The sequence below is a fragment of the Thermobia domestica genome, chromosome 15 (genome assembly GCF_964235325.1).
Source record: "Thermobia domestica chromosome 15, izTheDome1.hap1.1, whole genome shotgun sequence".
NCBI classification, from domain to species: domain Eukaryota; kingdom Metazoa; phylum Arthropoda; class Insecta; order Zygentoma; family Lepismatidae; genus Thermobia; species Thermobia domestica.
Window position 1 is genome coordinate 20,879,194 of NC_137468.1, and position 72,089 is coordinate 20,951,282.

Here is a 72,089-nt window from a genome sequence, read left to right on the forward strand (position 1 = left end):
ATTAGAGAAACCTACAATAACACATCTACTGTTTTCTATTCTTATTTGGAGTAAAATATAATTTTCTTTGTTACATATCTCTTAAGATAGATAACTACACACTGCTTTTATTGAAACTTCGAATCCTGATGGTTTTTGTTTTTGTAAGCAAATACAATATTTCTTTCTTTATAATAATACGATTGAAAGTCAACTCTATTTCATGTAAAATTACAAATACAATAGAAAATTAGTAAAGTAAATACTATATAAACATATCAATAAAACAAAAGTTCACAGCGTATTTTACACTCAATTAGAGCTCACTCGTAGCTAAGAGGTTAGCATTCGCGTCATTGTCGTGGGACTTCAGGATTCGATTCTCGGTGGTAGCTCATGTGGTTCGGCCACGTTAAGCAGTAACTCCACGTCTCATATAGTCTCGATGCTGAAAGGGAGATAAGTTGAAATCAAATCAAATCAAATTTACATTGAATTATTCTACGGTCCTATTATGTTGAAACTTCACCTCCTGTACAGCACTACATTGATTTTTTAAGTTATCTTCGATTCTACACTATTTTATGTACTTCATCATCGCTTATTTCGGCCTGTGCTGCTTTGACAATATTCGGAGAATTGCTGGTCATTTCTGGGTTGAAGGTCTTCAAACTCACTTGCACTTTCGTATTTACTCACTTCTACATTATCTTTTTTGCTATCATATTCCTCAGACAGACCTTCCACGAGATCATCTTGGCTGATTTATCCAAACAGTCCTTTCCTAACATTTCCCTCCTTCTTTTAGGCTGTTTATTGCAAGTTTCCTCTTTTTCACAATTAGTTTCAGTTTGTTAACTCTGTCGACCCCTCTTCTGTCAACTAAAAAAATATTTATGTTTATAAAGCTTAAAATATCTTCAAAGCAAAAGGTACGTACGAATCGAAGCAATGGCAAAAACAATACACGTTCAGTAGTTTTTAAACAACTACTAATAGTTACACTAAACAATGGATAATGGAGTAATTGAGTAGGAACATTCGGGAAGGTATGAGGGAAGATTAGCTGGACGGTGGAGTCTGTCTGACAAACAGGGTGGACACACGATAAAAAATAATTTTCCTGTGGTTGTTTTGACCGCGGCGCGACTACTCGAAAGTTAAACCAATCGCAAAGTCAAGACCGGGTAAGAAAATTTTTGTTCACGAACTTTCAAGTCGAGAATGGTCTGAAACAAGGAGATGAGTTGTCGCCATTATTATTCAATTTTGTCCTGGAGTACGCTATAAGGAAAATCAAAGATAGCAACCAAAGCCTAGAGTTGAATGGCATTCATCAGGTTATGGCGTATGCTGATGATGTAAATTTATTAGGAGATGACAGGAGAACAATAGAAAGAAATGCAAAGACCATATTAAATGCTTGCAGGGACATACAGTAGGTCAAGAAGTAAATGCAGAGAAAACTAAATACATGGAAGTTCGTGGGGATCGTAATACGGCAAATTATGGATGCGTTAAAATATCGAATGATACTTTTGATAAAGTGGATACTGTCAAATATCTAGGATCAATATTAACAGACGAGAACCAAATTCATGAAGAAATTAAACGTTGACTAAAAGCAGGGAATTTGAGTTATTATCCAGTTCAAAATCTCTTTTGTCGTCGCAAATTCTGTCGAGGTTCGGTATGGTTGCTAATCATAGTCATAGGGTTGCTAATCTACCCTTATTCTGAGGGTAGAACGTAGACTGAAAGTATTTGAGAACAAGATTCTGAGACGAGTATTCGGACCCAAGAGGAACGGGAATGGGGATGGCAGAAACTTGATAACGAGGAACTTCCTAATTTATACCGTTTATCAGTCTAGGAGGCTTAGGTTAGAAGGTCCTGCAGCCGGAATGAAAGAAAGTAGGAACATTTTCAGTTTTAACTGGAAGACCAAGCGGAAAACGACCATTAAGAAAGACATTAGCACAGATGGGAGGACAATATTAAGATGGATCTCGCAGAAATAGGAATACAAAGTAGAAACTGGATCCAATTCGCTAAGGACAGAAGTCAATTGAGTGCTTTTGTGAACCATTGAACCTTCGGATTCCACAGACCATAGAGTACTTTGTTATTGCTTGGAACCGAAAGTATGAGTTTTGGACTCTTGCACTTAGATTGAGAGCGGAAGTGACGAAATCACTTTACTAATCCATTGTCTTGCAAAGTGGAGAATTGGAAGGTGGATAGTTGTTGAGTTGATTTTAGTTTAACGTCCCTTTCAGCAGCGAGGCTATATGAGACCTGGACCTACTGATTAACGTGGAATCCGAACCACATGAGCTCCCGCCGGGAATCGAACCCGGGTAAGGTGGATAGTTGTATCATGTTGACTTGAATGAGGCCATCAAGCCGAGCTACGTACTTTTAAAGGGAATATACTTAACAAAGTGAAATGGGGAAGCTATATTGCGTATTGTCATTTTTCTGAGGTTATTACAAGAATGATGGTTGCCACATACATAGCAGGCCTAAATTGCTTACGATGATAAAAACTGTGAAAATATTTAATACAACTTTTCTTCAAGTATATGGATGAGAGTAGGCCGGACTTCTATCTTATTCGTCTTTGACTTCACCGGCGCCCCTTAACCTCGGTGCCCCATGCGGTTACATCTTTTCTATTACCCTTACGCCGGAACAGAGGATGGTTTGACAGAAAACCTGTTGAAAAGAATAATAAAGCGAAGCCATTCGAATACGATTAACATTTTCTAAAGCTTCGTGTCTATGGTGAAAACAGAAAGGAGAAACATTTTGTCAGTTCCATATAGAATAAAATAATATTCATAATAGAGCATCATGTTTTTCTCATTTGTTTTTCTTAACTTTCTTTTTCTCTCAATTCGCCTTTCTTAGTCTCTCCGACAGGTGGCTCCACGAGCGTTGATGGAGGAGCTTCCCATCCTTCAATAGGTGATCCAGCGACCATCAGACGATCAGTTGGTAGCGAACTTCGGTGCTAAAGAGGCCGAGTGACGCTAGCATCGCTAACGCAAAGAGCGAAAGCAGATCCTTTGGTAAAACGAAATGCTCACGAAACACGGTTTTATTAACATTTTACTAAGTTTGTACCCACGTCATTAAGAATATGTGAATCTTATTTTGAATTTAAGCTTCTTGTAAAGTCGAGAAAAAGAAATAAAGAAAATAATGTTTAAATGTATAAAGTAATGTGTAATTTGGATTATGTATTTACCGTGAAAACGAGTTTGTGAGTGAAGGGATACGTGCACACTGGACTCACTATCTAGAGAGCAACAGTTTTAAAAACTTCTCATGGCATTCAGACACGCTCTTGATATCAAGAGAAGAAGCACAAGTGACAGCTGTTTCCATGTATTCTGTACCTAGTACGTGAAAATTCTTTCTGAGTTCTGTGTTTTGACGGCGCGTGTGTTATCTTGTGCGACATTCATATTTTAATATTTAATGAAGTTGTCAAGTTACAGAAGAAAGTTTCTGGCCACCTATCACAGTGTGTTTGAATTGTATGATAATGTTATCTGTGTTTCTTCTTATATTTAGTGATTTTTAAGTTTATATTGGAAATGAGCGCCAACCGCATTATCTCCTTAGAAGAAGTGAGAACATTTTTTTCCGGTAAGTACATAAATAATTATTACTATTAGATACAATAATAATAATAATAATAATAATAATAATAATAATAATAATAATAATAATAATAATAATAAACTTTATTTTTACGTGCTGAGAACAGCTAAAATACATAAAAAATACAGCACTTTGTCTTATTCTACATTATTTCACAATGCATATATAGTACAAGTGATAAAATTATGATTACATCTATAACAAATTACACTGGTATACACATTTTGATCAAGGTCGTGCTTATGTTGGTTTCTCGTTGGTTTCTTAATGATTTGCACCCGCTGAACACGAATATGGCAGTTATTTTCCAGTAATGTCAAAATTTGTGATGATATAAGTATATCCGATTTTATTGAAACAGTACCATATTATACAATTGTATCTTATGAACTACAGCCATAATACTAACATTGTAGTCATGCTTCTGTTGATTTTTCATTTGTTTCTTACTGATTTGCATACGCTGAACACGAATATGGCAGTTATTTTCCCGTAATGTCAAAATTTGTGATGATATAAGTATATCAGAATTTATTGAAACAATAACATATTATAAAATTGTATCTTATAGAACAATGAATTACAAACACACATTTTGGACATCAACTTTCTGGCTAACAAAAATCTACATAACAAGACATAAATACCGAAATATATGAATATTACATTTCTTATTAAAAATATACAAAAGTATTTGAGATTAGAGAAAAATGTTCATCAAGCACTGGAATTCCGTAATCAAAAGTGAAGGTTAGTGGTTCTTTTTCTTTTGTGTTAAACGTTCACTTCGTCACGGACTAACCCCCAAATATAATCACCCATCATTGCACAGTCCCACCTTCCTTCGTATCTGCTTTCCATTACCTGAATGGCCTTATGGAAACGTTCCCCGTGTTCTTCTCTAACATCTCCTAAATTTTCCCTAAAGAAATTTAAATGTGAATGAAACATATGTAATTTTTAATACATTCTACATCACAATGCTCGATATTGATCAATGAGTGTCTTAACTTGGTGATCAAAAGCTTCACCTCGGTTATGCACAAGAAATACCGTCACCAACTTATGAAGAAATCCCAAGCATTTCTTTCCAACTCCGTCAATCTTTTTTGTTTAAGTGTAGCACTATTAAGCATGACACGAATTTGAGGCCCTGTGAAAATTTCAGCTAGAACATTTGTCTGTGATAAAACTGGAAACATTTGTTTGATACATTGTAGGGCAGGTGAATTGCGATCCAGAGCTTTCACAATTGTTTTGCCAATACCAGCTTAATATGTAATGTTGGCATGAGAATCCTCTCCCTGGGCACTAATGCTTCATTTATCACATTATGTGCTCCTGGAATAAGCTCCGTTCTTTCAGGCCACATGGTTTGATCATAATGTTGGTCAGTTGCCCGACTGTCCCACAGACATAGAAAGCAGGAATATTTAGTATAACCATTTTGAAACACAAGAAGAAAACCAATAATTTTGAAATCCCCACACACGTCGCATTGATGTTCCTCATATTTAATTTTCTCCAACATCAGTTTCACACTTGAATAACTTTCCTCCATGTGGATGGAATGTGCAACAGAGATTGAAGAGTACTGGTTTCCGTTGTGCATAATAATAGCCTTCACACTAGTACTCGAACTGTCCATGAACCGTCGCCATTCCTTTGGTTCATATTGAAAGCCAATTGCCCTGAAAAGACCACCGATATCTGTACAGTAGCACAATGAATCCTCAACAGCAAAATAAACGGAAAAACATTTATGTCTGCTTCTGTACTTAGATATTTTGCAGGAAGAAAGTAGGAAGTTCCACTCTTTGATCATTGATGCTAGCAATTCGGACTTATTTTTCGGTAATTGTAGATCTCCAATCAGATCAACTAGTTCTTTTTGGTTCAGTAAATGAGGTTTCCCACTATCTTCCAAAACGAGCGAACTATCTGAACTGTCGGAATGAGCTGCTTCTTCATTGAAAACAATTTGGGGCGGAGGTGAGGGAATAGGGAGTTCACTATGCGGAACAGGTGCTCGGGAAGATGTTATGTTTGGGTATTGTAGATGACGTCTGTTCTTGTCTTTCTTGTAGTGCGTCAAGTCGATCATGCAAAAATAACAATCATCATGATGGTTGGTAGGTTCTCTCCACATTCGCGGAATGGCAAACGGCATGCTTTTCCTATTCCCACGCAACCAGTTCCAACGTCGACCTGCAATTACCACAAGACACATGTGAAGTCCATGGCTTGTCAAGATCCCCAACCGCCATTCTGAAGTAAGCTTTATAGGCTGCATAAACTTTTGTTCCAGCCACAATCCTATGGTTCAACTGTTTCGGACCAACATAGTATCCACACACATAACAAAAGGAATCCGCACGGAACTTGCACTTCCGATGGGACGAGATGTTACTCAAATACATTAACTACACACAATGACACTAACACACTGATATTTAACTACACACGCGTACACTCAGATAGACTTACACGATAATATAAAATAACTGTGGAAAATGTGGAAGCAGCACTTTATGACCATTTCATTACTACCAGAATTGGCTAGAGCTTAATTATTGCTTAGATTCTATTTAATCAATTTACAATTCTGATATGAATCTTTAGAATCTATATTCTCTGTTTGCTACTCCGAACAGTTATGTGTAATAACAAATGTGGTACTACCTAGCGAGTATTGAGATAAATGCACGCAAATTGCTCTGCATAAACCAGCATAGGTAGAAAAATAAAACATGCTTATATCACTGAAAATATTGACACTATACAAAAATAAGTGCCAGATTCGTGTTCAGAGGGTCAAAATACATAAAAATTCATCAAGAAACAATAATAAGCAAGTTCACCTCTGGTGCTAGGGGTCTCGGGTTCAAACCCTGCTCCCGCCAAGTGAACTTTGTGGTGGACAAACACCGTGTGCGTGGGTTTTCTCGGGGTTCTCCCGTTTCCTCCCACTTTCTTCATTCCACCATTTCATTCATTACTCATCTTCACCGTCTCCTTTAGCCTAGCCGGCATAACCGTGGGACCTAAAACTCAAAATTTCATTTCATTTCAATAATAAGCAAAATTTTGTATACCAGTGTTATTAATAATAAAAACACTGACTGTGTAGTGTAGTCAATTATTAAAACAAAGAAGTGTCAAAAATTAAAAGTAAACAAATAAAAACTACTAAATTATATTTAAAATTCTAAAATAAAGTCATATTTTAAAATATGCATTCATTATAACTTTTTTTTAAAATCCTACAGATTAAAATATGTTTTCTATTATGCGGTTGCAATAAAGACGAATATTTGACTAAAGTCTGCCACACTTTACGTCTGGAGAAAAGTTTGAACCAAGGAAGTTGCTACAATTGTGCCATAGTTCATTTTTGCTCCCTGTCTTTTACTTTATTTTCTCTTGCGAATGGTACTAACAACTTGTAATTTGGCGTACTGCAGAACAGTTCTCATTCTTTATCTAGAAATAATAATATTTTTTTTTCTTTGTTAACAACGTCTTAGATCCATCGGATTAAATGATGAACAATTCGAAAGATTTGCTTCAGTAGAGTGTTGGCGGAGGAAGTAGACTTGAAGATTTTTTTTTTTTTGGGGGGGGAGAAAGTCGACCTCAGTTGTGTGTTTAGAGAGAATGCACAATCAGTTTTCTGGTAGAACTGTGGACACCCTGGGGAAACAGAATAACACATCATATGTTTTAAATTTGGAGCCTCCTGATTACTAAACTAAAACGATTATATTACTCCTTCACTCAGTCTCATATTCTACATTTCTTCGTTTAGGAACCGCTCGATTTTAACACAATGACATGTGTTGATTTGTGTATTACTTGTTAACTTAGTTCTACTAAGCATAGACCTATTCTAGTAGATTTCAGTGGCCTTTATTACATATTTTTCCTTGAATTTATCACCTTATAGCTATGAAAATAGCACGTTTTCCAACTTGTGCCTATTAAATACTTTTCAGTTACATTTTTTACTGTTGTTTGTTTGTTAACGTTGATCGTCTTGTTTCAGCACCGACGCTATATCTTAGGTGGACCTTCAGTTCAAATTGAAATCCATGGCCCACCTTAATGCGTCCACATGCCTTTTCTACCAGGTTACATTTGATTTAATGAGTTACGTCTCAAAATTTGCTGCTGCAATTTTAAATTTTTCTTCTCTTGTATCTTTATAATATCCATTCACTTATTCAGTTACAATGCATTCCTTTAAAGTCCTACTAATGTTTAGAACGTTCTTATGTGGCGTTAGCTAGAGTAGCATTATACTGTATATATTTACACTTTCATGTCATTTAATTGCATTAGTCTCTAAAGTGGCTATTAGCTTTGAAAGCAGTATCAGTGCTTTAGTTTCTGGAAATAAGCAAACGATAAGTTTTCATTTATATTCAATCCTTAGACGCCTATGAAGAGCGGAAAGGGAAAAACAGAATATAAGAAAAGATTCTTATTGGAATTCATTTCCCTTCACTCGCACAAGCAAAACAAAATCCCCATTCGTTTGATTTGTTCCTTCCATTTGGAAGAGAGAAACGTCTGTTTGGAAGGAATTCAACATGATTATTTGTGCTGTTCCGACTACTCCAATAATACAGTCAGATAATAAATATACAGTATTCACTGAAGTTGAAACCTCTCCAAGCGTTTCTAGAAAAAAGCCAGAAAAAGAGAAATTAGCAATGTTTGTCTTAGTTTAGAATTTGGCGCAATTAAACTATTTTTAGACTTACATTCTTCAAACTATAATGAGATTAAACTGTATATTGAAGTTGTGTAATAAGTAATACTTATATTCCCAATAAATTGTATATTGTAGTTGTGTAGTAAGTAATTCTTATATTCTTAATAAGCTTCAAATAGTTCATTAATCACAAAATGTTGTAACGCTTCAAACAATGCATTTGAATCAGGTCTCTGCAGGCAGAAATGCATTAGAATAAACAATATACCGGTACCCTCAATATCGAACGGAACTTAACATTACATAATGTATTTGATCTCTGAGTCTATATGAGGCATGAAATTCATTTTAAGGTGAACTTCTAGTCAACCATAGTCATTCCAAAGACAAAATTAACCCGATTTCCGGCATTAAAAGCGAAACCGCTAGGAAAAAAAAAAAAAAAAAACTTGTAGACACGAAGGAGTTTTAGAAACTTCTTGATTCAGTCTAGAAAGAGACGATCAGAAGACCTTTATTTGGATAGAGTAGGTCATTCCTGGTTTTATTTATTTATTCAAACTTCCGTTTCTCTATACATCATTAAAAAAAAAAAAAAAAAGAATTACACCCCCTCTAGATTCCTAGCATCAGATATATTAAGAAAAAAATTAAAGAACGTTGTAAAACGAATCAAGGAAGAAGAAAATCTGAATGTATATAGATAAAAACTGTCCTAGTAAAAAACTCTCCTCTTTGAACCCATTCTTTCATGGATTTCTTGGGGAAACGCTTGCAAGAAACGAGACTGAAAATTAAATCACAAAAGGAAGCGCGACTTCCAGCTGGGTTCCTGAGAGCTCTAAGAACTTCAGAGCTTGAAGAGAAAGAATCGAAACACATTGGTTGTGCTTCAAAAATATGTTTTTCTCTAGTTGATATCATTCAACAAATTGTAAACATGGTGGTAGGTGTTCGGGAAGTTACTTCTACAATATATAAAGATTCTCACTTTCATATTTTTAATACAAATAAACAGAAGCAAGTAGCCCTACATTGTTTATTTTCATTACTGTTTTACAATACCATCTTACATTAAAGGACACTAATCGTGTGCATATATGAGTTCATTTTCGCTTCTTCCTGCCCCCCTAAGCAGCCGTTTCACTGCACTTTCTAATTTCGTAGACAATAACTGTTCATATGATTTGCTTAAATTTTCAATACAAAAGATTATATACGACCTCTGCATCTATCAAGTTCCTTTTCTTAATTTTTATTATTGATTCTGTTATGTACTTTCTTTCTACTTAAAAGTGTTCTTATACCAAATTTTCCGACTAGACCCCATCAACCTGGAAATTGTTGCAATATTCACTTTACACTCTTCGATGTATCTTCAGAAATGATCATTTCCATTCCCGTCAGTCTGTTACCGACCCTATCAAAATTTGAGATCACCTTTCAAATATTTTTTTAATTAGTAAACTTTGCAGAAATTTATTTTTGCTTTTTTAATGAACTATTTCTCGATTAACTTTTAGCGAACTTAAAGAATGTTTTTATGCACTTACCTACCTTAAAAGCAACGCTCTCTTATGTTTACATACACTTTTCTCACTTTTTCTGGTAGATAATCTCTTGTTCATCATTCAAAGCTTTTTTAAAAAATTTTTTAGGCTCTTACGTACACTAATCAAATTATATCTCATCTTAATATTTCACCCTAGATTTCGAATGTATGTGCAAATTTACTGTGCTACAGTGGCATAGCCAGGGCTGCCCACAGGGGGGATGTATGGCGCAAGCTGCGCCATTGAGAAAAATTTTGGGGGGGATTTTACTCTACTTTCGAACTAGCAATTTTACTGTCGGAATAGCATTAAAACACGATTTTGAGAAGCTAATTTTCAAAAATTTTCCGGGGTGAACCCCCGTACCCCCTGCTTCAATACTCGATGAATGAAGTACCGCGCAAGTAGCCGTATGAAAGGAAAGGTTGGTTCGTTTTAAGAGAGAAGGGCCGCCCACAGGAGGAATGAATGGCGCAAGTTGTGCCATCGAGAAAAATATTGGGGGGAATAAAAAAATTGTGGAAGAATTTTACTTTAATGTCGAATAAGTAATTTTGTTGTCGTCAGAATAACATTGGAACACGATGCAATTTTTTCTTTAATCTCGAGAATGAATCCCCCTACCCCCTGCTTAGAAACTCGATGAATGAAGTACCGCGCAAGTTGCTATATGAAAGGATGGCGCCAAGTTCTGGTGAACAACAGTTACAAACACTCAAGGAATCACTTTCAAATTTAGATTTGAAACTTGCCTATGTTGTCTGTTGAAAATTATAAAGTAGTTTGACATAATTGTGAGCTAGTGGTAACCATACAGACAACAGCCAAGTTTCAAATCTAAATTTGAAGTGAGCCAGTGAGTGTTTGTAACTGTTGTCCACCAGAACTTGGCGCCTATTTTTGTGATTTCAATTCTTTTTAAGGCCACTCGTACTTGGGTCTTTTACAGGAATGTTTTTTGTTGGATATCACTTCTTTTTGTAGGCTAATTTCGAGGATAACATTTTCTTTTGGTATCAAACTCAATAACTTGCAACTTGCGTCTTACTTTTCATGTATCAATATATGTATCATGTATCAAGGGAATTATATCAATATTTTGTAAAGAAAAAAATAATACTACTAATTGTAAAAAAAGAATACCTGTGCCATACACAGTGTGTACAAGTTTTTATACCCTTCAATATCCTTATAGAACATATTTAGTATTGTACACTACCAAGACTACTAATAAAAGTAATGCCATTTTTATAATTACTACTGCCCCTACTACTACTACAAGCATTCTATAATACTACTACAGGAAATAAAAACAACAAAAATAACAATTACTAGTACTGCTACACGGGGCAATTGCTTTTAGAGGACTTGAGTTTTGAGGAGGGAAGAGATTATTAATTTTGGGGGGGAGTGCGCCATCAGCTTTGGGGGGATGGGCACCCCTGGGCATAGCTACAAGGGAGCGTAGAAAGCTCGATCTTCTATAGCTAAATTCTTACACTATACTCTTCATGCTTATTAAACTGGTAATAGGTGCAACGGAAGGTCTATTACAGAGTGGCTCAAAAGTAGGCATACACCCCTGCATTGATCAAGTATAGATAACATTCTAGCTTATGAATTTATTTGCTTCGACTGTTCCGGGCTTAAGTTATATGTAAAAAGACATTAAGAACAAAGAAACTAAGTCTACCTGTTTGATAACAATAAGAAATGATATAAAATATAGTGAGCTGATCAATACAGTGAGCTGTAAACCTACTTTTGGGCCACCGTATATATCGTCTGGTTTTACTTCATCCTTCAAACACTCCTAAACAGACGTTTAGCAGCAGAGAGAATACTGCATGGTATTCTACTCTATAAAACTTTCTTTTCTCTACAGTATAAGTAAAAATAACAATTTTGCGAAACTTTGAGCCACATATACCACATGTCCGTGAACCTGGCCTCACCCATACCTGTACTAATTTTAAAACATATTTCAGGAGTGAATGTCCAATTAGCGTTTATTAGCTATAATGATTTTTTTTTTTGCTGCTACACAAAGTTAGAGAAAAAGATTCTGAGTGGGGCTAGGGTTACTCTAGCCCCACCCACTCAACCAACTGAGTGTTAAATTAGTGCTGATGATACCGCATAGAAAGAAAATTATTGCTATTATCAAAAAGCCAAAAGATATATGAAAATCTTTAATGGCAGCATCATTAGAGAAAAAAAAATGGTCTCTCATTTCTAGGATTAGACAAATAGTACTAATTTTCTTTCTATACGGTATCGTCAGCACTAATATACATCTAATTTTTGACATAGTTTACAAAATTAATGCTGCATTATAACAAATGGGTGGGGCTACCTTCACATGAATCTGCCCTATCCACACCCACACCAATTTTAAAACACCAAAAATAATGCCCAAATAAGTACTGACAATATACAGAGTTCAAGCTAGGTCTACCCAGAACTTTTATTGATTCTTAACAATTTTTTTAACACTACAGGTCATCAGCACTAATTGGACACTATTATTTGACATGTTTTCAAATTAGTGAGGGTGTATGTGGGGCTAAGTTCACGGATGTGCCACATATATCTATTCTGCTGAAATTCTCAGGTCACGCTTTTAGAAAGAATCGTATTTCTTCAATGACACTGACATTTAGGTTTAGCGTATGTATGAGTTATTCTAAGAGGATCAAAATCAGCATTAGCCTTGCACTTCAAAAAAACATCTTTTCTTGCAAAAAGTTAAGGTTCCTACGAAATGTAACTTGAAATATCTTCTTAGCTTCTAATTTACTATCCATTTCATAAAGATAGGCCCCTGACTTCGCGGTGCTGCCGTGACGTCCAGTCAAAACTTATATTTCATTGTTGTACCTCGTTGGAATTGCTGGAATGTTTTCTTTTCAATACTTAAGATATAAAAATTTTCTTTGTACTATGTAGTGAGAAAAAAATAGAAATTGATGAAAAAGTGCGTATTTTTTCGTACTTTTTTGGTAGATCAATGTTTATAGAGCTATATCTCAGAAAAGAGATCACGTGAAATAATTTCCTGTGTACAATATGTAGATGCATCAATTAACTGTAAGTTGTGAAAAGTTCAATTTTCATCACTTGATATTTTTTGTGAAATTAAAACAAATGTACGACGCTCTGATCTCCTTTACCATGGTAGGTAGAGAAACGTACAAAACACTGTTCGAAAATTTGGAAGTCTAGTGTTCCAAATATTTGAAACTATTAACAAAAAGGGTTCAGTTGGTAGAGTATTTATTTTAAAAAAAAATGTTTACTTCAACATATTCTCTGCGTTAAGCGGTGAGCCATGTTGCAGCCCAATCTTTAAATTCCCCGCGCTTATATGAAGAAACAACATACAGTAAATGGAAGTGCGGCAACGCTGTCGTGCACTGTTGTCGCGTTCAGGAAGCTTGTTGCGCGAAGCCTACTTCATAAGAATGTAAGAGGGAAAAGTATTTATTATAACCTTTCACAACATCATAAAAATATTAATGCATGTACACTCATGTCCAAAATTATTGTCGCATGTCTATAAATATGTTATTGTAGGAATATAATTTGATAACGAATTCGCCTGGTATTTCTTATAATGTTAGTATGTGTATAATCGGCAAAGACATGTATGTGGCAAATTTCATGTCAAAAGAGCAGTAAATAAGAACAATAAAACGAAACTAAAATTTTCTTATCCATTTAGCAACATCTTGTTTTACTCATGCTAATTTTCGTATTCTTTTCCTATGAATTTTACCACAAATATACATTTCCCGACTCTACATATAGTATCAGTATTAAAAGTACCCTGCAAAATCATTATCAAAGTATATTCTTACAAGAAGACAGTTATAGATATGCGACAATAATTTTGGGCATGAGTGTACACATTTCAATGTAATGGAAATAAAATGTTGAAGTAGCACATCCAAAAACTCATCTCTTAATCTATTTACTTCATTCACTTTCGTAATGGGTTTGTTGACTCATCGCTGCTCCTGCTATCTTCCTGAACACTTATTAACAATGGCTCCATTTCTACCTCAAGATCTGTCAGTATACACACTTTCCAGCTTACGAACATGTTAAAGGTTAAAAAGAAATGCAGCCTTGGCAATCGCGTGTTCACCCAAGTTCTGCGATCAATTCCCCTGCCGAATGTACAGTAACACAGAATGGGTCCTTTGTTTTTTTTCAACGAAAGTAAACAATGCAATGAGTAGGTGACGAGGGCTGTATTTGCGTCCAATCACGTCGCACTGATTAAGTCTTCAACACTTCCCTTCGGTTCGTAGGCGTCAAAAACTTACACACGCACTTATATCATATGGGTTCATTGCAATGAGACGGACGAATGGTCATTTATATTTTCGTGAGTATAGGCTATATTGTGCTTTTTGATTGAAAAAAAAAGGGATATTCCTTCACGAGCGGCGGTATTATAAAAAGAAGAGGCAAAATGTTTAGCGATAATGAAATTGCAGAACTGATGAATGACTCCGACTCAGACGGTTATGAGTTAGTAATTAATAGTAAGGACATTGATTATTCTGTGCTCAGTGGCGTATCCGGGAGTGAACAAGATAGTAACTCTGTTTCAAGTAAACCTGAGGCTGCGCCGGAAAAAAAAAAACGCGTCATTCCTATTCAAAGGCAGATTCTAATGTAGCTTGGAGCTCTTAGATCTGAAAACAGATTTTCTGTGAATTGTAAACTCAATATTACATATCAACTAAGGTTGTATCATATAATAAACTTTGTGCGTGTTTTTGTTTCTGTGTATTTTGTACTGCGTGCAATAAACTGACAAAAAGCAACAAATTTTCGAGGACCATCACATGCAAATCCAAACAAGATAAGAGTTCGTTTTTCTAATTTTGAACACTTGGTACATTTACTGTATATCCTGTTAATTTCTAAGAAATTGGTTTAAAATCTCTGGAGACATTACATTTTAAACATATCTCTAAAAAGTGCCGTTAAGTGTGCGTGACAAGTTTAAATACCCGTCTGGCTGAGAGTGTATACGCGCCAGGAAAATATGGCAACGTAGCACTCCGTATAAACTGCGATAGCGAAGGGCGCAAAGCAGAGAAAATCATAATGTCATATTTGTGATTGTTTATCTTTTAAAACAAGTCAAAACAGTTTGGTTGAAAAAGCTACTTTAAGATCTTTCTAAAAGTTTTTTTCAGATTGTTAATACACCGCAGCAATTCAGAGATAATGATGTCTCACTTTTTACTGAATAACAAGAAAATTACTACGTGTTGAGTAATGAAATTTTCAGAACGTACAGGTATAGACGCGCCTACGTATCGTGCACAGGAAATTATTTCATGTTATCTCCTTTCCGAGATATAGTCCTATAAACATTGATTTACCAAAAAAGTACGAAAAAATACGCACTTTTTGATTAATTTTTTTTTTCTCACTATACAGTACAAAGAAAATTTTTATGTCTTAAGTATTGAAAAGACAACATTCCAACAATTCCAATGAGGTACGAGAATGCAGTATAAGTTTTGACTGGACGTCACGGCAGCACCGCGAAGTCAGGGGCCTATCTTTATGAAATGGATAGTCGTTTGCAATGTTATTTTTAAATTACGTTAAGTTGATAGTTTATTATTCATAATTGTCTGCTGTCCTACTAAAATTTTCTGTTTTTCCTTCACTTTTTTGTTTTAGTTTAGATACAAACAAAAGGAAACAAAATTTTGGCCTTAAATATTACATATTTCTGAAAATACGTTACATGTAGTAATAACCATCATGTGCTTTCATAATTATTTGGCATCAAAACATACACTTAAGTTTTACCTGCGTCTAAGAGAGGGAATCATGCTATTTTTGTCTGTAACTTAATATTGGTAGGAAGAATGGGTCGTGTATAGTATGCAATGCGTGTACAATTATGTTTGTTTGTATTTCTTTACTTTTTGTTAACCGGTTTCCATGACATTGCAGGATCGTGACTGCGAACAGAAACGCAAATGCTATTTGATACTAACTCTAAAGGGAAAGAGAAAGATATATATAAGAATGACCACATCTCACTATTCACACACGTAAAGATAAATATATATATATATATATATATATATATATATATATATATATATATATATATATATATATATATATATATATATATATATATATATATAAGAATGAAGTTACAAAAACATTTGTAAGTACCAGGGTCAGTTCTACCATATTTGCAGCACAAAAAATAAGTACACAAAATTCGAATACATAAAAAAGCATGATATGCAAAATAATAATTTCTGTTGAAATCTGACTGGTTGTTGATGTTAGTTAAACTTTTAATTTGATCTCTCTATATACATATTACATTCATGAATCATGTTTACATTGTGTTAGCTACTTTATGGTTGCATGTACAGTGTTAGTATAAAACTCGACGCAACCCGACAAAGCAGGTCAGTGTAATCTTGAATAAATGGATTTCTAATTCCATTGTTGACGTATTTTAAATTTATTTTATTTATTTATGACAGAAAGGTAAATGTGAGTACTGCTTCAGTCATCGCAAAGCAGCAGATAAATTGTATTATTATTATTATTATTATTATTATTATTATTATTATTAAAAATAAATTTTAGAAAAAAATCTTAAATTCCCTTGATCTTACGAATGTATTAATTCTTATCCTAGAGTCAAGAAGTCTGGGAATCACTGCTGAGAATAGATATCCCCTGATTCGATCCCCTACCAAGTAAGTTTGTGGTGGATAGTATCGTGTTCGTTGATTTTCTCACGGTACTCTCTTTTCTCTCACATTTTCACTCCACCGAATCTTTCATCATCATTTACTTCCATTAATCATCCGTCTCCCTTAGCCTAAAGGCCATGATGGTGGAACGTTAAACTGATAAATTTCATTTCAATTTTCTGAGAATACATACAGTATATTAGAAACGATTGCCACTTGGATGCCAAATGCCCTAACTCCATAATTGAAATTTTCCAGGAGTGAAATTTGAACAATTCACATTTTTGTTGTTGTCAACCAAAACCATATGTATGTAGTATGGTTTTATAAATTACAGTTTACTGAAATTTCTTTTACAAAGTACCATCTGTAGAGGTGAACGAAAGCATTAGTCCATTTAGTTTTATTTTTAGACATTAAGCCACTTGGCACCCAAGCGGTCCAATTATCGATAGAATATTTTACACGTTGGAGTGTAACTTGATTTTAGAAGTACATAATTGAGTTAAGATGAAGAATATACATTTTTCATTTTTTTTTTTTTACTATTTACATCCGACATCAAATTCAGTAAATGTCTATGAATATTATATTATCACCTCTTTTTATGTAAGAAAACTAAAATATTTTAACGTTTTACTGAGATCACCCAGTGGTAATACTCTTTAATAAGTTAAAAAATATAAAAAAGTAAAATTAGAAAAGTTCACCGCTGCATGATGGTTTGCCAGGTGTATTTGACTTTCGAAAACTACCATCTAATGGCACGGATTTTGTTGAGCAAAAGGAAAGCAAACTGTTTCATAGCTCGGCAGGACTGCGTGTGTAATTACCTGTCACTCTTATCTGTGTATTAATCCACGCGGCGAGAATCTTGCAGCACTGCAGGAGATCCTTCTTATCAAGTTGGCTGCAAACAATACTCAGCATGGGAGCTATTACGTGACCAGCGAACGAGTGCGAGCGGCGGGTTTTGGAACTAAAATGCAAGTAGCAGTGTTTGTAACCGGATTACTTGTAATCAATCTATCACAGTTCTTTTTGTCCTGTTCGTAATAAGCCACTTCACGCATATGCTCAAGTCAGGGGAAAATCCAAGGGGGGGGGGGGCGATTGAGACGATTTCCCCCCAGAATAGGATATTTTTTATTTTAAAAATAAAACCTAAGAACTTTCACCTTTGTATTATAAATGTAAAATAAAACCTAAAATAGGTAGGCCTTACTTTTTTTTTTTTTGTTTTACGTTGCAGAAGTCAAATAATAAATTGCAAAAAATTACTCACTTTGGTGTTCTTGCTCAAAAAAATGTCCAGCTTCGAAATCGCAGGAGGCCATTTCTGTTCTAGAAATTGCAGAAAATAGCTACCGGTACTTCTTCTTTTCTAAAGTTGTTTCATTTATTTATTTTTACTTTTTTTTTTTTTTTTTTTTTTTTGCAATACACTCTTACCTTGATTTGACTTTGTACGACCACCCCCAAACATTCAGCCTGTATCCGCCCTTGGCTCAAGTTAAATAGTTTCAAAAGTTATTGAAGTTATTTGCAGAACATCTTAAGTAACGAGCAAAAAACATCATCAACAAAAAATATAACTCCATATTAACTTGCGAACAAAGTAACAAGAGCAGCGTTTTACTGGTTGCTCCTAATTTATAACGACATCGAATAAAACGTAATGAATTTTTATACAATCTTTTTAATACACGGCAGAGGCTAACTGAATTCTCAGTTGTGCTGTGTTGTTCTTAAATTGGTAATTTCCATTCATATATCACTATTCACAATACATCTGGATTATTGCAGGAATGGTTCACTATAATCACATAACTTACGGCGTTCTTTATTAAGTGGAAAGAGATTACGCTATGCATAACATCTAAACTGCAACTTTTAAAAACCGTTGGATACACTGCAGAGTGAAACTTTCCGCTCCCCTGTCTCACCGCGCTTGCCAAGAAACTGATGTAAACACAACAGCAGCGCCATCCTCCCAAAACCGCATTGCTATCCTGGTCAGGATATACCTGCTTGATCTTTCCTTTTATCATGAAATGAATCCTGCAGGAAAAAGTATATGATTGATGTCAACAACTCTTCCACTTTATATGTTTTTCATCTTTTAACACACCAACTTCATTTATAGTGCATTTGGTGCAGGGGCGGATCCAAGATGGACTTCTGGGGTGGGGAACGGTGGGTTGTAATACTGCTACTTAGAGCTACATTTAAGATCTCCAAACTCAAGGGTGGATTTTCTTTATATATAAAATAAGAAAGTTTCCTCTTTGGGGTGCGATTGCCCCGTTCGCTCCCCCCTGGATCCGCCCCTGGCTTGGTGTGTTTTTGTATATGTGTAATACAAAATGCCAAAACCTGTTACCATAGTAGTTGCACCTCAATCGTTGGCTGATGTATACCGTATATTTTCTTATATACGAATATGTCAACTGTAAATGTTTCTATGAGCTTAACTTTTTCAAAAACAATTGCAACAATCAGATTCCGTAAGACATCTGGATAACTTTGCACAAAAGAGTTGCACGTGGTAAAACCATAAACTGTAAAGGGAAAGTTGGACAGAACATCTAACTGTATTTGGGTAATAATATTCGCGGTTAACATCAATTTTCATTATCCGGAGGGTTTGTTGTTGTAGAGGTATGGAAAGCTGTCGCTGTAAAAGGTGAGAAAATTTGAAAGATAGCCTATCACCCACAAGAATGCCCGTCCAAGATAAATCAAGTAGAATATTACTGTGTATAATGGGACTTTGATGCAATAGTTGAAATGTGTAGCGTTTTAATGTCATGAAAAAAATAAAGCTGAGAGAAGCTTTTTCATTCTCTAATCGGGGTTACTTTGCACCGGTCTAAAATAACTTCCTAGATAGGAATTTATTATTGCTGGTACCTCCTGCCTTCTACTGTTAGATAAATTTCCTTTTCAGATAGATGCCGGAATGGATTTCGTGTTGGAGAATAAATTATATACAGTGGCGGAGTTTGTTTGTTTTATCTTACGGTAGCAATTGAACAAAATATGAAAAGAGATGCACAGTCCTCTGTCAGTTAAACCACGAACTGTAAAGAGAAAGTTTCAACTGCTTATATAAGATAGAACATCTAACTGTATTTTGGCTATAATGTTGCTGATTAACATCAGTTCTAATTACCTGGAGGGTTTGTTGTTTTAGAGGTATGGAAAGTAGTCATTGTAAAGGCCAACAAAATTTGAAAGATATCATCTACAAGAATTTCCGTCAAAGTTAAGCCAGTTTCGTAAAATACTATTGTGTATAATGGGACTTTGAAGCACTAGTTGAAATCGAAGTGTGAAACGTTTTAAAGGCATAAGAAAATAAAATTCGGAGAAGGCGGTTTCAGCCTCTAATTGGGAATACTTTGTACCGGTCCAAAGTAACCCCTTAGATAAGAAATTATTACTGCTGGTAGTTCCTGCCTACTAATTTAAGGTAAAGTTTCTATTTAAGTAGATGCCGGAATGCATTTCTTGCTACGGCAGGTCCAGAAAAATAGTTTGAGAGGGGTTTCACTCAAAAAGGCTTTTTTTTTTTTTTTTTTTTTTTTTTGAAATTACTAGACATTTTGGGCCGGTGCAAAGTAAGCCAGGCTGATGCTTATACGCATAGGCATGACTAATATTAGATTTTTTTTTTTTTTAAATAAGAGAAGTCATCAAATTTGGGTGGACTTCTGCCTGAAAACACAAAACATGTAAATCTTCCATTAGTTACGGTTGGGATGATATTCTTGGACATAAAGAGCAGCCAAGCAAGGCAAATCATTTCACTGGGATTTTTTTCTGTTTCTGAGTTGGCAGTTTTCTGGACATATGCTGAAGTATCAGAATGTGGTTCTTGTGCCAGCACCAGAAAATACATAATTTTCTTTACAAATATCGATAGTTCATACTAAGTACTGATACCTTACGTCTGGTGCAAAGTAACCCCTTCTTACGGTATTGTTATGGATGACTCAAAAGACTGGAGAAAAAAGACCATTGTTTGTCTTCAGATTAGCGGCGTAGAGCTCGGTGTAAACCCAAAGTTCCTAAATAGATCCACAGGTTAGAAGAAAATATGTTAGTATTTCTGCAGCACCTTTAGGTCTATACATCAAAATGTGTTTTCCTTTGTTGTGATGGCAACGACCGGAAGTCAAGTCTATTATGTGATAATTAATGAAAAAATTATTATAAAGGAGGAAGAGCCAAGGTCGCTTAGTATTATAAACATTTCCCAGCTTTCTTTTAAAAAAAACAATTGCCCCGCCTTTATGGGAGTGGGAATGGGAGGAGAGGGAGGAGTTAACCAACCTTAAAACCTTGCCCACAACAGCAAGTTTCAACCAATTACAACAAAAGGAAGAAAAATAAAGTGAAGAGGTGGATACATATGGGTTTGTTATTCCTGCCTATCTCTGCTGAAGAGTTTTAATTTATCTTCACTTTATCAACTTCTTGAAGGAATGCCAAACGGTTAGTGGAGCGTCGAATTAGGAAGATTAAAAACTCGAAACAAGTTTAGTGACCTAAAATACTAAAGAAGTAGGTTTTCCGTTATTATTCCTAGTTATTAAAAGACGTAAGTTCATTTTTCGTTACTTGCTTCTTGTAAATGGTATTCCTTTTTAATATCAGAATCAATAATATTTTTAAAACTTTCCTTCTTATTAACTAAATAATTATTGATCTTAATCTAATATAATTAAAATAAGGAGTTTGTTTGTGTGTGTGTCTATGTTGTCTGTATGTAGCCTGGAGATCAGACGAGTGGACCGAGAGTTACCAGAGTGCGACCAACAAAGCATTAGCCTTTAGCCCCAATTTCATCTCCCCATGAATTTGCTCTAACTTGAATGCAAGCGATAGCGTCGATGCATAAAACACGACTCGGAAAGTACCAGAGTGGTCAGATGCACCATTCCTGCGTTATCGCGTTCCAAAGTGTGGGATGCCATGAGATGGCACCAGTATCGAGGCGCAGCTGCGAGATCGCCTCTTAATGCCTCTAAGGGTATTTGTATAAAGTGTAAAGCTATCACGTTATAATGGTTACAGGTATAACTCCGTATCATATTAAAATCGTTGATCAAGCTCGTTGTTGCCAGTCTGGAGTACGTACAGTTATAACAAATATATTTGACACAACAAACTCACTGGTTCGTAGATAATAAAAAAGACCGACTCTAAATTACCTTGTTAAACCTTTTATTATCTTCATATAATGCTTCGTAAAACGTTAAACCACATACAACACAACAGCAAGTCCATTACATTATTTTTACATTATAACTTGCTTGTTCGTTTCTATGAAACCTTCAGTTCGTCGTTCTTAGTTACGTATCAACATTCAATTATCTACTATATTAAAAATATATAATAATATTTTATTATTTCTTTCTTCCTCTATAAAAATAAACTGGCTTGTACATGTTTATAAACCAAATTTTGCTCGAAGGGAACAAAAGTATACAATAAAGAATACAAGTATAGAATACAAGTATACAACATACTGTTGTACAGTAGAATGTTGTTCACACATGGCTACCATTATTTGGTGCTTCTGTTACGGCCACAACTATGAGTTTGTTGTGCCCGGTCATCGATAGTCCTACGTTTCTCTTCGCATTGAAAAGACTTCCGATGATGATATTTCTGATTGAGTTTCATAAACTAAAGTACCAGGTCGATATCAACCTCGATGCTGGCGCCATCTCCTGGCATCCGACAGTTTTCGAACGCGATATCTCAGGAACGGTGCATCTGACCACTGTGGTTCCTTCACAGTTATGTTCTATGCATTAAAAGCTATCGATTGCAATCACATTCGGGGAAATTCATGGGGAGACGAAATTGAGGCTAAACCTGGACGCACTTTTTTGGTTACGGGTACTTTGGTCCAGGCCCAGACAAAGACAAAGCGCTTTTATTTTTAAAAAAAAAAGTCCAATCAGGGGGTTCTCAAGGGGGGCGTTGCGGTCTGGAGACCAGACGAGTGGACCTAGAGTTACCAAATTTTGGTCACGAGTACCTTGGTCACGCCCCAGACCAGGACGAAGCGTTTGTTTGTTTGTTTGTTTTTTTTTAAAATTCGAACCAGGGGGTCTTAGAACGGGAGCGTTTACCGGTACATGTAAAAGTAGTACAAAATGACCGATATTAGTGTCAAAATCATAGTTTTCGGGATCACTGAGCTCAATAGTGATACTCTCAGAGCCGTTGATTTTCAAATACAGCCCCATCGGCTGAGGGTTAGAGGTGTTTTCTTTCGTTTTTCAGTTTGCTTACATAAATATTTTATCCGACCCATGCGAAGAATAACCATAACAGCTAGTTTATAATAAAACAAACTTATTACTTCCGATTTGTATAGAAGTGTGATTGCAGGTTTGATTTCTGAGGAGCAGAAAATTATCGCTTTAAGATAAGTATTAGTCAATTTGCCTAAAGTAGCTAGATGAAGCTGCTAATTAGTGGAGTGGAAGTAAGGTAGCCAGTTGCTTTTCCTTTCGGCTGTAGAGAATATATGAAGAAAATTAAAAGTCAGGTAACTCCAGTTGGATGTTGGAAAGTGATAGGTTCAGAAGTAAAATAACATGGAGTCCAAGTAACAGTGTTTTTTTCGTCGAGAAGTTTACTTTCTCACGTAAATTGATATCCTTCCAGTTTACAAATCTTGAATTCTTAACAAGTTTCAATAAACCAAGTCCTTCAAAGAGACAAAGAGAGAGAGAGAGAGAGTGAGAGAGAGAGAGAGAAAGAGGGAAAGAGGGAAAGAGAGTTTTCAATCTTAGTAACACACCAAGAAGATGTAGAAATACAAAATATATAATTTTCACAATAAAAGTTTAATCTAAGCGATGTAAATGTATTATGAATACATTGTATTTCGTCGTGAACTTCATGCAAGAAAAGGTACAAATGATTTTTGCATCAAACAACGGACATGCGAATCGGGATGAATTAAGACATATTTATTTGCTGTTACATTCTAATGTTTGCTCTTATGTTTCATTATTCTATTGTTCAAATTGTTAGAGGACATCTGGCGTAGTATTATTAGAATTTGTGAAAAGCCCATAAGATTTCCAATTACAGTACAACCTCTTGATCAAATAATAAAGTGTTGGGCTTTACACTGTGCAGATTTATAACCTTAAGGATTAGTACAATTCCCCGTGAATCCACATGAATATCCTCGACCTAATATAGTTAATAACATGGATTTACAAAGGCCGTAAGGACATGCGTGTAAGCTGTCCTTAGTCAAATACGTGGTTCTCATGACACGATTAATTACAACGTCTGAGTGAAATTCTTGGATTCAAATCAAGCCGCTTATTAAAGGAATACCTTTAGCTTTAATTTGAATTAATTATACTATTTCAATCTTATCCTTCTCTTAGTACAGTAGTCAAAAGAGATATCTTAATAAGGGATGAGACAATCATCCTGATTATCACATTTATGTAATTGCATCAAATTATTTATTTATTCACTTCAAAATATAAAAGTTTAAAAAGTATACTCTTGCAATAAAACAAACTTCCTCCTTTTTGTTCTTTGAGTACTTTTGAAGATTCAGAAACCTTGCATGATTTAACAATATTATAACAAAATACAGTATATTCTATTTATTCTGTTATATGGAATTAATTGAATCGTTCAGATTAATGTCGCACGATTACACTTACTAAGCTAAGGGAGACGGATGTTTAAGGCAAGCGAATGATGATGGAGGAATTAGTGGAATAAGAATGAGGGAGAAAACAGGAGTACCACGAGAAAACTCATGGACACGACGTTGTCCACCACATACTTACTTGGCCGGAGATCGAATCAAGAACCCCACGCACCAGAGGTGAGCGCTCTACCACTGAGCCACCTTGCTCCCATAGGTTTAATTGAAACCGCTGTATACTCTATCAAGTGCTATATTTTCTTTTCTGTTTTTGCAGTATCAAAAATATTTTATTATTATATTTTCTTCAAAATAATTGACAGCTTCAGAATATTTGTGATAGTATATTTTTTTTAAAATTATTTCGTGCTTTAATAAAAAATAATGTTAATTCATCTTAAATCCAACATGCGTCCCTAATGCAAAATTACTGGCTACTCCTGGACTAATGTATACAACAAATATGAAGGCTTATTTAATGGAACAAATATGAGGATAATTAATTATAGAGATAGCGATATATATATAATATAAAGATATATATTATTGATTTTTAGTTTTGACAGTCTGTTTTCTTTGCAGTTATATACAGAAGGTCGATCCGCGTATATGTGTCCAATTTTATACCCGTACCCCTGAACACAGAACCGATCGAACCAAGTGGTTAAACGCGTGTGCTATACCTGGAGGTCCATTCTATCGTCTGCCAAGCGAAACTGTGTATCGTGTGCATCATGGCTCCAAAGGTGAACCGTTTTTGGAAGGGCTACGTAATTGAACTTTTCCACGCCAAATATTCGGTTTCTAAAATTCAAAAGCAATGCAAAGAAAATGGTTGTGCATTGGGTTCGACGATTATCAAGAACATAATCAAGCAGTATAAAAAAGGAGACATACCAAGTAAGCATTCACCCACTAAATGGTCGAGGAAGCGAGCGTGTACCACAGTGACTCCACAAGTAGCTCAGAAGTTACTGCGAATGGCCTTTCAAGAAAACCCCCCTCCGCAACGTGTGATGGCATCTCGACTCCACATACCACAGTCAACTGTAAACCGCGCCCTGAGTGGGAAATTAAACCTCCGGAGGGTCTTTAAAAGTCATGGACATCACCTAAGTGCGGCCCATCGCAGTGAGAGAAAGACCAACAGCAGGCGCCTCTATGAATGCCATCTATCTGGGGAAAAGTGGAAGTTTGTGGCCACACTAGATGAAGCACGGGTGTATCTATCAGATTGTGGCAAAATTCGCTCGCTAACTTACACTTCACGAGATGCAAAAAGCCGTCCTGCGTTCATCCGTCATTGCAAAGCAACTTTCTCGAAAGGATTTATGGTTGTCGCCGGTTACTCTTATCTGGGCAAGTTAACCATTCGTCAGGCTCCTAAAAACTGTAAAATCAACTCTGCATTCTTTCAGCAACACATACTGACCCCAATTTATACAGAAGATCTGCCTCGTTTGTATGGGCATGCCATAAAGCAAGTGTCTGTGCATATGGATAAGACCTCCTCACATACATCTCGTTCTACCCAGAACTTTCTGAAGCTGATGGAGACAGACACCAGTATTTGTGCTACTCCATTTCATGATATACCAGTGAAATCACCAGAGCCCAGTAGCATGGATTTCTGCGGGTTTGGTCTACTGAAAAGGGCACTTTCTTCTCGTCGTGTCACTACTCTCCGGGGCGTGTGGAAAGCCTGCCGGGGGGAATGGGAGAAAATTCCACTTCCTCTACTTCATCCTAGTCTTCTACAGTGAAAGTTACGGTGCAGGGCTATTGCCAGAACACATGGCCATCACACTGAGGCCAACCGATGGTGGTCCCATGGATTTTCATAAGGTTAGTGCTATTTCAAAATTGGATACATGTACGCGGATCAACCTTCTATATATATATATATATATATATATATATATATATATATATATATATATATATATATATATATATATATATATATATATATCTTCCTTAGCTGCTTAATGTATTAAACTTCGATAGCGGAAGAATCAAATCAAGAAATTTATGTTTCTCATTATCCAATCAACAGTACTGTTTTAACAGACCTATACAGTAATATTGTCGCAGCAGATATCTTTAACCTAAAACAAATAACAGAGAAAAGGGCATTGATTTCGAAATATTCCAACTTCTGGCATCATGTGTCACTTAAGAGGCCTAATATCACTAATTTTACAGTAATTATGTGATATCTTCAAAGAGATAAAAGACAATCGAAATGTAGAACAATAGCGCGCTAGACAATATTATTTTGCATGATGTATCGTTATCACAAGTTACCTAGCAGCTTTCCATTTGCAGCCATTTGAAAACGCGAAAATAAATGCCGATTTTCTAAACGGCTGGAAATAGAAAGCCGATAAGTTAGTCGTGATAATGGTATGTGAAGTAAAATAATATTGTCTAGCTCCACTTTTCGATTATCCTTTATCTGTTTGAAGATATCATATAATTACTATAATATTAGAGGTATTTTAATTTCGCCGTGATGGAGCCTCTTAAAGCTTTTTTCCAGAGCATACAATATGACCAAATTTCGAAAGTGAGAAGTGAAGTTTGTTGTGAGGAAATGAAGTAATACTCATTATTTTAAGCAGAGCTTGATTTCTTACCGAAACAAGATAGGGGTATTCATGGATTATGAGTAGTTGTGTTTTACACTACTTTCTGATTTTAAAGGAATTATTACTATGTTCGTAGTTCTATGAAGATCATTATTAGGTCTTGAAGAGAATGCCAATTCTATAAACCTTTTAAAACCTCCTTATATATATACGTATAAATCACAGGCTAGAGGTAAGACACAACCTTCTATTACATGGAATCCGCTCATTGTTTTGTGGAGGATAAAATCAACTTATAAAAATATTTTCTCTGTCATAGCTACTTGACTGAAGTCTAGGGTTACTTTTGACTAAACAATTAGTTAGTTAGTTTTGACTGAAGAATCCCGATTTGAAGGCTCTTCTCCTGTTATTCCGTAGCTGTAGATTTTGGCCTGGATTTTAGTCATTATAATATATTTTACTTCTTTCTTTGTGTGCCGTGCCCTTAAAGTTCTGTTTCTAAAAGATACTTCAATGAACAGCCAATGTAATCTTAATTTATAATTCACTGAATCTTGGTAGATTGCACCAATCAAAGGTATACAATTCATATATAATTTTTAAAACATCGTTAATACAATTAATGAAACGAACAGTTAGTTTCACGTGTCTAAGAGTAACACATTGATGGACAATGATTAATGAATTTCAAAATCAAATAAATACTTTCTTTAAAGAGCAAAATATAATAAAACTGTTCTAAATCTCAGCATTTTAACTTATTAAATTTAGACGTATTGTATAAACTACACTGAAACAGAAGTTTCCGAAATCGATGATTTATACCGTACAAACACCAATTTCAGTAATTTTCTATCGTTTAATAGTTATAAATTAAGGTTAATAAACAAAAATACTTTATCTTTGGCATAAAATTAAAATATCCCATAAGAAATTTTTAAATTAATGTTTTTATATGTATTTATCATGCTACTGTAAGAGTTGTATCACTAAAATGTTTGAATGCGGTAAGAAGATCTATAATTTAATCCTGATATATGTTATTTTATTTCAGGTGGAGGACAGATCATGTGTAACTCCTCTGAATATTCTGGAAAGAGGTCTTCATGTGTGAATGCATTAAGTTAGTGAGGTAAGCGTTTACCATGGTTATGCATTTAAACTAAAGGCTAAGGATAGTTAATGAAAATGAAGATACTAGTTAATGAGAGAACCTCGAAGAAAATCCCTCGGACAGGAAAGATAATATTTCTAATAATTAATTTACTATTGTGTTTAATTAGGACATAACAAATGAAATTAAAAGAGAGATGTTTGATCGTTGTATATTGATAGCTAAAAGGAGATAAACATAGACAATCTACAAAATAATTTTATTGATAGTATTATATCTTTCGACATTCAAGATATAAAGAAAAACGTTATAACATTTTCTCAAATTCAATAATTACATCACGTAAATCCAAACAATTACAACTTATGTAGTTTATTTTTCCTTCTCTTTTTCCTCTTTTCTCATGTGTGTGCTTGTATCTCTGTGTTGTAATTTTTGCCTCCCATATTGCATTACTACAACTTTTAAAATGTGAAAAATAGATTAAATTCTGCAATGGAACCTAATTGTATCTCGTTACTTGCTCTGTATATTTAAGAGTAACAATAATTGCCAAATGTATAATCACATATGAGTGTACTAGAGCACAAACTCAAATCTATAAATCACTACTCTATTCATCTGAATAGAATTAGATTTCCAATCTACCCGCAGTTGCTGATTGAAATGCAGTAGTAATGAGTTAATTAATGTAGCAGAAATCTCTCAGTGGGCAGACGTCATCAATTTCACAACGGTTATTACTTATCTGTCCTCTTGCTTTCAAAACTCTCCTCTTGTATTTAATACCACAAATATAACTATTTCTACTTTTTTCCTACACCATGGTCCTATTAGGATTTTCTGGATTACTCTCCTTATACTGCATAAATAAACATTTCATTAATACAGCTATCTCCATGGTATGATACAGTTTATTTTATTGGCCAAATCTAATGACAATGTATTGGTATTCTATTTTTTAAAGAGCTCCCTCGTGGCTAAGCGTTTAGCGTACACGCCTTTGGCGTGGGAGACCCGGGTTCGGTTCCCGGCGGGAGCTCATGTGGTTCGGATTCCACGTTAATCAGTAGGTCCACGTCTCATATAGCCTCGCTGCTGAAAGGGACGCTAAACTGAAATCAACTCAACTCTATTTTTTAAACTCTTAAAACCGATTTTGTGTATATTTTGAAATAAAATACTCATTAAAAGTTAACTGTAGGAGAACCGAGTTTGATTCCCGGCGGGAACTTATGTGGTTTGGATCCCATTTCAAGCTGAAGGTGTTCTATAGTCTTAATACTGAAACGGAAGCAAAACTCAAATGAAATCAAATCAGAGTTAACAATACTACATTACTTGTTATTCAATTTTGAAGACATGAGAGTATTTTTAATGCAAACCTATGATTTTAAAAACAAACTTTTGAAAATTCCTAGAATCACATTCTGGCTCTCCAAGTACAAAATCTGATCGTCGTTAAACAATTTGTTTATTTATTGAGAAAAGGCTCATGCTCTTAATTTGTAATGCATGTAGAATATGAATGGACTTTTGACTTCAGTTGTTAGTTAAATTTTACATTAGATATTCCCTAAATTTGACAGGTAAAATGTGTGTTAGCAATCGTTTACACATACAATATATATATATATATATATATATATATATATATATATATAAAATTATAATTATAATAATTATTATTATTATGTACAATCAATTTTCGAATCTATTTTTCCCGGAGTGTGTGTTCTTTTCTACAGTAAACATTAACCATTTTGATAGGAAGACCATGCAGGGTATAAGACTAAACTGCCCTTTCTCTTTCCTCATAAATCTGTCACCAGGACTTGCTAATGTCCTCATTCGTCAGCTGCTAACGTAAAGGATTGAACTCCAAAATATCATTAACTTTTAAGAACGAACGTTTGCCTTTCCTTCCTAAATAAAGGTATAAAATGGAAGCAGAGAAGAGGATGAGATTAAATCGCACGCTGGGAATTATCTCAAAGTCGAGCTTTGAAATGTTATATTGATAATTTACTCGTGCACGCTGTAGTCATAAAAGTCCGTATGCAAGTAGTTACTGGTATTTTAATATCCAATCACTGACTAGTGATGTAGATACTTATGAAAAAGGAAAAGGTATCAGTCAGAGCAATATAGCTATATTTACTTTACTTAGCAAAGGTACAGTAATTATTTTTAAAGGTTTTATGTGTTTTTCATAGAATATGAAACAAATCAAACTAAATTTAATGTGTTTTGTGCAAGACGTCAGACTTCTATTTTCTGAAGAGAAACCGTACCCTTCGACCTACTTAATGCTCCCAATAACCTATTTCGTATGCCACTGGTTATAGACAAGATATAACCTTCTGAGATTGCTTTTTTTTTAACACCCTTCTCTTTGTAGTCGCAGAAATCTATACCTGCATTATAAAAAATAAAAACAACATTGTCTGTTACGTTATAACGGAAAACGACTGAATTGTTTAAAATGAATTATTAAACATTATGTATTTTTTTTATTAAGGTGTATATTCTAAGAGGGAGAAAAGAGAGCGGGGGCGTAGGAGCTCAGAGGTAGAGTGTTCATTTCCGGTACATGAAGTCCCTGGTTTAATCCCAGCTCGCGTCAAGTGGTCTTCGTAGTGAACAAAAATCGTGTGCGTGGGTTTCCTTGGGGTTCTTCCGTTTCCTTCCACTTCCTTCATTCTACCACTGCATTCATCATCATAGTCTCTTTTAGCCTAGCCGCCATAACCGTGGGACGTAAAACTGAAAGATTTCGATTTCACTTCAAAAAAGAGAGTTTAAGATTTATGTCAAAATGTATACGACCTCACGAGACCTTAAGTTAGGGAAATGAAACTTGGTATATAAACTCCTAATTAATAATAAGCGAATAGGTGTCCAAGCGTTTTTGAGAATTGAGGTGTTATCGGCGGAATGGGGACAACTTATAAATTTTTCTCAATGTGTAAAAGTGTGTTTCATGATCACAAGAAAGAAAAAACGTGAAGAATTTTGTAATGAATTTTCAATTACCTTAAAAAGTTCGTTAATGAATGCTCTGTTTGTCCGTGTGTGTGTGTCTGTTATTTGCGATTTCTTCAAGTTTGAGCCCTCCATTTGATAGACCTCGAAAACTATCTGAGAAAGTGTTGGAAATTTTCATGTCACTTTTACCGTTCAAGATATATTGGCCAAAACAAAAAGGTCGATTTCCGGGGATTTTAGGAGCGATATACCGGAAACCAGAGAGATGATATTGGTGTTGATAAATATCTAAGAGGATGGTGAACATTTGGTACCAAATAGTAACCGGTGACTATTGTCCAACTAGCCACTGGTTTGGCCAGTGGTCACCAGTTAATATCGGTGCCAAAATGGTTAGCATCCTCTTAGGTATTGATTAACACCAATATTATTTCTCTGTGACTTACCGTTCCCTAAATATTGGTAAAAAAATAGTTCCGACTTCGGGAGATTTTGAGCCATATCTCGGGAACCATATGTCATAGAGAGATGATATTTTACGAATTTTTCCGAGAAAGAGAAGAATGAGTGAATAAAAAGATTTACATGTATGAGCAATCAGTTTTCCTTCCCGCTACATGTTTCCATTCTTTTAAAGTTCGTTCTGGCAATGCTCTTGCAGCATTCTCAACTGGTTAAAAACAATTATCGTTTGGTTCGGGCATAGGGTAGCATTTTGTACTTTTCATTAAAGTATCGCGTAACCTGTGGGAATAAGTTGATCTAACGTATCTCCCAAAACTATAGTATCTTATCAACTCGTCATGCTAAGGAGGTTAATTTTTGTGTTATAAATTCATTGTTAAAAACAAATAATCACGTATTTTAGCGTTTCCATAAGTTTCATTTTGACGGAGGGAAGAAGGGTAGTTTCCATATATTTTTCTCTGTATATAAAACTAAATTAAATTTGTCTGTCTCATTATCACAGATAGATGTTGAACCGTTTGAAATGAATTTTTGAACATAGCACTTGAGCCTTCCCAAGTTTTTATCATGCTATTTTCATTATAATGCATAGCCTAACAGGAAGGGTAAAGGAGGATTAACATATTATACGTGAAAAATGCAGTATCTCATGAACCTTTGCCATTACGGAAATGGAAATCAGTATGAGAGACTTTTATTCAAGGAAAGTGTTCGCGTGCTGCATTCTTCTGTGTGGTAAGAAGAAAACTTTTACAATACGTATCTTATTTCTCCCAATTTATAACCACAAAATGGCCAAAGTGTCAAAACGTTTCAATTGTTTGAAAAGATGTTTTGAACTAATTAAAGCTTGAGACGGTCTTTGCTTTTAGTGATTTCAGTTACTTTTGAAATGAGGATTCTAGCGGTGAAAGAGGTTCTTATCTTTTCTTTTTTCTTTCTTTCTTTCTTTTTCTTTCTTTTTTTTCTTTTTTTTTTTGCAAAAAATAGTTTCATAAATTGATTAGTTCCATTTCATTTAATTTCATTTAGCTATCTTAGATTTTGGAGTTGCATTTCGGTATTCTAACATGCTTCGGTATTTCGGTTTACGATATGACTGTGAATTTTCTATGTGGTTCATTACATATCAATATTAAAAAAGAAAGTGATTTAGGCAAAATCCAGACCCATTTTTTTTCCTGTGAACATAGACACTATTTACACTGAGATAGGAATGTGAAAATTTTTCAGTAAATATTTTTCACAGTATTTTCTTAGGGAAAATGACGAAACACTGTTAATTGTTCGTTTTCCGAAACCCACTATTGATCAATTCAGCGATTGTTTAGACATTTTATTCATAATTGTTGTTGTTATGGAGGCATTAACCTTTTACGCTCATTCCATTAATTTTCCAGAAGTGTGCACTATGCCAGTCGTTTCTTCGAGCGTTTTCTATTATGTGCCTTTTAACAGCGCTAACAAAGATATTAAACACGACAGGAAGCATTTTATAGCAATGACTAAGTGTTGATGTGAAACAGTTCATGCAATGATTATCCTGCAACTCACTCAACAGCACAGATAAAAAGAAAGAAAGAATTCAACAGAAGAGCAGGTTTTTACCTTTTGAAACAAGTTTAGGTTAGCAATGCGTCAGCTTATTCACTTTTCTTATGGTGTAAATGCGGTGAGTGGAATTCCTAACATTGTTGGCAACACTGTTTATAGCAAACCTCAAGTCCTGAGACAATAATTTCAAGTGCAGAATTGGTGGGCTCCTGGAATATATTTTAACATTATTCTCCTTTATTTCTCTTACAAGAATGGATGATTTTATTAAAATGTAAAAGAAATCCTTAACAAATTTCGAAATTATTATTAAATCACGATTCAATGCAAATCAAGGAATGCCGTTAGTACAGATTAGAAGCGCCATTTTGGATTTTGCCAGGAAATGAAATATTTCAGTTTAACGTCCTACGATTATGCTCTTTAGGCCAAGGGAGACAATGATTAAGTCAAGTGAATGGTGATGAATTCGAGGAATAAGTATGTGGGAGGAAACGGAAGTACCCTAGAAACCCATGGACACGATGTTTTCCACCATATCCATGTTTCCTTTACCGGGGTGTCGAAGCAGGGACCCTACCAACCAGAGGAAAAAGCTTTAATACTGAGTGACCGAGCCCCTAGATTTTTCCAGAAGACAAGATTTTCCACCACGTATAAGTTTCACGTTTTTCGATACCATATTAGTATACAATTTATTTAAAAGTATGTGTTTCCCGAGTTCAGGGAAGGTAATTGCTCTCCCTTTGCTCTTTCCAAATTACGCCCCTGGTACAGATCTCATTTCTTTATTTACTAGAGACTAATTTAAAAAAAATCGACGTTTTACTGTTTAAAGTAGGTAATGTTTGTTTAATGTCAACTGAATTTCTCTTATGACAATGAATTGACATGCAACTATCATATGATGCCTGACATTTGTCAATAACAAATCAGTGCTTAATTTTTCGATCAAAAGGTCCAATATATTTCAATCAAAAACAAATTTTCTAGTACACCTTATATCTGGAGAATTACATATAGTGTAGCCAAACCCAAGTTATTACTTAACTTAGTCATTCAATACATATAATGTGCTTTATCATAGAAAATACGAAAACTCGACTTAGGGGTAGTTTAAATATTTTATGTCCCCTGATCCAAAAACTAATTATTGGCCAAGATCGCAATCTTTTGATCCATTTTTTGATCATTCCTAAAATTCTTGGCCAAGATTCATTTTTATCCATCTTTTGATCCATTTTTATCACTCCTAAAATTCTTGTTTACTTAACACTTTACAATGTAATAAATACAAAAGGAAACAGCGATGTCAACAAACTAAAATTGTTTTAGAAGGGACGTTTCGTTTCTTCCAATCAGTAACTTTTACATACGACTCGCTGCATCGAGTTTTAGAAACCAATTATTCCACAGTCTATGGAATGAGATCGTTCGTATGCGAATGCATTATGGAGATAATGCTCTTCAAAATATGCAATAAACTTCTTCTTGCTCAAGAAACAAAAACAAAGACAAGGAAGTGTGTGTATGATCCAGACAGTTTTTGGCTGTTCTGTCGCTGGTGCCTTAATATGTTTTGATAGGTTCATTGTCTAGCTTTGTTTCCATTACAGATATTCCTCGATTATTTTAAGATAAAAAATATAAGATTTTTTTTTTTTTTTTACACGAAGTATAGATGTTAATTCAAGAAACAAGATACACGGTTCACATAAATGGAAATTTCTTTTTAAAACATTTTATTTGGACAAGGGAAATTTATCACTTTTAAAGTACGATTGTAACATTTTAATTTCAAATACAATAAAGTAAAAGAAAAACGTCTTATAATAATTTGACCTTTGCTAAGATTAAGCTGAATTATAGTTTAGCGCCCTTCCAGTAGCGAGGCTATATGACATGTGGTACTACAGCTTAATATGGAACCCAAACCATGTGCCATCCTGCAGAGAAGCGAACCACGGTCTTCTGTGTTGAAGACGGGTACATTACTCACATACGCTACTCTAACCACTATGAAGCTCTAAATTTTTCTCTCGGATTTTACATAAAGAAACGACTTTGTATGTTAAGTTCTAGTAATTATTCTGACCGGCCTTATTGTATAAACAGCACAACATGTTCTGTCAGAAGTCTAGGCCTGGTCAGTTAATTTGAATATTGGTTATATAACACAGAAGCAGTGTTGAATTCAGATTATTATACAAGCTAGGGCAATATAAATTTAATGGGGGGGGGGGGCTCTGTTCTAGATTGCAACAGAGCACCAGAAATCTGTCGCAACAAAACTCGCGACTTGCTATTGTCTGGTGGGTTGTAATAACCAACACATTGCCATTTTGCCCTAACTAACGTTGTAAAGCGTTTCTGTGGGTCTGTATCTAATTTCCAAATTTTGATTTAACTTCGACTTCAGATGAGAACGCGGTTTGTTAATTAGAACAGTTAGATTGTTAAAGAGAAGAAACTAATTTTCTTTTTTTAAAAATCTTAGCTTTTAAGACTTTTATTTCCGGAAAAATTAAGCAGAAAAAAGCAAATATTTCAATGCATGTGTATAGATTTTCTACAGGGGAGCGTATATATTCTAGGAGGGTTCATCCGCCCCATGAACATCATCAAAACAGTTAAAATTGATTAATTAATTGCGAAGGTGAAGAGAATCTTTAAGAGAAAAAGTGCTTTTGTCATCTAGATTGTGCCCTTCACATTATATTTCTATCGAGAGTGAAGAAAAACCCAAGTTGTGGCCTATGTTTCAATTTTTTTGAGGATTGTATAATTGATTTTATTGAAACTTAGTGTCTAGTTAAACAGTGAGGCTATATAAGACGTGGATCTACAGTTCAAGTAGAAATCGAAACCATGATAACAGATTCAAATTCTAAGAATCTCGCATCTGGAATCGAACTCGGGACCAAAGGCGCTCCCACTGGCCACTAGACGAGCAAGATTGATACGGATTATATAGTGTACCAACTTGTACACTTATTGAAAGATACAGACAGAACCAATATAATTCCAATTTCAAATAAAATACACAATATTCCGTGAGTGAAGTAAATGTGAATTATTTCACATTTTTTTATTGTGTGTGGGGTAGAAGCTGCTGTTAAACTGAAACCTCTGCGTCATATTACTCACGTCAGATTACTCACAGTTAGATATAACAGGTTGCCAGATATCACTCTTTCTCTTCTGCTCGATAGTATCTTAGTTATCTTAGTTCATTCTTCAGTTATAACTGCGTAATTATTTTGGAAAAAGGTAACTTGGTGCACTGTTGTAACACAACTACACTTACCAAATATGTCTCCCGCCAATACAATTTGGTACTATTTTATTAGGAAAATTAGACTAACATTACCTATGTATATTATTATTATTATTATACTTTGCAAAAATTTCAACAAACATTCTTTTCTTTCTTTGAAGGTGAAGTATTCATCTGGGATGGATTGGTATGAGAGGAATCTGTGGATTACTTATCTCGTTTATATTGGATATTTACTCACTATGGCAACAGCGAGAGCCGATACCGAATCCTCAGAATGGGGTGAGTATTTTACATTAAAACATAAGAGATATAAATGTTATTGTGCTTGAATTATGGATTATTCCATTGGATGGTGCTCACTTCACAGCCCCTATCTTCCGATTCACCGTTTCGAAAGCATATCATATAATAGTTGTTACAACTATCAATTCAATAGACAGATGCAGAAAAAGCCCAGTATATGAACATTATAAAATATTTTTGGGGATATTTTATGTTGTATGTCTCAACTCTTTATGATAATTATGCAAGTGAGTGTATACTGAAGTAAAAAGCACATCTGCTACGTGGTGGAGTTTTTAAGCTAAACTAACCGAAATACTCTAGTTATACAACCAGTGAAAGGTAATAGTCGGCAAATATGATTTATGTTCAACTTGTGTGATGTCTTATGAGCATATTGATATAGGTCCTTGTCGTATGTAGCCTCGATACTGAAACAGTAGCTAAATCCAAATCCAACAAACCAAATACATTACTCAAATGTTTGTTATCTTTTAATTTAATTTTAACGAAACTTTCATATCTTAAGTCTCATATCCTTTTTTACACCTGAAAAAAATCTTGTAGGACACATTCCATAAATTCACAACCACTTGGGGTTCTGCTTTCATTAGCTCATCATAGCATATATTTCTGATCGTTATCTATTTATTTATTTATACATATTCCTAAGCATTATCGGCATCGATAGCCTTAAGCCCGTCTCGTATGAGGAACATCGTCCTTCTCTGGCAAACACAATATCCAGGTTAGATGGTAGGAAGGAAGTAGTCTGAGGTTTCTATGTTAGGTACCATCCTGGCATTTGTCTGGTATGAATGAGGGAACTAGAGAAAAAGATCTCTCCCAGCATTGTTGATCTGAAAAAGCTGTTAACACCTTTTCGACCGAGCATTGTTTGTAATCGATTCTATGATATGATCAAGACGGTATAGACAGAGGAAGGGTATTGACAGAGGACAAATCAATCTTAAACATAAAGTTGGGATGGCGGTTAGGCAAAAACACAATGTGTAGCATTTTCTGTCTCAACACAAAGTTACATCGCTGGGTTACATTGTTAACAGTATATGAGGGGGGCAATCTCAAGATCATAAAATCATTTTAAAATTGTTGGAGGTAATCGCTTTTTAAAATTATTTTAAAAGCGTAAGAAATCGTTGAACGGGGAAATAAGAACGTATAAATTAAAACGTGATAGAAAAACATAAAACTTACAGGAAAACTTAAGATCTGGCAACCCTAGGTTGATTTTAATAAAGAACTATTCAGCATAGTATAATTTGATGTATATCTTTTTCTGAGGCAGTCTATTATTTCTCACTGCTTGGGTTAAGCTAGGTTGTCATGCTACAAGAATATTGTAGCTGTCATTAAAAAAATCTTGCAACCCTACAATATTTCTTCATGTAAGCATAGTCTTCAAGGGGACAATTTTTTTCATTTTGCAAGGAGCAAACCATGTGCGTCTTCCTGGGTCGTCTTGCTTGCTACCTGCTCTCCCCCTTGCATAAAGAAAAAAAAAAAAACAGTTTCGCGGCTTCCGAAACGACGGACTCTTTTGGACGGGGAGAGGAAGCGCGGAAAAATACACGTTTGTCCACTAGAGTGCAGTGCTGCATGAGTGGAGATATCCTTCTTGCTTCCATTAAGTTGTAAAGTGTAAAGAAGTAAATAGAAAGATGGGGTTGCAAGTTCTTTTCATGACAACTAGAAGATTCTTGCAGCATAGAAACTTAGCTTTAGAATCAGACAAGAATAAGAAGTGTCCTTCAAGTTAAGAAAGATATAATCAATGTTAACTTGTATAGCAATGCATTCCATTTTGATGCAATATGGTGGATATATATTTCTCTGGGGTTCTCCAGTCATCCCAATGTTTGGAATTGAACTCTTCCTTTCAGTTTAACGTTCCACGATTAGACCTTTTCCTTTTTAGACTAAAGGAGACAGATAATTAAGGTAAGTGAATGATGGAAGAATTGGTGGAAAGGTAATGTGGTAGAAACTGAATACTCCGAGAAATCCCAAGGAGTAGGCCTGGGATCAAACCAGAGATCCCAGTTACCAGAGGTAAACGCTCTACCACTGAGCCTCCGTGCTTGGAATTGAAGGGTGGGAATTTAACCCGTTCACATGCAAATGAAGATCTATAATAATATTAAACGAAGCTTTCGCTTCCATGGATAACTATTCTTAATCTAAGCATAACAAATGATTCCAATGCTCATTCTCTTTGTTGTTCTTATTTCGTTGAGAGACTTTAATATATTCTGCTATGTATTGTTTGCTTGTCAGTATTGGAGCCAAGTTCCTAATTAACATATTACTGAATAGGTGTAAATTGTCACTGAGTAAACATCATTTCACATTTAAGTGACGTTTGAGGTTTATTTATCTGTTCATTGCAGTTATCACGTGCTACACTTGCGTCAACGTTAGTGACAATGAGATGTGTAACAGGTTCGCCATTGACAGACCTTGCCCAGAAGGTAAGCTTCACTGTCTTTGTTTGTTTCTCTCTCTGTTTTATATAAATTTCTATTTGTTAGCATACGTTCAATACTGTATTCTCTTTAGGAAACACCGTAGGTTCTCTATAGGTATAAGATATGAATGAGATAAATCACAAGATCTCTGTTAAATAAACAACACATTCTCCACAAATGTTGAATTCTCTATTTTATTACGATTTTTAAACAACCGAATAATATAATAATTGAGCAGTGTTGCCAAAACGCTGACACAAAAAATCGCTGAACGAGAAAATGAAATAACCCCCAATTTCGTGAGAAAAGTCGCTAAAAACTGAACTTCTCGTAATATCGTCGACATAATTAACACTACAAAGTATACTATCTAACGTTATATGATTTTTAAATCCATAAAAACTAGAACTATGTAAAAGAAGAAATAATACTAGTATCACTCATTAAATGTTAGATCGCTGGGTGTTCATCGGATCCGGAACCCCCAAAAGACTTCGTAACTTTACATAGTATATCAATTTATACACTCTCTTAATAAACACATACTTATTTAACAGTTGAATTGGTGGTATTACATGAAGATTTGATTATCCAGTTGATCTGTACTTTTTCTTTACTTATAATAAAATCTAGTTTTAAATATATAAGTGACAGTTCCTAACAATTACTTATTGCGTTTTTGAATGTAAAATTACAGCGGTTCAGTACTACATTGATGTACGGGACGATTAAATATCGTGATCGCAGTCCAACGCAAACTTTTCCTCTTGCTTCCCAAATTTCCTTGTCGGCGAATCAAATATACAGATCTTAGTCACATCACAAATTGTGTTTAGTGTCGTTTGTCGCAAACTGATCGCAAATGTTGCGTTGCGATTTTGCAAGTCAATATTTTATCAGGCCCGCAGTATCTGCTAGTATTGGATCCCTTCTCCATACACTGGATCCCATACTTTGAACCCCTCCGAACAAAAACATCTGTGTGCGGGCCTGCTTCTATCTTTCAATGGAAGCTCTACAAACTAAATACCCAATTTATTCTTTGTTACAGCGCAAGGAGCAACAGAAAACAAAGTATGTTGACTGTTTTGCAGTGCTCAGGCGTCCACTCCATATATCTGTCCAACTCGTAGTCGCTTGTTCTAATAACAATAAACAAGAAAGAAATGGAAGAAACATCTATCAAAAATGTTTCAAACTAATACTGAATGCTTCATTAAAGAAGAAATTTTTCAAAGCACAATACTGCTAAATTTAAACCTAAATTGCTAAATTCTCATTTTAAAAAATCACCAAAAATGTGGGCATTCTGATTTCTTTCTCTAGCTTCAAAGTGGAATCCACTACATATAGTGACTTTCTCTCAAATTGGGAACACTGTCATTGAATCAAGAGTGAAGCAGCAGACATTTTCAATTTGCAGCAGGAAATAGCTCAAATATACGCTTTCAGTCTTATAATTTCTGATAATTAACAGAAGAATTGTTAATTGTTAATTAGTAAATTTATTTTGTATTAAGCTTCTAAAGTGTTGTATGAATTCCTTTAGTTTAGTTGCCTATTAAAAAAAAAAAAAGCCTTACTCTCATGATTTCGTGGTTTTTTGTTAGCCTGCAAAGATGGAAGATTTTGGGATAAGAAAGTGAAATTGCTAAGAGTAAAGAGTAAAATACGATTCTCAACAAAGTAGAATACTCATTATTCCATTGTAATCCAACCATTATCATTTCGCCCCTTCTATTTTTATCTCACAAAGATAATATACAGTAACACCAGACATTAAGGTGATACAATATTTTATGAAAAAGTTATGCAATATTGAAACAATAACTTTTTTTTTTTATTTCTATAAAAAGTTTCATATAGGCCTACGTTGGTTTCATATTTTAAGAGCTTTCTGTTATTTTCTTCTGCAAAAATTACAAAAATAAAGAGGTAAATAAAATTTAAGATACTCTTTTCAGAGATGGGGACCACGGTGGCTCAGTGGTAGAGCGTTCACCTCTGGTGTCTGGGTCTTTGGTTCGATCCCAGCTCACGTCAAGTGAGCCTTGTGGTGAACAAACTCCTTGTTCGTGGGTTTTCCCGGGGGTGTCCCTCTTTCTTCATCCCATCATTTCATCCATTTCTCATCACCGACTCCTTTAGCCTATTCGGCATAAACCTGGGACGTAAAACTTAAAGATTTTATTTCATTTACTCTGTTCAAAGGAATGAAATGTTTTCGGAATGTTTTTCATTTAGCGTAATTTTCTAAAGGTTTTACATGTTCTATAGTATAAATAGTTTCCATATATAACAAAAAAAGAAAGGAAAAAGAAAAGAAAAATAAAAAGTAATGATTCTGAGTTAAAATATTGATTAATCAGTGATGTTATTATTAATTAAGATACAAAAAACGCTGCCAAAGAGTTAATATCACTTCTCAAACGTACAATTTTATATTTTACGTAGGGGGCGGCTAATGTCAGTGTTGCAGCGTTGCGCAACGACCAAAGTATTTCAAGAAAAGAATATTATTATCAATAGTAGTAAAGAACAGAAAACTACTTTTTAATACTAGCATATATACACTTTAAATAACATATTTATTTTACTTCTGTAATTGTCCGTTCCGTTAATCTGTTTTGAAAAGCGAAAAATTATCCGTCACAGAGTCTCTAATTTATATTGTGTTGCAGCGAGCATACAACGGCCAGATTCCTGCAGCGCGGCAATTGGAGCGAATATTAAGTCTCCTTTCTCCTATCTCAGAAATTAAAGGGATTGGTCGTTTCAGTGCTTCTGCAACACAGCACGGTTTCCAGTGAACGAGAAGGTTTGCGTGCTACATTTCTGAATTTTATTTCACTAGCAATTAACAAATGGAATTTGTTTTTATGCATTCATATTTTTAAATTACAGGACCATACTGAAGCAAATCAATATAATGACAATTAAAAAAAAAAGGGATTGCAGAATTACAAAATAAGAAAAAAATATCTAGTAGAGCAGAAAACAAATGAAAGTAGACCCGCATTTACAAGTTAATTCTTAGCTTATATTGATAATGATGGTTTCTTACACAGTAATTTGTGATTTAGATATTAATAAGTCAGTATGTAGAATCGCCCCTCCTTCTGTGGATAGCCGAGTATTTTAGTATATATATATTTTTCTTTTATAAAAGAAGTATATTTTATACTCTTGATAATTTCCATATAAAACTGTATGATGGGGAACACCACATTGAATTTGGGACTAGTTAGCAATGTTCAGAGGCGTAGTCACGAGGGGGGTCCACCGGGTCCGAACCTCCCAAAAATTTCGAAACTTGACTAACATTTGTAGACTTTCCTAACGAACTATACTTGTTTAACAGAGAAACAATTGATGTATCCTAAATATTTTATTTTACGCCTCATCATGTACTCTCCCTTTTCTTAAAAACAATCGTTCTATCAATTTTTCGCTAACAAGTAAGAATATAGGTGACAGTTATTACTTATCGTCTTTTCGGATGCAGAATAAGAAAGGTATATATTGCATAGACGTATCGAACCCCTCCCAACACACAATTCTGGGTGTAGAACTGGCAGTGTTGTTTGTTTTGATGTTCTTCGACTTTTACCTTCTGTTAGGTATACATGCTGATCCTACATCTGGCGTTTTTCGAGGTTTCCTTTCCAGGACATATGACATTGATAAGCATTGTTTCGCCTCATTTGGAAATATATTGTGTTCATCGTGCATTGCGTAACAACCAAGATGGATGATTTGGAATGTAGTTTTTTTTTTCTTTTACGCACATGTGTGTGTTGATGTATGAATATGTGACATTCGGAATTCATATACCAGTACCTCTTTTGTATCAGCTGTTTTGGTTTTTAATTATTAGATTTAATTTTATTGTGTGTGCTTTAATTCTGTAAATAACCTACAAATTCTGAATGAATTGTATACCGTGACTTCTGTAAATAACTTACAGAAAACATTTGACCAGCTTTCAACTGAGGAAAAACTTACAATTAAGGCTTAGACAAAACAAGCAAAGGACAATTCAGAAGAGTGTTCGAAAAAAAAATCCGGTTTAAATTTACAGGATGTTTTATGGCAGTAATGTTGTTTGCACTAGATACATTTCCTCAATTTATTTTAAATTTTCCTGGATAAACTGTGAATAAAGTGTTTTCAATGGACAATTTTTATAACACTAATCTCTGTTACGAACTCTCTTCAGTCAACGCTGAAGAGGAATTCGGATCTCTGTCAGGGACTGAGTTTGCTAGAATGAATCGTTAGCAATAATCTAGAAAAAAATATTTAGTGAATCTACAAAGCTTCTGAAATTAATATTAGCTGTACCAATGGCGTCAGCAAAAGACGAAAAGTATTTTTCTACATGAAAAAGAATTGACACTTCAAGGAATTGAATGTCCAAGGAAAAGTTATCACCATTGGTTATGCTTTCCGTCGAAAAAGACCTGACAATAAGAATACCAGAGTTCAACCAGCATTATTAGACAGATTTGCTCCAATCAAAGAGAGGAGAATGAACTTACTAATTAATTAAAGTGATTAATCGGAGCATCTAAAGTTATGCTGATTAGTCAATGAGTCCACTTTATATTTTCTGTCTCTTATCGTTCGCACTGCAACACCCGAAACCACAATCCACCGGCAGCCACTGTTTTACGTGCTTCAACCATGGAAAGAAGACGCGAAGACAAGTGTCAAACCAGAACAAATAGCTAACAATTATTATTTAATGCTGGAAGGAGGCAGACAAAGATGAAGGAAACATATTTTATATCCAATTGAAACAGGGTGTGGCGGTGCCATAACTCATTCAAAAAGCTACCTAATTAGTGAACCCTATTCAACATTTTGTGTATGTTTTGTGCACGGGAACTGCTGACTGAGGCGTGCATGTTTTAAGCGTAAGTGGTAAGTGTTGTTGGAATAATTAAGGTCATCCAGTTTACGAAAATACAATACATATATGATTTGTTTATGTTTTTCAAAAGGAATGGACCTACGCATTATTTTCCACTAATTTGCAAGTATAGTTCTATTTCGGAGATAGGTGGCAGCCATATCGTTAAGTTAGATGCTTTAATTACTGTGCGACTACAGTGATACTAATGAGAAACTTGTAAGAGACACAGAGAAAGAAGAAACATGTCTCTGTCGTGGAGTGCACTTAGCGCCCGTAGATTTAGCGCCCACATATAATATCGTATACTTAGCGCCCAGAAATTATTTGATGCTTATCAGTGTGCTAGTGTTGACCAAAGAGAGAACTAGTTTATATGTATAAATGTAGTTTCGTACTCACCCATCCCCTCTCTTTTGACGACTAAAGAACAAAAATTTTTCACTTGAAAGATCCTGCTATACTTCCTGCACAATTGTCATGTCACTTTTAAAACCCCTTAGGCAAGTTGAAAGAAATGTGTTATTTTCTTCCTCTTCTGTTCATCACCGTCAGCTCTAACACTCTGACTTTTCATGTACATCTGTAATTACGTACAATTTAATTACGACTTAAGAGCACTACCATATCACCTATGAGATTTTCATATATGGATGTGAATTCATGTGCCAGCGTTATTTTAAAATTTATATAGTTTTAAATAATAATAATTACACGCACCTTAATGCAAATACTACTGCATAGAAAACAGCAATTATTTATGCACATTGCATAACTTCATTTCCTATCGTAAATACAGGGTGTCAAAAAAATCAAATGCCAAAATTTGCTGGGTAATTCTTTATATCAAATGAAAATAAAACGTTCTAATGAACATGTGTCAAGTGTTATAAGCCGCCCTAAACGCAATCAATCACATTTTAAACCCTAGTTTAAAAATAATGGAACATATCGTAAGTAGTTAAAGAAATTCGGCAAGAACTAGTATTTCCTCTATCTAAATATCCATACAAGGATACACTTTTAACCCTCTAGGACTACCAGGTGGGTCCATTCCACTGGTACGCATACTTTCTTAATTAATTACTAAGGCTTAGTAAGTATTGAGATTCTATGACATTTCCCTGGTTGTGTTCTTGTATTATGTTATATAAGTATTTTTTTTTTCATTTCCGTGAGTTAAGTGATAGTTTTTAAAATTTATAGCATTGAGTACCGAGTGGGTCCATTAAACTCGAGCCTTAATGAAGAAATATGATGATAGATTCAGAATAGATTGAGATTGTGGCTCGTAGCGGAGTGAACGTTCTGATAATCTTCTAACTGTCCCAATGAAGTCAGATATAACATATTGCAACTTTATGTGTTATTATTTAGTTTGATTGATTTAATTATTTGCAATTTTGCTTATTTTAGTAGCAGCTTTTTTTTATTTATTCACTTACATAAGTCCCTTGTCAGAAGCATAATAGTAGCTTTTGTCTATCAAACTATATTAATTTTTCCATTGTATGCAGTTGCGTATCCAGGGGGAGTTTCCGGGGATCTGAACTCCCAAGAACCAACATTTTAAAAAGTTGCTAGAATAAAACCTAAATTTGTGCCTTCAGTCTCCATATTAACAAAAATGTTTTCCGGAGTAGGACACTGACCCCCCCCCCCGAATAGAAATCCTGGCTTTACCACTGATTGTATGTAAAGTTTTGTTTATTGTTAGTGTGTTTTGATCATTGCACGTGGTAGACAAACAGATCAATAACAAAACACGTCACTATTGATGGTAGAGGAGGAATATTTTTGGTAAATCAATAAGCAGTGAAGAAATTGATTCCTGACAGACGATAAGATATTAGCAGACTTATACACAAATGCAACTGAAGTTCCTTGTTCAGGTACCGATATTGAAATGAGACGTTGAGTAGTTTTCTTACCCAGAGGATTGGTTAGAAGTTTGAAGCGTAGCACCTATAGCTAATGGAAAAGCACGTGCTAATGCAAAAAGCAAAACTCCGGAGAAAAGCGATCCTACATGGGCTGCCTTATGTTTTGATGACAACATCGGTGCTATTAGAATACCTGATGATGAACTGTTCCTAATTTGTGAAGTTGCAGATTCTTCACACACTCTGCAATATAATTTTATTCTTACATATAATATGACTGTAGACGAACAATTTCTCATTTTTTGGGTGCGCTGTTTCTTTTGACAATATATACCCAGTAAGATCACCCATTGCAAAACACAATGCACAACTATCCTGAAGTTGTCACTTCTAGAGCGGAGGAAAAAACTCAAAGTTATCATATATTACAACACAATAAAATCATACGTTCACACTAACAATCATATGGCTCGCTGTTACCCCACAAAACAATGAACCAAATAGCCTATGACAGTATTTTACATAACTGATGTAAGTGGACTCAACACTTATGCTATTGTGTCATCAAAGCGTAATTTCAAACGAGAAACAAACATTAAAAAGTTTGAAATTCCGTAAATTTTTCATTTAGTCTGGTTAGCAGTTCGCCAACGTTAAGAAGAAATCACGGAAAATTGAAGCTTCCCAGCATACTGAAGAGGAACAGCCTAAGAAAGTCTCTCCAGCAAAGAGGGAGCACAAATCAAGAACTTTTTGCCGCAAATGCAAGCTACATGAATGTACTGACATTTAATATTTTCCAAGTGTAACACTCCGATTTTGATAAAATTTGGCAGGTAGATATTACACATGAAATAAATGAATACGTGTTTTTTTCTTTTCTGAGGAAAACTGTTTTAAGGGGTAAAAGCCCCCACCCAAAATTTGGAGAAATTTGAGGCCGGAAAGACAAGAAGAAGAAGTTAGTCGAAGTGAATGAAATTGTTCACAGATATTATAAACGTTAAATGAAGGAATATATGTTTCGTACTTTCTGGGGAAAAATGGTTGGGTGGGGTACAGACCCCTTCAAACCTTTGATCTCGAAATATCAAAAGCGCTAATAACAGTACGTTAAACATGCCTAAAGGACATGGAGAATTGTAAGGAAATTTTGGGTAGGAACAATATAGAAAAAATAAATGAACACTTCTTTCTTATTTCCTGCAGAAAAAATGTTTTTAGGGGCAAAAGTCTCCACCGAAAATTTTGAAATTGACGACCGAAAGACATGAAGAGGTAGACCGGAATGAACGAAATTGTGTGCATATATTGTAGACGTAAAATGACAGAATATTGTGTCGCATTTTTCTGGAAAAGATGGTTGGGTGGGGTACAGACCCCTTCAAACATTTAATCACGATTTATCAAAGTGTTCTTTAGTATAGTGAAAAGTACCTAAAAGGACATGGAGAATTGTAACGAAACTGTGTTTACAGACAATACTAAAAAAAAAAAAAAAAAAATATATACGAAGACGTGTTTTTAGTTTCTGCGGAAAAACTGTGGTGTGACTAAAGTCCCTCCGAAAAAAAAAAAAGTAATTATTACCGCAAAAGCGCAGTAGTTTTCACGGGAAAATACGACACGTATTCTCTCATTTTACGTCTACAATATTTGTGGACATTTTCATTTATTACAGTATATTTCTTTCTGGGCTCGTGGAGTTGAATTTCGTATTTTTAGGAGGGAGGCCCTTTGTCACACTTTTCTTTTTCTGCACAAAATCAAAAACACGTAATCATTTCTTTTCTTTTCTTTCTTTCTTTCTTTCTTTATTTTTGCGTACTGTTCCTACACAAACTATCGTTGCAATTATGTCCAACCGTTCTTCCCAGGAAAATACGAAACATCTATTCCTTCGTTTTACGTTTATAGCATCTGTGCACAATATTATTCACTTTGGTTCACTTCTTGCCTTTTGGGACTCAAATTTCAAAATTTTGGGTGGGGGCTTTTGCCCCCTAAAACTGTTTTACCGCTCTAAATTTTATCAAAATCGGAGTGTTACACTTGGGAAGTGTTACATGTGAGAACAGCAGAATTGTATGAGAAGAGTCTTTGGGAAATTATACTGTAACTCGTTACAATCCAATAAAACAATTACCTGTGAATAATTAATTTTTAAATTTTGTTACGCAGAAATAAATTTCCTTCTTGGAAATTTTAATATTATATTTCTGAATAGTGTTTTACTTCATAATAAAACGTTCCTTTTGCGAAAAAAGAAAAGGTTTGTATTTAGTTTTTCGTTCCATGGTTTTGCCGGGTAGGCTAAGGAAGACTTGAATTTACTGATTATAGTGGAACCCGAACCACTTTGGTCACTCAATGCTCTCCCACCAGGAATCGAACCTTGAACCTCATACGCCAAAGGCTTGCGTGCTTGCCACTAGACCAGCGGGGAGGGATAAAACAAACAAATATTGGAATATGTAAATTAAATTCACAACCAGACGTGGCTAGTGAGGAAAGTCGTAAGCCAAAGCGTTCCAGACAAGTCACACGAACACGAAGTACATACTGCAGCAGTTGGGATTGGCGAATTTCTTCAGGGAGAATGAGAAAGTCCGATTTCTGTGGAATGGTGGACGGATTTGTTTTCCTTCTCTCTGACAAGGGTCAGAAGGGATGGATTACTTACAGAAAATGGTACCAGAAGAAACTGAAGAATTCCTAATTTATTTTGATCAACATTACGTATCAGGTAGTCTCTGGAGTATGTGACTTTCATCTTCTGGTGATATTACGATTCGATTTCTTTGCTAGCCTCTTTTGTTTCCTCGCAACATACCCGTTCATATAGCAACATTACAGAAAGAGACACGAACGAGTAAATTGACAGAAGCTTCGAATTTGAAATTCCAAAAAGTTGAACCTGCTCATCCTTCCTTGTGGATGGACATTGCAAAAGGATGAGGCCATGGTTTCAACTGCATCGAACAAGAGTAGCGAGATGAATTACCGAAGAAGAGGATAAAATGGAAGACGATTAACATTCAAAGGCGCTTGTTCAACTTATTGATGGATTATTCTCAAGGAAACACCATACTCGTCCAATATCTGATTGGAATTGATTACTGCATAAGGCTGTAACTTTAGGGTATAATGTGTACAATAAGGTTCGTAGAGCGATTAACTTATTGGTTCGTAAAGTAACGTTCTTTTTATTATAGAACGTTACGTTGTTTTTCAGTGCTTGTAGTGTATGATATCAATTGCTTAACTATATACATTAATATTACACATAAAGTTGTGAAATATGTATCAGACTTAATGCGGCTAGCTTGTTAGATGTTTTTTTTCTGAAACTGTGTAATACCATATGATAATTTGACTTTTTCTTTTTTGGTATCGAAACCGATGTTGTTATATAGTCAGAGTTACCATATGTCAGTTTTTTACCGGGACAGTCCCGGTTTGAAAGCTCTTGAAATGAAATGAAACCTTGAGTAGGATAGAGAAGACGGTGATTGTGAGAATGAATGAAATGGTGGAATGAAGAAAGTGAGAGAAAAAGAGAAAACTCCGAGTTTATCCATGCACGCAGCGTCTGACTACCACAAAGCCCATTTGACGCAAGATGGGATAAAACCAGGGATCCCATGAACCAGATGTGAGTGTTTCTACCACTGAACCACCGTGACCTCCATGAAGACTCTTATCCCGATGTTTCGCCAGTTTACATTTTGTACCGGTTCTCAGTCGTGAGAATATGTTCACCGTTTTTTGTATGTCTTATCCTCATTACGGTATTCTAGATTACGTGTGTTTTACATAGTTTTCACATTAAAAGCTAAATATGTAACCTTAGTTTATAGTACATTTAAATATTGTAGAGCATTGCATACCACGGAGTACAGTTACATACATACATGCATACATACATGCATACATACATACATACATATATATATATATATATAACTACGTTTCTGCGTTTCACCCTTTCCCCCGAGGTTATGATTCATTGAAGCGTCATAATCAGTGCTATTGGCTGGTCTCTCTCTCTCTCTCTCTCCCTCTTCATAACAGTTTTATTTATAGTGGACGCTAAGTACACGGAACATGGATGTAAGAAAATAACAGGAATTAACGACCTGTGGAAAGAGTGGTAAAATGAACTGGACATCCCTGATTGTGAGAAAAAATCAATATAAAATTCCTTCTGTGAGCCAGAAACACTGGGCGCTAAGTCTACGGGCGCTACATGCACGGAACCGTCTCTGTAGGTAGTTAATTATCGATGGATTCTTTCTCTGCTCCACTGCTTCTCTTTCACTCTTTCACCGTCTCTCCACGCACATACGTATGTTTGTGTATCTTAGTGCATTGAAAACATTTCGCCGGAGAATTTTGTTGCCCAACGGCTTTGTAAATATGGAAGACCAGTAATGAGAGAATTTGAAAAAGTGTGTCCCCTACAGCACCCAAAGAGCTCATTAGTTTCATACCATGTGAACTTTGATATGCTATTAGATAAATTTGGTAAAGCTCCATTAACATTGTCAACGCATTATGGCATTCTTTTTGGAGTATTTGCGAACAGAATAAACTTTGAAGTGCAGACAGCAAATTGGTAAACATGCCGTGGTCAGATACCTAATTTCCATAAGCTTGCGTATCTACCGTAATTTCAGGAAATATTTTGTCTTCTTAAAATGTATGGGATCTGAGTAGTATTCAAGCAAATAAAGTTGGTTTGAATACTCAGATCACTCTAGACAATTAGAAATGAATTTCACATGAATGAACATTGCTGTATTTGCTAAGAAAGTTACTTTTCTGTTCATCCTTTTCAAAATTTTCTGGCATTATTCATCGCCATTTTCAGTGCAAAAAAAAAAAAAAAAAAATCATGATATTTCTGTTTAGTTCCTTTTATAAATTAATAAAATTGTTCATTTCTAAAATTAAAACTATTATTATTATTATTATTATTATTATTATTATTATTATTATTATTATTATTATTATTATTATTATTATTATTATTATTATTATTTGCAGGCACAGCCTTCTGCCATACCATTCACATGATGGACACATCAGGTCAAAGTACTTTTGTGAACAAACGGTGTGCTCTTGCATCGGAGTGCACATGGAAGACTGTTGGATGCAAATCAACCAAAAATGGAAAGGTACGATGCTTCAAACTAATTTATTTTTTGTTGGTAACACGATAACATCAGAGGCATTGCAATAGAATACAGACCTAAGAATGTAGGATATATCTCAATGGTATGGTTCTACCGCATGGCTGCTTAGCAACATCAGTCAACTTCTTAACATTATTTGTACTCAACTTCAAAATCATAGAGTCATACGTAGGTTCTATAAATTTTATTAAATTTCAATCTCATGATTCTTCAACATTATTCAACCTTTACAGTTATTCACTTGCATAGAATTTGGCGCAAAATAATGGGATTTGATAATTCTTCATAAACAACTGTTAAAGTTTTAAGATAAACTCTTGGTGGCCTTGACAATACTGTCAACTGACTTGGCAGCATCTGGTTTAGTCCCGTGAGCTAGAATCTACATTGAGGAAGGTGGAAACATTAATTTGATGTGCTTCATCCTGCTCTCTTGTTATTTCCGTCAAATTGAACAGTAGATTCTGTGAAATGAAGTTAACATTTGCATATGCAATATGTCTATAAAATATAGTTTTCTCTTCTGTCGTTCTACCACTAGGGTATTGGGATCCTGTTGCATACATAGGAAACTCTTCGGCATCACATGCTATGAAAGGCTTTAATGTGTTAAATTTCGTATGTTCAAATGAGCAGTGGGTGGGGAAGATGTGGTCTTTCGTTTGTCAAAATTATTTTTATTCTTTATACACCTTATGTCAATACTTACTTCATATCCAATGCTAATTATGATAAAAACATTTTACTCCACCGGGAATCGATCCAAGAACCCATTAACGGCGAATATTCAAGTACAATAATCTTATTAGGTTAAAGATTAACAGCCGAAATTGATACATGCAGTCTTTGACGATTTATGAGGAGCATATTGCGGTTGTGTAACCAGAACTAGGTTTCAACCTGAAAACCCTGAAATCTTTCATTCTATTATTTTAAACCAATCTTTCCTTTTAAATCTCAAGTTTGACGTTACAAAAAATTACACAGTAGCCATATAGAAGAACTTCTTAGCAGTTAAAACACTCAGGTGTACCCTATAGAAATGAATGGTATCGTGACATCCTCCCTAAAGACTATTTTCTACATTTCTTTTTCGTTTTTTGTTCAAACTACATGAGAAAAAATTGACAACTAACAAAATGAACCGCATTGAAACAGTTGCAAAAGAAGAGAGAAATTATGATAGAAAATAGGTTTCTGAAGATGGTTGAAAGTTGTGTAGCCCGAATGGACTCCAGAACGCATAATCTAGTTCTTCTCTTAAAAGGTCAGGAGAGCTTCTTAATTAACTTTCTAAAGAAAGTATTGTACGATGACAAAACAAACTTCAGAAAAAGTAAATGGATAAAATTTGTCTATCGTTTAAAAAATATATTTGTCCAAATAGAAAGTATTTTAATAGTTAGCAAGTTCGTACGTACTACTTAAATTTTAGTTGTTTAGATGCAGCTCCTCATACTTGCGCAGTGTGCCTGTATACTGGCTGTGATTAACTATTCAATTAAGTTCTCAGCAAATAAGATTTTCTTGAAAATAATCTGAAATGTTCTCTAGATCAGTGGCAAAAATTTAGATTCAATACTATCATTTATTATTGATATATTGTAATACTTTTCTTGGAAGAAAATAAAATTAGGCTGTGAAATTGAAAGCACCTATCCCTTCAAAGCTATTACGAAAATTTTTCAGAATCATAAATTACAAAGGCATCTTTTCATCTATTAGACATTCCCTATAAATGTTATATTCTTATGCGGAATAAAGCAAATGTTCCCTATTATAAGTTATGTCTGTAAAACCTCATCAGCCCCTACTTTCATACTTCTGTGGTTCACAATATATTCCTGTTCTTCTCCACAACAGTATTAAAAATATCCAACCAAATGTTATGTATCTTTTATATCTTTAATCATAGTTGTATTTACTTTGTTATATTTTTCTACCTTTTGAGTACAGGTCTGTTAATGTGTAGTATAAGGAAGAGTGAATACGAGTTTTGGAATATGAAGCCTCGAAATGTAGAAGTGAAAACAGCAAAATTGTCAGCATTCAGTTTTTAGATTCTCGGTGTAAAATGCAAAACACACTGTTAGTTCTACACTTTTATAGAAGAAAGAGAGGAAAATACTATGAAACTCACAAAATTCTATTTATTGCAATTATTTTTTCTATTACGCATTTCATCTTATAAAGTGCAACTCGGCTACTGAATTATGAAAGTCAATTAGAGAAAAAGGAAACCTTATGTACACATTTATCTTCAACAAAACGAAGATCGTTTTCTCTTTTTTCAGGAGTATGTTCAACATTGGTTATGTTCATTTTGTTAGATGTACTGTATATTACTTGTTTGATACATTTCTCCTACTTCGTCCGAGTGCTTTCTTTATTTCTTTGGTTCTATTATTCTAGAGAGTTGAGTGACTATTTTCTTCAGTTGAGTTGATGGGAAGTTGCTTACTAACTTCCACAGAGAAACAGATGCTGAGGATTTAAAAAACAAACTTTCGACGAAAACGTTTGATATGAAATATTTAGTTTTACTTTCTTCGATTATGCTCTGCCAACTAAAAGCGAGATAGAGAGGGTTAAAGTGAATGATGATAGAAGAATTAATTAAGGGAGAAAAAAGGACAAATGTGAGAACTTCAACTAAGAGAGAGCCCAGTGGTTTCCATTATCAGCTAGGATCAAACTAGGGACTCTTCACACCAGAGATTAGCGTTGTATTTCCGAGTTTTCCAAAAGAACAGAAAGACAACATGTTTCAAGGTCCAATAAGCGAGTAAATACAGAAAACTGAATAATGTGAAACTTCACAATGTGCACCCATATTCTAATCTCATTTGGCAAATAAAATTAAACGCGCCATTTTCATGAGAACTACACAAAGAGATAAAAATTTGGGGATAAAAAGTTTGAACAAAATATTTAGGCAAACTAAGAAAACACTAGAGGGTAGCATAAGTAATATATTAGAGTAGTGTATAATAACCTCTGACTGGATTGTTCCTCTCAGAATAAGATGCAATGCGGTTTCTTAAACCATAGACTAAGGGAACCAAATTTTATGAGGGTTCGATTAACATTTATGGTTATTCAATATTGATATAGCTGACAGTAAGAACCTTAGGAAAGTAGGAAATGGAAAGGTAGAAAAGTAGATCACTTGCCACGAGTCCGCCAAATCGAGGCCCAAATCGTCGACCCGACCATGAACTACATTGAGCAACTGACCAAGAAGTTTTAAGAGAACTTACCACCGACAAATAAAACGTCCAACACTTGGGGTACATTTTACAACTTGACGTCATGGTGTAAGTTATTAAAAGTCTTCAGTTGATTACCTTTGATCGATTGTTACTGACTTTGCCGACCAAGCAGTATATGTGGATCTGCTGCTGCATACTTTTCTTATGCATTGCCGTCTTATATAGACTGCAATTGAACTTAAACACAGTTATAGTAAGGTTCAACTACCTTTAGTTATAAGCAAGATAACATTCCTAATCATTTTACCTTATTCGTTGCTACCTACAGTATTTCTCATTTAAAAATGTCACTTCCAAATTGGTAATTATCTATAGCTATGTGTTCGTGTATTTTTCATGTGATAGCATGGTGATGGAGTTTATCCCCATTCGGTATTAGCGTCATTCTGTTTATTTTATAGGTCATGTTGGAGATCCAGCGTGTCAGATTACCCTTGTACATTATTTGCTTTAGCAATTGGACTACATCCCAACTCTAAACTTGCTCTCCCTACTTTTTGTTTTCTTTAGTTAGTACTTTATGAACTACATTCTTCCCACTTTTAAACCCTACTTCCGTTGCTATAATATTAGGAGAAAAGCATGTTGTGTAAATAATTCTATACAATTTAGGTGCAGACCAATGGTTAGAACTTTAGCTTATTCGCAATCAAAGGTTTAGAGATTGACCATTCATTCTCATCAAGTTTTTTGCACCGATTTTTCCTCGTTTGCACAACGCGAATATTACATTCAAATATAGGCATTCATATTTAATTCCTTTTTCGCTGTTGTTAACGTTGATGATTGTTAATGAATCCAGTACAGTTTGGAGCTTGTGTCTGGAAGTTTTTTTTTTAAATAAATAGTAAACGAGTAAATAAGATATGAGTATGAAAAATAATGTTTGACAATGGAAACGATATTTGAGCATGAAAAATACAAGTAGTAATAAGAAAACCTTGTACATGATCTGAGAAATATTTCCTTATTAATTCTAGGTAAATTGTCCTATTGCATTAAAAGCGAAATTTCACTTAGTCGTTTCACATAAAAGAAGCACTTACACATGTTTAGTGTTGAAAGTGTACCTTTGAAAAAGCGGCTTGTGATGTTAATAAATTAATATTGACTTTTCTTTTAGTTATTAATAGTAAAAAGCACTGAATCTCTGAAAATTGTAATGATTTCTCAGATTTGTTTTTTAACATTAGGTATTATTTTTTTGTTAAAAAAGTACTTATATTTAACTTTTAACATTTGTATACTTCACATTTTTATGTACTTTCAAATTTTTCAATTGGTTTTAGCATTGTTTTACTCACTTATTTGAGATTTGGTATTAGTAAATGTAAGTTGTCGTCAATTTTGTGAATCAAAATATCAAAATATCAAAAATTCCTATTTTTACTCTAAATTTGTATTTTCACTCTTAATTCTATGAACTCCATCTTCCAAATCTCATTTCTTTTCGTTTTTTCTTAAGATATCAATAATATTGTATAACGTTGCGTCCATTTTATTATTTAGGGAACTAGTCTTGAAAATGTATAAATATTGCATATAATTTACAAAGATATGTATTTGTATAGCTAAAGACACATGTATTTTTATTTCCAGATTTGCACCTCCTGCTGCGATGAACAATATTGCAATGAAGAAGTCCCTACAGATGCTTCGAACGCAATTTTGATCAATACTCATTCAAACAGTCAGCAAAAGCACTCGAACATGTGGCTACTTCTTTTCTGTATTCTATTGACCACATGGACAATATGGCAACGAAGCGAAATAACATGACAATGGGGACATTACAATAGTTTCTAGTCATTTTTATTAGGATGCCTTGTTTTATGTAACATTGCATATCCTGCAAACACCATTCAAAAAACAGACCATTTATTTTTCTGACAAGAATATCTATGTCTATGTCCAAAGTGTTGAACCTGCACAAATAGAGAAAGTTCTGTATATCATAGTATGTGATTCCAGATTTAGTGTTTCCTACCCTGGCATTAGTAAGGGTGAAAGTTTAAGGAAAGTGTGTTGGTGCAATAATTAACATTGGAACGTAATGTTACTGCATTCCGAAAAGGAAAAGTCAGCATCAAGGTTTAGAAACTATACAAGGTGAAGTTTTGGTGCCATTTTTGTTAGCCCAGCAAATATGGACAAATACATTATCGATCATTTATTTCGTACAAAAGAAGTTGATGTACAAATGCTCTTTATAATTAAGCTGGTGTTTTTGTCCAATATGCGTTTTTGTACATTTGTTTATCAAAATCAGGCTTTAGCTATTTGTTCCCAAATAACATATTGAATATGGAATATTATCAGGAACAATAAAGCTGTATTGCTCCAAGCTACACACAAACAAAAAGCAAAAAGGTAAATTATTAGCTACAATATCTATATATAATTAAATTATTTAATTATATGTCATAACCAGTTGTGACGTTTTGGTTAGAAGAAAATTATAGTTTGCATTTTGTAAAATAAAAGATTAAAGGAAACGCTCATTAAGTACTTTGTGTGAAGTTTTTTGTTGTTTCAAGCAGATAGGTGGAGATTACCTGAAGTAAAGAAGACACTGGAGGCTGAAGTAATAGCAATGACTTGAGCAGTTAAAGACGAAATTAGACTGTTAAATAGTTGTGTTATGAAGTAGGCATATGTCATGAAAGGTGGTACAATGTAAGGAAGCAAGTAGAATAAGAAGATTAGAAATTGGTAAACATGTCAAAGCTCAACGTTTTCATCATACAAAAACATGCATATTGGACAAAAACACCAGCTTAATTATAAAGAGCATTTGTACATCAAGTAGTGACAAAATTATGATCTATGAAATCTAAAGAATTATTTAAAGTTGCTAACTCCGTACAAGTATGAAGAAGAACTGAAAAAATAAATTTTTGATGCAAACATGTTTTATACGTGGTCCACAGTCTACATAAGATCGGTTACTCCACATGTATGCAGAACCGCTTCGTGGCTAACCGGTTAGCCATGCAGTTGGCATGGGAGACCCGGGTTCGATTCCCGGCGGGAGCCCATGTGGTTCGAATTCCACGTTAATCAGTAGATCTCCTCTCTTATAGCCTCGTTGTTGAAAGGGATGTTAAACTCAAAATCAAGTCAACTCAACTCCGGATATATGCATGATTAGCAGTCAGTTTCGACTTTGTTAACGTATTTCAACACATTTTTAAGCCCACACACACACACACACACACACGCACAAGTATCCATGCAAATGCAAGTACACCCAAATGCGAATCGGATGCGTCTATGTTAAGCAGTTTTTCAGCTTCAGTTTGTTTCTGAAAAAATATAAAAAATAAAACTTACAATTAAAAGATCATAATAAGGCAATAAAAGTGACCTTACAATGTGAGAACATCTTTCCATTATAGGAAATTTATCACTTTTGCCTCATTATGACCTAAGCGACATCTCTGACTAATATAAGAGTTTCTTGAGGTGTACAAAGTGTTATAAATCAATACTTTGTTTCTGAAATTTATGTGTTTCAGTTACTGTATGAAAGTGTATGTTTAGATGCAAATAATGTATATGCCTACCTCTATATCTAGGAGTTTGTACGTTTGCAAGTGGAGACAAAGTAAGAGTACTTGTGCAAACAGTGTGAAAACTATTTCATAATTAAAAACTAGTGATAATATGTTTAAGAATTATTCTGTGGAATATCATAGAAAAGATATGAGATTTCAAAATTGCATTTGACGTGAAAATGTATTTATTTGGTTATATCACTGTTCAAATAGTACTTTCAATGCGAAGACAATTTCCAAAGAAACTAAGATTGATGTATGACCTTTACATGAGAATTTATACCATTTTTATCATAAGCAAATTGGTGGTAGAGACTTCTGGTTTAATCGGAGGTCATGTAAGTTCATGGTGGACAAAGTTATGTTCGTGGGATTTTTGGAGATCATCCAGTTTCGTTCCACATTAATAGTCTGCCAATTTATTTATAATTATTCATTTTCATTAATTATCCGTCTTCTTTCGTTTAATCGTGAGACATTAGATTAATAAAATAATTTAATTTCTTTAAACACCATGAAATGAATATACGTAAAAGATATACAACATATATCATTCACGTATACGTGATATATATACGAATATATAATTATATGTACATTATACGAGGGGCACTATAAAGTTCACGCAATTTCGTTAACTACCTGTTACGACAATATAGGTACACATTCATTTAACTGCCTTCAAAATAGAATTCTTGAGAACACACACACATGTCCCACCGCTTCTGCCATTACTGGATATAAATCTGAAAGTCCTGTTTTGGTATGTTCCTAAGTTCAGCCGTCGCCTTGGTTCAGTGTTTTTTCCAGCAATAACCGAAGCGGTGGGACAAGTGTATGTGTTCTCATGAAGCCTATTTTGAAGGCGATTAAATGAATGTGTAATTATATTATGGTACTAAATAGTTTCAAGGATATTTCGGAAACTTTTTGACTTCTCCTCATATATATATATCAAGTGCACTACAATAAGTAGTACTCTAGTTTCTAGTGATTACTTTCTATATATATTTCGTTTGGTCCCAACCTTCTATTCTGTTTTGTATTCAGAATATTACGTGTAAATTAGATTTCCACAACAAAGTAAAAGTATTCCATTTTATTACCGTGTTTTATATTATTGTCAAAAACTTTTCAGAATATTCTTAAGGCTCATCCCCCACTTTTGTTTTCAATTTTAGTGAATAAGTTAATGACTGTGAAGAATATTAAAAGAAAGTGGAAAGTGAATCAGATAGAGAGCTACATAACGATATTATGTGAACAAAGATTTGTTTCCTTGACCCTCTGTGTTTGCATAAATTTTCGTGACTAACATCATAAACCGTGCACTCAAATACAGGTTGTCTATAAGAAAATATTTGGCAATGGTTATTATATTATTTAATAGCATTTTGTATATATTGCCTCACTCACTTTACATATTTTTAATATTTTTCATTGTCTTTTAAGTTCTTTACAAGTTTTAAAAAGGTGATGTGGAGTTAAGCGAAGAGCTGCAAATAAGCCCAACATGAAATATTCAATTGCTATTAAATTCCCTGTCAACATTACGTATATTTTGATTTAATTCAAAAATATTTTAATTTGCGCAAAAATGGAGATGAATATTGCTCATATTCCAGGAAACGAAGATGCATATCTTATTATTCATAAATTAAAAATATTCCAGGTGTTTTAAACTTAAATAATTTCTCTTTGAAATCCCAATATCTAGTCATTTCTGTCTACCTCCATTTGGTAACATAATGAATATATGTAATATTATTTTATTCATCTAGTCTCTTGTTCCAAGTGAATGCTTTGTTTTTAAAGTGTACTCCATATATATGTAAACAACTGTGTGTTAATTTATTTTAATAAAGTATTCTATATAAAATTAAAGGATGCATTTATTTTAATCCCTAATCAAATAGATTACAATAAAAGTACTATTTTATTCTATGATATTCTTAGATAGATCATGAAAATATTACTTAAGCATTCCTATCACGTAACGAATGTTTATACATATCATGCATAAATAGTTTAGAAAATGCAATGTATGTTTATAAATGAAATACACAATTTATTGCATGAATATAAAATACATACAAATTAGGAGGAGTCACGAGCTAAGATGCGTTTTTAGATAATTGTGTTGTCAGCTGCATTTACATGAATTTATCATTATTTAGAATTGTAAAATAGCGGAGTTACATCTTAAACATTGTCAAGAAATGCACAATCAAATAAACTGATTTTAACATATTTTCTCTTATATAATACAGTAATTATATTTTCCTTTTTAAGATAGTGATAGAAGTAGGCAAGTGTTCTAGCAGAAGATATGCAATAAACTACCAAAGGCTATGTCGGATAGAAGACCAAAGTCCAAGATAAATCCAGCTGTAAATCACGAAAAAACGCTCGAGGTACCAGAAGAGCCCATAGATAAGAACCTAGGATCAAACTTACAGCAAATCTCACAATAAGCGTCTCGTACCAATGAGTAAGTCTCCATAGTAGCATGTGCTATTTATCAAGTAATATATTGCTTCTTGAACTTTAAAATAAACGTTGAAGACAACTTTGAAGAAAAACTATATTTGATTCCCAAATGACGCGCTTCGTTGAGTTATAATGGGTTCCGTTAAATGTTACTTAGTAAATACCGGGTAAGTCGACAGTTCTCCATTTAATGAGCAATAGAAATATGTTTCTTAGAATCTTATATAAACGAAACTTCTTTCATGAGGAACGATGTTTTCCCTGATAAATGAGAAATATCTTGTTTCGAAATTGCTACCCACACTAAACACAAATCAATACACGCATACAGGGTCTGTATTTTAAGTAGTGAAAATATTTTTGTCCTGACAAGACTATACGTTAGAGCGTGATGGAACCGGTTGGAGTCGGAAGCGGGGGTTTTGATCTTGAAAGCGCTCTAAGCGGCGCGGCAGTTGCCTGCTGGCTTTCGTTGAGGCAGATCACGCGTGGCGTGGACGTCTGCAAAGAAGTGTGTGCAAGAGCAAACTGCAGCGAAACATTGAACAGCGTTAAGCAGGGATGTAGTCGAGGATACGCGGCAATACACGCCGTATACCGCTTAATCTTAGTTATTAGAGTGTACCTTCTCCTTCAAAGCGTTTAGTACTTTCTACTTTTGTTTCGTTTATTTATTTAATTAGGCCATGACTGCAATGATAAAGTTACTATATCAGCTATTTTCTCATATTCTTAACAAGTGTTCAAATATATGAGTCATGAAAAAAATCCGGTGCGAATTTTTCTGTTCCTTTTTGGAGTGAGTTGGTTCCTTCTCCATACCTACAGTCATTTTGGTGTGATTTAAGTAAGGAGTGTTATCAAGGAAATAACATGGAATGCTTTCGGACTATAAAAGAGTAATGTATTCTTTATATTTTCCTTGAATCAATTAATACATGCGTTTTATATTGTTAATTAAAAATTCCTTTTATGTGTTTTATGACAATCATAGATGATTACAAAAGAGCGTATACCCTCTGAAAATTTTAGTACTACAGCACTGACGAATCAAAGTTTGTGTGTCGCCTTGGAAAATCTGGTGCACCAACGCTGGAAATGATTCAGCAAGCATACATCAGTGAAAGTTATCACAAGTTCAAGCTTTTAGATGGCATAAAATGCTCAGAGAAGGCCGGAAGAGCGTGGAGCACGAACCCCTCGCAGGTCGTCCTTCGACCTCAAGAACCGAAGACAACGAACATCGTGTGCGAGATTTGCTGAACTCGTACCGGCGTTTAAGTGTTTGTTCCATCGCTGATACGCTAGGATTGGAGAGACGGAACAACCAAATGTGACTACAAATTGATGCCGATCGGATGCTGCATCATTACAATGCGTCATGTCACCCCTGCTTCGTGGTTACAGGTACCTGATGAAAACTGGCATAACAACGATCCGTCAGCCTCCCAACAGCCCCGACCTTGCCCCTTCAGACTTTATCTTGTTTTCCCGAGTAAAGAAAAGCCCTCAAATTACACCATGACGGAACACTGGATGCTGTCAAAGTGGCTTGCACGCGTGCTCTGAAGGCTGTTCCAGTTGCTGACTTTCAGGGAGAGTAAGAAGCATGAAAATCTCGCCTGCAGAAGTGTGTGACGGTCAAGGAGCATACTTTGAAGACTACTAAAGTTTTGTAGTTATATCTGCAATAAAATTTGTTTCCAGATTTTATTCTCATTAATTAAAATACATATAATGTATGTTTTCATAATGAAAGAATTCTTTAAACTACTACAGAAAGAAACTGTTATTAAATCAGAATTCAAACATATATGAAATTTAAAGGATATTTTTGCATACAAATTTTAGGCTGACAAGTTAGAAATGTACTTCCGACGACACCGTTGAGGAGAGAGAAGTAGTAGAAAATGGATCGATCTGGCTCATAAGAGAACAACTCAGGAGCCCCTGGGAAATTGAGCATCGTGAACCGTCAACCCACGGTCTTTTACGGCCTCAATTTTAGGGGTGAATTTGTTCCCTTTTATGAGCAATTTTTAGGGGGTTTACTCGTTCTTTTTTATGAGCACATTTTTAGAGGTAAACTCGTTTCCTTTTATGAGCACTTTTTCAACCCCTATTCGAACATAGCAGATAACACATAAGATTACGAACACATAGAAGAGCAGATAACACATAAGACTCGTTCCCTTTTACGATCACTTTTTCAACCCCTATTGGAACATAGCAGAAATAGCAGAGACTACGTAACATATCAGGGGTGTACTCGTTTCCTTTTATGAGCATATTTTTCAACCCCTATTTGAACATAGCAGATAACACACAAGATTACGAACACATAGAAGAGCAAATAACACATAGCAGAGACTACGTAACATATCAGGGGTGTGCTCGTTTCCTTTTATAAGCATATTTTTCAACCCCTATTTGAACATAGCAGATAACACATAAGATTACGAACACATAAAGAGCAGATAACACATAAAACTCGTTCCCTTTTATGAGCATATTTTCCAACCCTTATTTTAACATAGCAGAGATGTATTCGTTTAGGGGTGTATTCATTCTCTTTTATGAGCACTTTTCCAACCCCTATTTTAAAATAGCAGAAATTACATAAAATTCATTCCCTTTTTCAACCCCTATTTTAGCAGACAATGAATACCTATGTAACATAGCAAAGAGGGTGTACAAAAGACTATGTAACATAGCAGAGCTAATACAAGAGTATGGCTTATTTTTCAACCCCTATTTTAACATAACAGAAATTACATAAGAATACGAATACATAGAAGAGCAGATAACACACATTTTCAACCCCTATTTGAACATTTTACCATAGCAGAGAACACATGGGGACTACGAACACATAGCAGGGATGTATTCATTCCCTTTTATGATCATTTTTAGGGGTGTATTCGTTCTCTTTTATGACCACTTTCTCCAACCCTAATTGAACATAGCAGATGATACACAGACACTACGAACAAATATTTTAACAGCACTCATATGTAATAAGGGGGTGTACTTCTTCCCTTTTATCAACCCCTATGTAACATAGCATTCGTCAATTACTGCATGTCTCAAAAGCACTGACCATCGAGGTCAAAAGTCAAAATACTTAAAAACTCGAAACGGAGCCACATTTAGTAATTGGTCATCAACCACTGCAAGTTCGAAAATAATGACCATCGAGGTCAGAGGTCAAAATACTTAAAACGTAATAACTCGAAAATTGATGCACATATTGAGGTGGTGTTTCCACATTTAACAATTGGTCAACAACTACTAAAAGTTCCAAAATAATGATCATCGAGGTCAAAGGTCAAAATACTTAAAACCTAATAACTCGAAAATGGATCCACATATTGAGGTAGTGTTTCCATATTTAATAATTGGTTATCAACTAATACAAGTTCCTAAATAATGATCATCGAGGTCAAAGGTCAAAATACTTAAAACCTAATAACTCGAAAATGGATCCGCATATTGAGGTGCTGTTTCCAAATCAAGTAATAGGTCATCAACTAGTACATGTTAAAAAAGTACTGACTATCGAGGTCAAAGGTTAAATATTTAAGCCTTAATAACTTGTAAACAGCGTGTCCGATACATTTGTGTGAGCTATTCAGTTTTGTACCAAGGAGAAAAAGTGAAGAATGAATAAATTTGAGTGGCTTATTTGCTATTGTACTAACGAGGAATGCCATTTTGTACTACTCAAATAAACGAAGGAATAAATTTGTACTAACCTAAGAAAAGCGAAAAAGGCCCATTTTAATTAAACGAATCAAAAAAATTTTACTAACCACAAAAAGCGAACAAGGACCATTTTGTACTACTCCAATAAACGAAGAAGTATTCAGTTTTGTACCAACTAGAAAAAAAGACCGAAGGAGGACAATGTTAAATATTTAAATAAACATAGGAATAAATTTGTACACCGAGGAAAAGCAAAGAAATAGCATTTTAATACCATTCAAATGAACGAAGAAATTTAGTTTTGTACCAACCAGAAAAGAGAAGTGAAGAATGAATAAAATTTCGGAGCTTTATTCTCTTTTGTACCAACTGAAAAAGTGAAGAACAGCCACTTCAACTATCTTAGAATTTTATATCATTATGTACTGTTTAAACAAACGCAAAAATGACAATTTTAACTAGCTGAGAATAAATAATACTCATTCCTTTTATGATCACTTTTTCAATTTTTGAGAATTTATGTAACAAAAGAACAAATTTGAATGTTCTATTTTTTTATCAATCAGAAAAAACCGAAGAAGGATCATTCGAAGAAAGAACCGAAGAAAGAACCGAACATGTTCATAATTTCGATATTCTACTTTTTATACCAACGAGAAAAATGAACTAGCTGAATATACGAAAGAATAAATTTAAGTGACCTATTCAATTTTGTACCAATGAGAAATGCCATTTTAACTGGCTCAGAATTTTACTACTCAAATAAACAATGGAGTATTTAGTTTTATACCACCGAGAAAGAACAAAGAAATTGTACCATTTTAGAGTATTCAAATAAACAAAGCACTTATAATTTGTGTCAACTCTGAAAAGGTCCATTCTGTATTATTTCAACAAACAAAAAAAGAAAAAGCAAAAAAGGGCCATTTTAAAATAGTCTAATAAACGAAGGCATAAATATGAGTGAGCTATTTAGTTTTGTACCAACCAAGAAAAAAACGTAGAAGGTTCATTTTAACTAACTGAGAATTTCCGTACCTTTTTGTACTATTTAAACAAACGATGGGATAAATTTGAGTGGCCTGTGTTTGTACTAACCAGAAAAATCGAAGAAGGTTCAATTTAGCTAACTCAGAATTTATGTACCTTTGTACTAGCCCAATTAACGAAAGAACAAATTTGGGTGTTCTACTTTTTTATACCAAACAAAGGACAAAAATTTTAACTAGTTGAGTATTTTATACCATTTTGTACTACTCAAATAAACGAAAGAATAAATTTGTACTGACCAGACTCAAAATTTTATACAATTTTTACTACTCAAATAAACGAAAGAATAAATTTGTTCTGACCAGACTCAAAATTTTATATCATTTTGTGAAGGAATAATTTTGTCTGACTTATTTACTTTTGTAGCACTAACTTTTTTAGCAAAAGAACTAACATTTTGTACAATATTGTTCTCTGGATGACAGAAATATATACAAAATGTAGCACCACAAAGGTATAAAATTCTGAGTTTTTCTTCTGATTATTACAAAAATGAAATAGACCACTCAAACCGAGCTTGTTATAATGAACCTTCGTGGTTAGTATAAAACTAAAAGGGGCTTTTTCTGCTTGCTATAAAAGTGAATAGGTCACAAAATTTATTCCTTCGTTTGTTTGAGTAGCAGAATATGGTCTTTCTTTGTTTTTCTCTGGTTGGTACAGAAAGTACATAAATACTGAACTATTTAAAAATAGACCTTCTCCGCTTTTTTAATTGCAAACAAAATTTATTCATTTTTCAATAGATCACTCAAATTTAACCCTTTGTTTATTTTAATAACACAAAAAGGCTAGTTACCATTGACCTTCTTTACTTAAGCCACTCAAATTTATTCTTTCGCTTGTTTGAGTTAGTACAAAATGTTAGTTCCTTCATTTTTCTGCTTGCTACAAAAGTGAATAAGTCACACAAATTTATTCCTTCACAAAATGATATAAAATTTTGAGTCTGGTTAGTACAAATTTTTTCCTTTGTTTGTATAAAAAGTACAACATGGTCAAGATATTTGGTAGACCACTCAAATGTGTAGCACAAAAAATGTAACATGCTGAGGTAGTTAAAATGGTATTTCCTTCCTTTTTTCGGTTTGGTACAAATTTTACAAAAAGGTATAAAATTCTAAGCCAGTTAAAAATGGTTCTCGTTGGTATAAAAGGAAATAGGATACCCAATAAATTTATTATTTTTTAAAATGTCTTCGATTTTCTGATCAGTACAAATTTATTCCTTTTTCTGCTTGGTACAAAACTAAATAGTCCATCCAAATTTGAGTATTACAAAATTATATATAATTCTGAGTCCATGTTTAGTCAAAATTTAGTCCATGTCAAAATTTAGTCCTTCGTTTGTTTAAATAGTAAAACGGGCTGAAAATGAGATTTCTCGCTGGTACAAAATTCAATAGGTCACTCAAATGGTATATCAAGCTGAGCTCCGATTTTTCTGGTTAGTACAAATTGATTCCTTTGTTTACTTGTGTAGCTTTTTTCTGTTTTGGTACAAATATTACGAAATGGTATAAAATTCTAAGCCAGTTAAAAATCCTTCTTCGCTTTTTGTTTTCAAGTTGGTACAAATGGAAATAGGTCACCCGTATTTATTTATTCATTTCTTTAAATGCCATAAAAGGGTATAAAATGCTGAGCTAGTTAAAATGGTAATTCTTTTCTTTTCTTCTGATGGGTACAAAATTGAATAGACTACCCAAATGTATTCCCTTGAGGTATAAAATGATCCTTCTTCGCCTTTTCTGGTCAGTACAAATTTATTCTTTCGTTTATTTGAGTAGTACAAAATGGTATAAAATACTCAACTAGTTAAAATTGTTGTTCTTTGTTTGGTATAAAAAAGTAGAACACCCAAATTTGTTCTTTCGTTAATTGGGCTAGTACAAAGGTACATAAATTCTGAGTTAGCTAAATTGAACCTTCTTCGATTTTTCTGGTTAGTACAAAAACAGGCCACTCAAATTTATCCCATCGTTTGTTTAAATAGTACAAAAAGGTACGGAAATTCTCAGTTAGTTAAAATGAACCTTCTACGTTTTTTTCTTGGTTGGTACAAAACTAAATAGCTCACTAATATTTATGCCTTCGTTTATTAGACTATTTTAAAATGGCCCTTTTTTGCTTTTTCCTTTGGTTTGTTGAAATAATACAGAATGGACCTTTTCAGAGTTGACACAAATTATAAGTGCTTTGTTTATTTGAATACTCTAAAATGGTACAATTTCTTTGTTCTTTCTCGGTGGTATAAAACTAAATACTCCATTGTTTATTTGAGTAGTAAAATTCTGAGCCAGTTAAAATGGCATTTCTCATTGCTACAAAATTGAATAGGTCACTTAAATTTATTCTTTCGTATATTCAGCTAGTTCATTTTTTATCGTTGGTATAAAAAGTAGAATATCGAAATTATGAACATGTTAAAATGATCCTTCTTCGGTTTTTTCTGATTGATACAAAAATAGAACATTCAAATTTGTTCTTTGGTACATAAATTCTCAAATATTGAAAAAGTGATCATAAAAGGAATGAGTATTATTTATTCTCAGCTAGTTAAAATTGTCATTTTTGCGTTTGTTTAAACAGTACATAATGATATAAAATTCTAAGATAGTTGAAGTGGCTGTTCTTTACTTTTTCAGTTGGTACAAAAGAGAATAGACCTCCGAAATTTTATTCATTCTTCACTTCTTTTTTCTGGTTGGTACAAAACTAAATTTCTTCGTTCATTTGAATGGCATTAAAATGCTATTTCTTTGCTTTTCCTCGGTGTACAAGTTTATTCCTATGTTTATTTAAATATTTAACATTGTCCTCCTTCGGTCTTTTTTTCTAGTTGGTACAAAACTGAATACTTCTTCGTTTATTGGAGTAGTACAAAATGGTCCTTGTTCGCTTTTTTTTCTGGTTAGTATAATTTATTGATTCGTTTAATTAAAATGGGCCTTTTTCGCTTTTCTTAGGTTAGTACAAATTTATTCCTTCGTTTATTTGAGTAGTACAAAATGGCATTCCTCGTTAGTACAATAGCAAATAAGCCACTCAAATTTATTCATTCTTCACTTTTTCTGCTTGGTACAAAACTGAATAGGTCACACAAATGTACCTGACACGCTGTTTACAAATTATTAAGGCTTAAATATTTAACCTTTGACCTCGATAGTCAGTACTTTTTTGAACATGTACTAGTTGATGACCTATTACTAGATTTGGAAACAGCACCTCAATATGCGGATCCATTTTCGAGTTATTAGGTTTTAATTATTTTGACCTTTGACCTCGATGATCATTATTTTGGAACTTGTAGTAGTTGATGAGCTATTACTAGATTTGGAAACACCACCTCAATATTTGCATCCATTTTCGAGTTATTAGGTTTTAAGTATTTTGACCTTTGACCTCGATGGTCAGTGCTTTTGGGACATGCAGTAATTGACGAATGGTATGTTACATAGGGGTTGATAAAAGGGAAGGAGTACATCCCCTTATTACATATGAGTGCTGTTAAAATATTTGTTCGTAGTGTCTGTGTATCATTTGCTATGTTCAATTCGGGTTGGAAAAAGTGGTCGTAAAAGAGAACGAATACACCCCTAAAATGATCATAAAAGGGAATGAATACATCCCTGCTGTCTGTTCGTAGTCTCCATGTATTCTCTGCTATGGTAAAATGTTCAAATAGGGGTTGAAAAATATGCTCATAAAAGGGAACGAGTTCACCCTTGCTATGTTACGTAGTCTCTGCTATGTGTTATCTGCTCTTCTATGTGTTCGTAATCTTATGTGCTATCTGCTATGTTGAAATAGGGGTTGAAAAATATGCTCATAAAAGGAAGCGAGTACACCCCTGAAATGTTACGTAGTCTCTGCTATTTCTGCTATGTTCCAATAGGGGTTGAAAAAGTGATCATAAGAGTCTTATGTGTTATCTGCTCTTCTATGTGTTCGTAATCTTATGTGTTATCTGCTTTGTTCAAATAGGGGTTGAAAAACTGCTCATAAAAGGAAACGAGTTCACCCCTAAAAATGTGCTCATAAAAGAGAACGAGTACACCCCCTAAAAAGTGCTCATAAAAGGCAACAAATTAACCCCTGAAATGGAGGTCGTAAAAGACCGTGGGTTGACGGTTCACGATGCTCAATTTCCCAGGGGCTCCTGAGTTGTTCTATTGTGAGCCAGATCGATCCATTTTCTACTACTAAGAGAGCAAGCTATAATCATGGAAGAAATAAGAAGCTGTAGGTAATACTTTTAATATTGCCAACTTCGCAAACAATGTTACTAGTTTATACAGTGTGTCATATAGAGAATGAAAAGTAGTAGTTCCATTGTCCTGATCATGTTCTTGGAACATGTTATAAATGAAATGAGATGGTAAAAAGTAATTAGTGGAACGTAAAGCGCAATCAAATGGAAAATAAAACCCTTAGAAAACCAATGTATGGAAATACAGCTCACTAATATCTTACACAGAATTTCAGCAAGAAATGCAAGGTTTCAAGGTCCCAGGTTTATGCAGTTTCCAGATTTTCGTATTTCTTAATATAATAAAATTACATTTTTTTTCATCAAGGATTATTACCTACGCTACTGTTGTTCAGTACAAACTGGATGTAGCACGAAGGAGGAATTTTATAAACTATTTTAAAAGTTAATTGTGCACTCCAGTCCTGCAGCTAGGAGGTAGTCAGGGGCTGAGAAACCCTTCGATCACTAAAGCCTGATGAAGTTAGCAATTCTGCTTTCGAAAGGGATATATTAAACAGCGCACGTTTTGTTAGAACTTTTTTTTTACATCTGTTTGTGGTTGAAAAATATATCAACCTACCCTCGTGGGCTTTTTTCCCTTCTCTTATATCTTCTCATATATTATGGTGTTCTTATCTTAAAATTCTCCCTCCTCGTTTAACGATATCGAGAGTCTTCATTTCTTTCTTTCTATGTAACCAGTCTTCGTTTCACCTGCCTTCGAAAATGTTCGAGGGACAAGAAAATGGCAGTAGAGAATCATTGACAATGCTCTGAAACCACTGCTAACCGCATCTTAACAATCGCTGTAGTGGAAAAGCGCCGTATTGCTACAAGCAAATGTTCACACATATATTCAAAAAGAAAGCCACTTCTTCTTGTATATATAGTACAAGTGCGTTAGTAGAAGGGTCGGAACACACAAAATGTGAGTGGAAGAAGGGCGTTTCAAAAAACGTATTTTATAGCAAGGCATCTAACTGGTGACTGGTGGATTTCTCTAAATATTTAATTTTCAGTATCTTTCTTTTCATACTCTTAGCTTTCGTTATTGTTAACTTACAAACAGGGCCGGATTAACACATCTGGAGGCCCGCAACTAGAAACAAATATGTGGGCCCTGCTGACTTCACCTAATACATTTATTTCTGCGAAATACAATAACAAATTAAGGGAATACATGCAACTGTACGATATCAATTATGTCATGAATTAGATGATATACCTAATGGAACTTTCCAAATGCATGAAAAACACACTCAGTTACCCTGAGTGACTTAATTTTTCCGCCGAATTAGGACTGGATATTCTATAATTATATGAGACTGCAGAATACTTCTATTCAACGAGAAAATATGAATCACGATTTTCATGCACTATATTTGATCTTTTTTAAATCTTATGTATGCTAATTCACTAAGACGCTACGCTGGATGTAACAAACGAAGAAATTTGTTTAATATTGTTGGTCACGTTTTATCCTATGATGATTGTATTTTGTACGGTTCTTTTTAGACAGTCAGATGAGATTTTGATCACAATGGAGGCCACCGCCCAGCTGGAGGTCCAGGTCTACAGCCTCCGTAAGCTCCCTGCCAATCCGGCCCTGCTTACAAGTCAGAAGAATTATGGTTAGCAAGTTGGCTTTGAGATAGATGGTAGAGGAACAAAGCACCAGCGTTGTTATTTTTTACTTCTACATAATATTTCACTATTTTTTAGTTTTGGTCGCAAATTGCTGAGAAAGCACCGAAAATTATGTTTCCACACCGAGAATAGAACCAATTATCCAAGAGGGAAGGGGTGGAATCAAATTATCAGGGAGGGTGCACTAGAACCTTATTTCTTGTAAATATTTCCTTCTGGACTTCAGAGTTCGGCACTTGCAAGAAGTGTACCCGGGCATATATTACACATTCTAAGTTATATTTTTGTCCACTTTCACTTACATATAATTAGTTGATATGAATCCAGAAAAGGTTTGTTCGAATTTAATTAGGATATTTTGAGTAATACAATAATCACTTTAGAAGCTCCTGCTCGCACTTTAGTTATCATAGTTTCATGGTTTTTACGCCATTTTCTTTACTACGGTGCAGACTTTCTGAAATGATATCTCATGGATGTGTTGGTGGGGAAATTTTTACAAAATGTTTCTAAAACAGTGCCTCTTCTGCGCAATCCTATAGAGGCCATATACCAGATTGCCATATATATATATATATATATATATATATATATATATATATATATATATATATATATATATATATGTGTGTGTGTGTGTGTGTGTGTGTGTATTGCGTCAAAAATAATGCATGCAATAGGATATATTTCTCTCAAATTTTATTGAAATATGATAAGAAGGAATGAAGATATGAAAATGAGAAATGAGTTCAATTCATATTCCGTCATATTGAGAAATAAAAAGATTTGTTTCTGAACTTCTGATCTAACATAAAAAACTTGGATGATTTTACGTCATTGTCCTTAGAACAAAGTATATTTTTCAATGATGGCACACATTTTTAAATGAAAAGGAAATTAAATCCTTGAGTTTTACGTGCCACGATTATACTGTGAGGGCGAAAGCAGACGTTGATGATGA

General features: G+C 34.3%; 1 protein-coding gene across 1 annotated transcript; it reads left to right on the forward strand.

Moving 5' to 3' along the window:
- The first annotated feature begins 2,948 nt into the window (after window positions 1–2,948).
- LOC145672102 (ly6/PLAUR domain-containing protein 6B-like) lies at window positions 2,949–56,376 on the forward strand. Its single transcript, XM_081741370.1, has 6 exons — window positions 2,949–3,636; window positions 28,036–28,113; window positions 36,544–36,664; window positions 39,079–39,159; window positions 51,004–51,134; window positions 56,024–56,376. The coding sequence occupies exons 3-6, from the start codon at window positions 36,562–36,564 to the stop codon at window positions 56,201–56,203; spliced, it is 495 nt and encodes a 164-aa protein (XP_081597496.1). The 5' UTR covers window positions 2,949–3,636; window positions 28,036–28,113; window positions 36,544–36,561; the 3' UTR covers window positions 56,204–56,376.
- Window positions 56,377–72,089: the final 15,713 nt, after the last annotated feature.

Excerpts from the sequence above, each read along its gene's own strand:
- LOC145672102 (XM_081741370.1), top strand. The coding sequence starts at position 36,562 with ATGGATTGGTATGAGAGGAATCTGTGGATTACTTATCTCGTTTATATT. Across the intron at positions 36,665-39,078 it reads TACCGAATCCTCAGAATGGG|TTATCACGTGCTACACTTGC; the intron begins GTGAGTATTTTA and ends TGTTCATTGCAG. Across the intron at positions 39,160-51,003 it reads TGACAGACCTTGCCCAGAAG|GCACAGCCTTCTGCCATACC; the intron begins GTAAGCTTCACT and ends TATTATTTGCAG.